Source organism: Lithobates pipiens, unplaced genomic scaffold, assembly GCF_037356315.1.
Source record: "Lithobates pipiens isolate NorthernLeopardFrog02 unplaced genomic scaffold, aLitPip1_a1.2 Scaffold_28, whole genome shotgun sequence".
Lineage (NCBI taxonomy): Eukaryota > Metazoa > Chordata > Amphibia > Anura > Ranidae > Lithobates > Lithobates pipiens.
In genome coordinates, this window is record NW_027507789.1 from 227,652,132 (window position 1) to 227,724,220 (window position 72,089).

General features: G+C 46.8%; 1 protein-coding gene and 1 non-coding gene across 2 annotated transcripts; both read right to left on the bottom strand.

The window, feature by feature from the left end:
* Positions 1-2,982: 2,982 nt before the first annotated feature.
* Positions 2,983-58,364, bottom strand: CACNG1 (calcium voltage-gated channel auxiliary subunit gamma 1). The gene is made up of 4 exons (XM_077460649.1): positions 58,011-58,364; positions 13,636-13,710; positions 8,114-8,251; positions 2,983-3,883 (listed from the first exon to the last, which is right to left on the bottom strand). The coding sequence occupies exons 1-4, from the start codon at positions 58,249-58,251 to the stop codon at positions 3,657-3,659; spliced, it is 681 nt and encodes a 226-aa protein (XP_077316775.1). The 5' UTR covers positions 58,252-58,364; the 3' UTR covers positions 2,983-3,656.
* Positions 10,626-10,756, bottom strand: LOC143937648 (small nucleolar RNA ACA64). Its single transcript, XR_013263734.1, has one exon. It is a non-coding gene; the product is annotated as a small nucleolar RNA ACA64 (small nucleolar RNA).
* Positions 58,365-72,089: the final 13,725 nt, after the last annotated feature.

Sequence of the window (72,089 nt, forward strand, 5' to 3'; positions counted from 1 at the left end):
GCTGCTCCCTTCTAGTCCAGTCACAGCCTAGGGGTGGGGAGATGACCCCGCTGTGTTCTTTTGGTACAATAGCAGCTCAACAGCCTGGTTGCGGTGTCCGGTAGAGGTGTGTAAATCACAGAACTGGATGGGCAGACATAGAAATATTTAGTAAGGTTAAAAAAAAAAAACTCATATATAAGAATTTCAATATTTAGCTGTTCAGCTTTAAAGTGAACAGACCTATTTAAAAAAAAAATAAAAATTAAGTATGGAATGATTACTGCCCCTGACAGCTTTTTTCCCCCTATCTCCTCTTGGTGAGATTTTCCTTCACTTCCTTCCCCGGGGGGATAAAACAGGAAGTGAGAGGAAATCTCCCCAAAGGGAGGGGACAATGGTCCCCGGTACAGGTTTATCTACTGGAAGATTCCTCGTCTTGTAACTGTGACTACAATAAAGTAAAAAGTGGGGACTTTCCAGGATGGAACCCGGGGATAGAAATTCAAAACAAAGGTATATAAAGATACAAAAGTTTAAAAGAATCACATATGATGTTTCTTTTTTTGTTACCAACCACAAAGACCACTTATATAGTGAGTGTCCCATTTCACAGATTACAGGCAACGTGTTTTGTAGATAAGCGCCACTTCATCAGGACCAGCGGTGATTGGGTTACGAGACTGTCAGGGCTCATTCCTACTCCGAGGATCAGTTAGGGAGGGGATCTTCTCGAATATTACTACCTTATGACAAGACAGCGTTGAGTCCTGGACACTGAACCCCCTATGCCTCTTAGTCCCTTACAACAGCAGTCCCCAATTTTTTGGGCACTTTTATGACAGCCAATCAGTTTTTTCTGGGGGGGGGGGTGGTGTTACAGAGTAAGTCCTCAGCCCCCCTTCACATCACAACCCCCTTTTACAGCAACCCCCCCCTCCATTATATTAGTCTCCACATTACAGAACCCCCTACCCCCCCCCCCATTACTGTGTCCCTTGCAGTTAAGGTACCTGATTCAATCTCTTACTCTCACTGTCCCCCTTTCAATCTCCGCCTCCATTTATTAGCCTGTGTGACTCCTCCTTGACGATGTCATCCTATCAGCAGGGCCCGGGGGTGGGGGGAGCTGCAGATCTGGATGAAGGGTGGGAGTGTCAGAGTTGGGCTCCTTCTATTTACTAGCAGCCCTTTTCTTTCAGTGCACAGAGGCTGCTCAGCTGTCGGTTAACTACCAGCCACTCGTTGTTTCTACAGTGACTTACCTGGTTACCATTACCTGCCTTGTTAGTCCAGCCTACAATCAGCCGGCTTTGGCTATTTAAACAGCTTTGCTCATTCCCTCCCGACCCTTGCGGGGTCTATGATCTCCAGTGCCTTCCTTCCTGTGTATGACTTGGCCTGGCTGACTTCTCTTCCGATTCCCGCTCCTGACAACGCTGACTTCTGGTTCTCTGATCCCGGCTCTTCTGATTACTCGCTCTGGCATCCAAATCCTGGCTTCTGTTTTTGACGACTTGCTATTTCATTACAGTTGTGATTGTAACTGCATTTTCTGCCCCCGCCTGGTTTATGTTTCCTGACAGGAAGCTGCCCAACTCATCGTGTTACCCAGTTGTCAATACGAAAAGCCTCCCGCTCTCTGTCCAGTTCTCCAGCTCCGCCCGCCCCCCCTGCCCTGCTGATAGGATGAGATGGGCGAGGAGGTGGGAGTCCTGGGAGAGGACATAGACTGCGGTCACCACTTGCCTCTTCCTGTTGCTGGCCCAGTTACTAATGGGCTATGAACTGGTACTGGTCCGTGGCCTGGGGATTGGCGACTTCTGCCCTATAGGAGTACTCGCTAGCAAAATCCCCCTGTGGAGATGAGTGTGATTTATAGATTGATGTAACCATATTATCAATTGTAACCACTGTATTGATACCCCTTTACTGCTGGTCCTGATGAAGTAACGCTACCTACGAAACGTGTTGAACACAACCTGCTGTGAAACGGGACACTCACTATACTACAAATTTATAACTTGGTCTTTTTAGTTGGTCGAAACAAAAAAAGAAAGTCTGTATTGATATCATACGTGACTGTTTAAACTTTTTTATAATGTGACTAATATATCCAGCAATATTTTTCTATACATTTGTTTTGAATTTATATTCCCGAGTGTCACCCCAGAAGTCCCCTGGTTTTTGCTTTTGTAATCATTTGTTGCTTTGGGATGGTGGCACTTTAGGTCCTTTGTGTCACTCCCTCTTTTTTTTCTCTTGTAAGGGTGAATTCTAAAATGTTGAATTTCCCCTCCCTGGAACCAGTGATAATGGTCACTAAGATAAAAACAGAGGAGGAATCTCACAGATGGAAATAAAAACCTTGGGGTCCATGCATAAGGCTGGCCATAGAGGGTTCGAATCTCGGCTGGTTCAGCAGGAACTGGTTGAGATTCGAAACTGTGTATGGGCAGACAAAATGTACCAAGTTGATCGATCGATCGATCGATCAACTTGGGCACAACCAGCCTGCCAGATTTTACTTGCAATTATCACTATGGGCTGCTAGCAATAATCACTGTCTTCTCCCTGCGGAGGGGGACAATGTCTCGGCAGGAGGGCTTCTCCTGTTGGCGCTGACTGTGTTGATGGGGGAAATCGTTTGTTCCTGAAATCCGTGGTTGCAAGACAGAACTTTGCAACTTCTATGGCTCATCTCTTGGTCACTCTACAGCAGGGGTCTCAAACTGGCGGCCCTCCAGCTGTTGCGAAACTACAAGTCCCATGAAGCATTGCAAGGCTGACAGTTACAAGCATGACTCCCACAGGCAGAGGCATGATGGGACTTGTAGTTTTTCAAACAGCTGAAGGGGCCGCTATATATAATATCCAGTGCTGTAAAATGACTGTTTATCAAATGTATCGGCGTACCCCCATCGAAAGGGGGTGGGGGGGGGGGTCATCCAGAGGAAAGTCCAAATTTGTAAAAAGCAGTAAGGGCACCACGCCAGTGGATCGTAGATTCCAGAAAAGTTTTTAATTGAATAATTGGTAGAAAAAGAAAGGCAACGCGTTTCAGAGGTTCAGACACACCCCCCTTCATCAGCACTTATATAATATGTATCCTCAGGATTGTCTAGACTCATTAGAATATTGATGATATTTGTATACACAGAATCATGTAACATCCCCAGCAATAAAAACCTGACAGGGGTTCTAACCCACCCGCACTCTTTCCAAAAAAAAAGAAAAAAAGTTTTGAGCAGAACAGAATTTTGCATGCAGAAAACAAAAGAGGGATCTTCATTCTATAGTTCGTCGTTTTTTTTTTTTTGAACACCTTGGATGTTTCCGGAGCTCAATCTTCAGTCCCCGGGACAGTCAGACTAGTACCTGTTCCGAACGCTGTCATTGGTTCGTCCAGTCAGACGAGGGGGGGCGGCCGGTGAGAGATGCACCGGGGTGAAATGTTACAACCAACCATGAACTCTATGATCCTCCTTGTAGCTATATACAGTAAGGAACCTTCTCCATCCTGCTGACATGGAGACGGAATTGTACAGATCAGCAGATATGAGATAAGAATTTAAGGAGCTGCGGTCTTCATTGGTCTGAAGGCTTTTTGGAGCCCCTGGAGACCATCAACATTTTAAAATCTGCCATCTGGAGTGCAAAGGTGACATGGGGGCCCTTCAGATCTCGGGCTCAGCGTCCATACATGTCTCCCATGGGTTCCTGGGCATCCGGGGTAAGGAGATGAGCACCAGGGCGATGCCACAAATGAAGAGCAGAGCGAAGGAGGCACAGGCGCAACTGAAGGACCAGGAGTAGTAATACTCAATCCAGACGGTCTCCTTGCTGTCAATCATCCGGTGCACAGACTGCCTGATGACCTCCGCTGAGATGATCATACACAAACCTGGAAGACAGAAAGGACACAATGTCAGTGGCCTGATCTTCAGAATCCATATCTACAAGTACTCCTTCATTAGAGCAGCCAGATACCTGACCACCAATGTAAGGAACATTCTTCCCACTGACCACCAATGTAAGGAACATTCTTCCCACTGACCACCAATGTAAGGAACATTCTTCCCACTGACCACCAATGTAAGGAACATTCTTCCCACTGGGTCTTGAGGATGGATCATTGGCCAGAGCTTGCACAGTATGCAATTGAGCTCCTGGCCTGTCCTGCATCCAGCGTTCTTTCGGAACGCACCTTCAGTGCTGCTAGTGGCTTTGCAACCGATCACAGGGGTGCGCCTGTCCACCGACTCGGTTGATCGACTGACCTTCATAAAGATGAATCAGTCTTGGATCACCACCAGCTACCAAGCACCTGAAGCTGATGTAACCTAATAATTTTTTGGGAAATATCACATCCCTTCAAGACTGCCTATGCTGATGCTGAGTGACTGTCCTGTTATGTTGACTGTCTATCCTCTTCCTCCTCCGCTGATATCTTGGAAGAAATTTTTTTGTTCTGGGTGATGCCACCAGCCCAATTTTTCAGCCCTTGTTTAACAGGGGCAGGTAATTACGATTTTTGATGCAATGTTTTGCAGCAGGGCTCATTCCTCCAATAAAACTAGAGTATATGGGAGAGGTTGCAGTGTCGTGGCACCAGCACCAGTGCCTAAGGCCCAATTTTTCATCCCCTGTTTAACAGGGACATGTAATACAATTTTTGATGCAATGCTTTGCAGCAGGGCTCATTCCTGCACTCCAACTAGAGTATCTGGGAGAGGTTGCAGTGTTGTGGCACCAGCAAGCAGTGCCTAAGGCCCAATTTTTCAGCCCCTGTTTAACAGGGACATGTAATTACAATTCTTGATATAATATTTCACAGGAGGGCCCCTTCCTGTGCCCACCCAGAGTAACTGTGAGGACTTATAGTGTTGTGGCACCAGCACCACAACCACCAAAGGCCCAATTTTTCGACCACTGCTCAACAATGGCATGTAATTACAATTCTTGATATAATCGTTCACAGCAGAGCGCTCCAGCGCCCACCAAGAGTCACTTTGAGGGCTTACAGTGTTGTGGCAACACCTTAGGCGCAAATTTCTGCAGAGCATATAGGACAGGCCCCTACTTTCAAACATCCAACTTACAAACATCTCCTACTTGCAAACGGAAGGAGACAACAGCAAGTGAGATGAAAAAAGACGGACGGCAAAACAAATTATACAGGGGTGATAACCCTTCCCTATGTTTTCCAAAAAGCTTAAAAATAGTTTTTTTGACTGGAGCTACACTTTAAAAATGTACCGGTTGAAAATTACAAACAGATTCAACTTAACACAACAAACCTACACAGTCCCTGTCTTGTTTGCACCGCCTGTATACTGCTGTTCTGAGTATATAGAGCCTGGGGGCCACACGCATTTCCTTTTTTTAATATGGGTACAGGGTTCCCCTTAATATGCGTACAAGACCCAAATAGGCTGGTAATGGGCAGGGGGGGCTACCCATGCCATTTTTCTCAATGATTTTCATCCATATTGCGGGAACCAGATATTACATTTTTTTCCGTTAAATGTCATTTTGTGCAGGGACTGTTCTAAACGCGGGAAACACGTGGCACTTCACAGGCATACTACAGACACCCCCCAGGCACCATATTTAAAGGAATATTTCACTTTCTTTTTTTCACTTTAATCATCATTAGAAGAATGTTCCTTACATTGGTGATGGGTGAGAAGAATGTTCCTTACATTGGTGATCAGTGAGAAGAATGATCCTTACATTGGTGATCGGTGAGAAGAATGATCCTTACATTGGTGATCAGTGGGAAGAATGTTCCTTACATTGGTGATCAGTGAGAAGAATGTTCCTTACATTGGTGATCAGTGGGAAGAATGATCCTTACATTGGTGATCAGTGGGAAGAATGTTCCTTACATTGGTGATCGGTGAGAAGAATGTTCCTTACATTGGTGATCAGTGAGAAGAATGTTCCTTACATTGGTGATCAGTGAGAAGAATGTTCCTTACATTGGTGATCAGTGGGAAGAATGTTCCTTACATTGGTGATCAGTGGGAAGAATGTTCCTTACATTGGTGATCAGTGAGAAGAATGTTCCTTACATTGGTGATCGGTGAGAAGAATGTTCCTTACATTGGTGATCAGTGGGAAGAATGTTCCTTACATTGGTGATCGGTGAGAAGAATGTTCCTTACACTGGTGATCAGTGGGAAGAATGTTCCTTACATTGGTGATCAGTGGGAAGAATGTTCCTTACATTGGTGATCAGTGAGAAGAATGTCCCTTACATTGGTGGTCAGTGAAGGAACATCAGTGAAGGAACATTCTTCTCACCGATCACCAATGTAAGGAACATTCTTCTCACCGATCACCAATGTAAGGAACATTCTTCCCACTGATCACCAATGTAAGGGACATTCTTCTCACTGATCACCAATGTAAGGAACATTCTTCTCACCGATCACCAATGTAAGGAACATTCTTCCCACTGATCATCAATGTAAAGCCCCGTACACACTATCAGATTGTCTGCTGAGTTTTTCCTTCAGATTTACCAAAACCATATAATATGAGGTCAAACCTTAGGAGTTTCAATGTGTATGCAATCAGGCAGGCCCTTCTACTACATGGTTTTGGTAAATCTGAAGGAAAAACTCAGCAGACAATCTGATAGTGTGTACGGGGCTTAAGGAACATTCTTCCCACTGATCACCAATGTAAGGAACATTCTTCTCACTGATCACCAATGTAAGGAACATTCTTCTCACTGATCACCAATGTAAGGGACATTCTTCCCACTGATCACCAATGTAAGGGACATTCTTCTCACTGATCACCAATGTAAGGAACATTCTTCCCACTGATCACCAATGTAAGGAACATTCTTCCCACTGATCACCAATGTAAGGGACATTCTTCTCACTGATCACCAATGTAAGGAACATTCTTCTCACTGATCACCAATGTAAGGGACATTCTTCTCACTGATCACCAATGTAAGGAACATTCTTCTCACTCATCACCAATGTAAGGAACATTCTTCCCACTGATCACCAATGTAAGGAACATTCTTCTCACTGATCACCAATGTAAGGAACATTCTTCCCACTGATCACCAATGTAAGGAACATTCTTCCCACTGATCACAAATGTAAGGAACATTCTTCTCACTGATCACCAATGTAAGGAACATTCTTCCCACTGATCACCAATGTAAGGAACATTCTTCCCACTGATCACCAATGTAAGGGACATTCTTCTCACTGATCACCAATGTAAGGAACATTCTTCTCACTGATCACCAATGTAAGGGACATTCTTCTCACTGATCACCAATGTAAGGAACATTCTTCTCACTCATCACCAATGTAAGGAACATTCTTCCCACTGATCACCAATGTAAGGAACATTCTTCTCACTGATCACCAATGTAAGGAACATTCTTCCCACTGATCACCAATGTAAGGAACATTCTTCCCACTGATCACCAATGTAAGGAACATTCTTCCCACTGATCACCAATGTAAGGAACATTCTTCCCACTGATCACCAATGTAAGGAACATTCTTCTCACTGATCACCAATGTAAGGAACATTCTTCTCACTGATCACCAATGTAAGGAACATTCTTCTCACTGATCACCAATGTAAGGAACATTCTTCTCACTGATCACCAATGTAAGGAACATTCTTCTCACTGATCACCAATGTAAGGAACATTCTTCTCACTGATCACCAATGTAAGGAACATTCTTCTCACCGATCACCAATGTAAGGAACATTCTTCTCACCGATCACCAATGTAAGGAACATTCTTCTCACCGATCACCAATGTAAGGAACATTCTTCTCACCGATCACCAATGTAAGGAACATTCTTCTCACCGATCACCAATGTAAGGAACATTCTTCCCACCGATCACCAATGTAAGGAACATTCTTCCCACTGATCACCAATGTAAGGAACATTCTTCTCACTGATCACCAATGTAAGGAACATTCTTCCCACTGATCACCAATGTAAGGAACATTCTTCCCACTGATCACCAATGAATTGGCTTTAGCTGGACATCCCCAAAGCCTACAAATGTTTTCAATGGTTCCTCTGGGATGAGAAGGTTGGGAACGGCTGTAATAAATGAATAGAAATGTTCACTTACCTGCGAAGACGTAGAAGAGGCCGGCTGGTTTGAGCAGGTAGTCCAGCTTCTCCCTGAAGGACAGCAGGGTGCAGATGGTCCCCATGGTCATGAAACCGACCGCAATGATGGCGATGGCTGCAGCCGAGAGGCTGTACTCTGCAGAGACAGGAATGAATGTAAGGAGGGAAATTCCCAGCCCTGACACCTCCACCCACAACCATGTGGGGAGCTTTGGGTGGAGGGTGAGGAACGATTGATGAATACAAATAGAGATGTGAAGATCAGACAAGGATGGAGGTCCCTGCAATTCTTCTGTCCTCTTATTTACAGGTCAGACTCCTTATCTCGGGAATAATTGCAGCATAAATACAATGTATCCATCTTCTATATCTATAATATAACCACTTCAGCTAAGAAAGGTTTTACCCCCTTCAGGACAAGGCCATTTTTATGCTATTTAGCAGTAACTGTCAATTACGCGGTCATGCAACACTGTATCAGAATAAAATTGGTATCTTTTTTTTTTTTTTACACAAATGAAGCTTTCTTTTGATGGTATTTGATCACCTCAGTGGGAGCCAATCAGCAGGTCCTGGCTGACCCAATGTCTGCCGGGACCCGCCAATCGTTCCTGAGGTAGACGGAATGGCGGTCTGCCTATGTAAACCGAGACGGGGGAAGACAGAGATCTTGTGCTCCTGCTAAGCAGGAATACAGATCTCTGTCTTCTTACATTACAAGCACCTCCCCCCACACAGTTATAAAGCAACCCCTAGGGGCACGTTTAACCCTTTCATTGCCCCTGATGTTAACCCCTTCCCTGCCAGTGTCAGTACAGCAATGGCGATCTGACAGGGAAGAAGATCAAGATCTCGTGTTCCTGATAAGGAGGAACACCGATCGCTGTCTTCATCCAGTCAGAGCATTACCCCCACACAGTTAGAAAGGACCCCCTAGGGACACGCTTAACCCTTTGATGGCCCCATGATGTTAACCCCTTTTCTGCCAGTGTCATTAGTACAGTGACAGTGCATATTTTTATATTGGTGTCACTGCTCCCCCCAAAAAAGTGTCAAAAGTGACACTTAGTGTCTGATTTGTCCGCCGCAATATCGCAGTCCCGCTATAAGTTGCTTATCGCCGCCATTACTGGTAGCGGCCGTTTACCACACGATCGCTCCATCAAATGATGGAGCGATCACCTGTAAACAAACCGGCGTTATGTCATATGTCACCGGTTCCTCCCTCCTCTCTCTGTACCGATCGGTACAGTGAGAGGGGAGAGGGGGAGAGATGGCAGCAGTGCTGTGGGCTGGATGTGTAGTGCCCACAGCGCTGCTCAGTGACAATCCTCTGCCCATACTCTGCCCATACTGTGCAATACTCTGCCCATACTGTGCAATACTCTGCCCATACTCTGCCAGTACTCTGCCCATACTGTGCAATACTCTGCCCATACTCTGCAATACTCTGCCCATACTGTGCAATACTCTGCCCATACTCTGCCCATACTGTGCAATACTCTGCCCATACTCTGCAATACTCTGCCCATACTGTGCAATACTCTGCCCATACTCTGCCCATACTGTGCAATACTCTGCCCATACTGTGCAATACTCTGCCCATACTCTGCAATACTCTGCCCATACTGTGCAATACTCTGCCCATACTCTGCCCATACTGTGAAATACTCTGCCAGTACTCTGCCAGTACTCTGCCAATACTCTGCCAATACTCTGCAATACTCTGAAACACTGTGCAATACTCTCTGCAATACTCTGCAATACTCTCTGCAATACTCTGCAAATACTCGCCAATATTCTGCAATAAATTTTAATAGAAACAAAGAATTTTTTATTTTTTTAACCAAATGTTATGTCTTTTTTGATTTATAGCGCAAAAAATAAAAGACCCAGCGGTGATTAAATACCACCAAAAGAAAGTTCTATTTGTTTGAAAAAAAGGACAAAAATTTCATATGGGTACAGTGTTGCATGACTGAGTAATTGTCATTCAAAGTGTGAGAGCACCGAAAGCTGAAAATTGGTCCAGTTAGGAAGGGGGTTTAAGTGCCCAGTGGTCAAGTGGGTAATTATTGAATAAGAAAGTAAAATAATGTGTTTTTTTTTGTTTTTTTTCAAAATTGTTGCTTTTTTTTGTTTTTTGTTTATAGCGCAAATAATAAAAACCGCAGAGGTGATCAAATACCACCAAAAGAAAGCTCTATTTGTGTGTGTGGGGGGGGGGGGAAATATTTTGGTAAAGCATTGCACGACCGCACAATTAGTTAAAGTGAGGCAGTGCCATATTGCAAAAAATGGCCTGTTCAGGGGGGGCGGGGTAAACTTTCCAGGGCTGAAGAGGTTACAGTAGTAGAACTAAAGGTAAAATGAGTTCCATTGGAGAGATTTCCCTTCACTTCCTGTCCCATAGCCAAAACAGGAAGAGTGTAAATCGCTGGTTGTCACCAAACTGGTGTCCCAATTTGAAGATGTCCCCTTTTTATTTGGGAGTATTGCAAGGCATGGCGAAGTGTTGGAGTACGGGTCTCATTACACACACACAAGGTTATGGGTAATAAGCTTTGATACCCCAATATTCATATAGGCACAATGATCTTACCAATGGCTACAGCACAGACCAATGGCAATTTCCCTCTGTGCCATACAAAAAAAATAAATAAAAAATATGTATGTATTTTTACTTTCTGTTATAAAACATATCCAATAATAAAAAAAAAATTATTAACCACTTAGCGCTAATCGCTTGTCTTTGTACTGCGGTATTTTGACGCTAAATACTGTTGTTATGACAGCAGATAGCTGCCATTACCCTGTTTTTTTTTCAGCAACGGCAAGCGGCTGGGTATCGGAAAAAAGACGATCGCATCCTTCCCCCAGAGGGAATGATGGGGCCCCCCCCACTCAGCTCCATTAAAATTGAATGGTGGAAGCGACGTCAAACGTCACTTCCGCCCAACGGTCTTAAAACAAAAAAAATATATAAAAAAAAAAGGCATTTCCTTTTTTTCTTCTTTTTTTTAAATTTTTTTTTAAATTTTTTTTTTACTATTACATTTTTGTGTAAATCTTAGATCTGAGGTCTTTTTGATCTCATATTCAGATCTCAGATCTTATATTTAAGAAAAACCTGTCATGCTTTTTTTTTTCTATTTCAAGGGATGTTTACATTCCTTGTAATAGGAATAAAAGTGACCCAATTTTTATTTTTTTTAATTTTTTTAAAGGACAGTGTAAAAGTTAAAAAATAAAAAGAAGAATTTATTTTTTTAAAGCACGCCATCCCGCCGAGCTGTCGCGCCCGCATATGAAAGTGATGTTCAAACCACACGTGTGAGGTATCGCCGCGATCGTTAGAGCGAGAGCAATAATTCTAGCACTAGATCTACTCTGTAACTCTAAACACGTAACCTGTAGAAATTTTTAAACGTCGCCTATGGAGGGTCAAAGTTTGTCACCGTTCCCCCCGAGCGGGCGCAATTTTGAAGCGTGACATGTTGGGGAAACAATTTACTCGGCGTAACATCATCTTTCACTAAATAAATTGGGCTAGCTTTACTGTTGTCTTATTTTTTTTTTAAGTCAAAATAGTGTATTTTTTTTTCTCCCCAAAAAATTGCAGTTGTAAGACCGCTGCGCAAATACAGTGTGACATAAAGTATTGCAACGACCGCCATTTTATTCTCTAGGGTGTCTAAAAATATATATATGTGTTTGGGGGGTTCTAAGTAATTTTCTAGTAAAAAAAAAATGATTTTAACTTGTAACCAACAAGTGCCAAAAAGAGGCCTGGACCTTAAGTGGTTAATAAATGTTGACCAAATTGAAATTTTGCTACATATCTTTGGAAAAATAAAATTCCAATAAGTGTCTATTGATTGGTTTGTGTGAAAGTTATAGCGTCTACAAACTATGGGATATATAGTGGAATTTTTAGAATAATTTTTTTTATACTAGTAATGGCGGTGATCAACGACTTATAGTGGGACTGCGATATTGTGGTTGGGGAAACGATCTGACGGTTCGCGGGGCTGGCCGTAGAGGTGAACAGAGATCAGATCATCTATGATCTAGGAGGACCATCGCGAGGTTGTGAAGTCACTACCGCTCTAGGGTGGAAGTAAGCAAATTTGTATTATTTTTTTTTTTTTTTTTTTTACAACAAAAGATCAAACTTCTTTTTTTTTTTTTTTTTTTTTTTTCAACTTTTGCTTTTAAAAGGTAGAGGTGAGAACCCAGATCTCTCCATAAGGAGGACCTGTCATCCTTATTTCTATCACATTCCTTTTACATTCCTTTTAATAGGAATAAAAATGATCATACAAAAAAGCAAAAAAATAAAAAAAAAATGTATTTTTTTTTTTTTAAACCACCCCTATTTCTCCACGCTCGTGTGCAAAACCGAACCAATACGTAAGTCACGCATGCATATGTAACGGTATTCGCACCACACATGTGAGGGAACGTTTGAGCGAGAGCAATAATTATAGGGCTAGACCTCCTCTGTAACTCTAAACTGGTAACCTGTAAAAAAAAAAAATTTAAAGCGCCACCTATGGAGATTTTTAAGTATTGCAGTTTGTTGCCATTCCACGAGCGTTTTCAATTTTTTTTTTTTTTTGTGTTTGCCATTGGTATCTATTTACTCGGCGTAACATCATCTTTCATGATTTGGATACCCTCCCTCCCCCATCTACTGGACATATCCATCAGCTTACCATCATGGTGGAATTTATAAGCAAGTGGTTGGGGAATACCACATCCATACATCTCCAATATACTTCATTGTTGAAAGTCACATGCTATGATGAATTTTGCCATTTTTGGAAAACGATGTACTGTTTTTTTTTTTTTTATATTACATTTTTTTAAGCTACTTGATTAAATATATATATATATATATATATATTTTTTTATACAAATAATGTTTGAATTGCCTTAAAAAAAAAACCCCAAGAACGAGGAGATGTTTTGTGATGATCTAAAAGGGATGATGGCAATTACACCCACAACCTCACAGCTTTGTCTGTTTAACATCATCTTTCTTATTTTACCGTCGCCCCCCCCCCCCCCCTCTTTTTTTTCCCCACTAAAAACGACACCCATCATGCAGCCACGGGATTTTATATTTCTGAACCCCAAAGTCATGCGACTCTGAATTATTCTTCTACTAGAAGAGGAAATATGACTCCACCATGTTATTGGTTATTGGTGGAGCCAAGATTCCCCCGCCATCATCATCACAGGCGGCTAACCATTTTTGTTTTGCTTTCTCAGCTCCACTGATCTGTTTTTGATTATTTCAAATGTATCTTTTTATTAGCTGTGATTCCAGAGCCAGCATTGTGTCCTCGGGATGATTAGCACACGGGGGGGGGAAAGGAGGAAGAACTCAGAGCCCTCAAAGGCCAGAACGGAGGGGCTCGGGTGTGAGGACCCTGATGTGTCTATAAAGGACCAATGTTCAGTGATGTGTCCACCACCAGAAATATATCTGAGGCTCCGCATACGTCTACCTACCTCTCTGAGTGGTGACCTGTAATATCTCCGCGTTTTCTCCAGAGGTGAAATGCTTGAAGTAAGAGCAGTTTGTTTCTGAAAGAGATCAGAATGACATAACTGAAATTAATGTTATTACAGTTAATTTATATATCTCTGACGTATACCACAGTGCTGTACAGAGAACACATCAGTTTCTACAGTAGCTCATCTAATGGGTCGGACTACATGGACCAGCCTTCCCTTCCCCACGTCCATCAATGAGCTCCCCACCCCCATCAATGATCCTTCCCTCCCCCACCCCCATCAATGATCCTTCCCTCCCCCACCTCCATCAATGAGCCTACCCTCCCCATCTCCATAAATTAGCCTACCCTCCCCATCTCCATCAATGAGCCTTCCCTCCCCACCTCCATCAATGAGCCTTCCCTCCCCACCTCCATCAATGAGCCTTCCCTCCTCACTTCCATCAATGAACCTTGGCCGACCCATCCTCCATCAATGAGCCTTCCGCCCCCACCTCCATCAATGAGCCTTCCCTCTCACCTCCATCAATGAGCCTTCCCTCCCCACCTCCATCAATGAGTCTTCCATCCCCACCTCCATCAATGACCCTTCCCTCTCCACCTCCATCAATGAGTCTTCCATCCCCACCTCCATCAATGAGCCTTCCCTCCCCACCTCCATCAATGAGCCTTCCCTCCCCACCTCCATAAATGAGTCTTCCCTCCCCACCTCCATCAATGACCCTTCCCTTCCCACCTCCATCAATGAGCCTCCCTCCCCACCTCCATCAATGAGTCTTCCATCCCCACCTCCATCAATGACCCTACCCTCTCCACCTCCATCAATGAGTCTTCCATCCCCACCTCCATCAATGAGCCTTCCCTCCCCACCTCCATCAATGAGCCTTCCCTCCCCACCTCCATCAATGAGCCTTCCCTCCCCACCTCCATCAATGAGCCTTCCCTCTCACCTCCATCAATGAGCCTTCCCTCCCCACCTCCATCAATGAGTCTTCCATCCCCACCTCCATCAATGACCCTTCCCTCTCCACCTCCATCAATGAGTCTTCCATCCCCACCTCCATCAATGAGCCTTCCCTCCCCACCTCCATCAATGAGCCTTCCCTCTCACCTCCATCAATGAGCCTTCCCTCCCCACCTCCATCAATGAGTCTTCCATCCCCACCTCCATCAATGACCCTTCCCTCCCCACCTCCATCAATGAGCCTACCCTCCCCATCTCCATCAATGAGCCTTCCCTCCCCACCTCCATCATCAATGAGCCTTCCCTCCCCACCTCCATCAATGAGCCTTCCCTCTCCACCTCCATCAATGAGCCTTCCCTCCCCACCTCCATCAATGAGCCTTCCCTCCCCACCTCCATCAATGAGCCTTCCCTCTCCACCTCCATCAATGAGCTTTCTCTCCCCACCTCCACCAGTAAGCCTTGGCTGCTCATGACCCTGTCACCAGTTGGCTGGTTTTCCTTCCTTGGACCACTTTTGGTCAGTCCTGACCACTGCAGACCGGGAACATCCCATGAGAGATGCAGGTTTGGAGTTGCTCTGAACCAGTTGTCTAGACATTACAATGTCCCTCCAATCCCTACACTTGTCCACTTGCTTCAGGGACAACATGCTCACTTAATACCTTATATATGCCACCCACTTTCAGATGCCAGTGACTGACCTCACAAATGAGCTTCTAGAAGAATGGGTCAAACATTCCCATAGACACCCTGCTAAACCCTGTGGACGGCCTTCCCAAAAGATTTGAAGCTGTTATAGGTGCAAAGGGCCAACTCAATATTGAACCCTCCGGACTAAGACTGGGATGCCATTAAAGTTTATGTGTGTAAAGGCAGGTGTCACAATACTTTTGGCAATATAGTCTTGATACAGTATCTCACAAAAGTGAGTACACCCCTCACATTTCTGTAAATCTTTTCTTTTATCTTTTCATGTGACAACACTGAAGAAATGACACTTGTCTACAATGTAAAGTAGTGAGTGTACAGCTTGTATAACAGTGTAAATTTCCTGTCCCCTCAAAATAACTCAAAAGTCAGTACACCCCTAAGTGAAAATTTCCAAATTGGGCCCAATTAGCCATTGTCCGTCCCCGGTGCCATGTGACTCGTTAGTGTTACAAGGTCTCAGGTGTGAATGGGGAGCAGGTGTGTTAAATTTGGTGTTTTCGCTCTCACTCTCTCATACTGGTCACTGAAAGTTCAACATGGCACCTCATGGCAAAGAACTCTCTGAGGATCTGAAGATAAGAATTGTTGCTCTACATAAAGATGGCCTAGGCTATAAGAAGATTGCCAAGACCCTGAAACTGATCTGCAGCACGGTGGCCAAGACCATACAGCAGTATAACAGGACAGGTTCCCCTCAGAACAGGCCTCGCCATGGTCCACCAAAGAAGTTGAGGTCACGTGCTCAGCGTCATATCCAGAGGTTGTCTTTGGGAAATAGACGTATGAGTGTTGCCAGCATTGCTGCAGAGGTTGTAGGGGGGGGGGGGGGGGGTCAGCCTGTCAGTGCTCAGACCATACACCGCACACTGCATCAAATTGGTCTGCATGGCTGTCATCCCAGAAGGAAGCCTCTTCTAAAGATGATGCACAAAAAAGACCACAAACAGTTTGCTGAAGACAAGCAGACTAAGGAGATGGATTACTGGAACCATGTCCTGTGGTCTGATGAGACCAAGATAAAGGTATTTGGTGTCAGATGGTGACAAGCGTGTGTGGGGGCAACCAGGTGAGGAGGACAAAGACAAGTGTGTCTTGTCTACAGTCAGGCATGGTGGTGGGGGTGTCATGGTCTGGGGCTGCATGAGTGCTGCCGGCACTGGGGGGGCTACAGATCATTGAGGGGACCATGAATGCCAACATGTACTGTGACATACTGAAGCAGAGCATGACCCCCTCCCTTCAGAGACTGGGCCGCAGGGCAGTATTCCAACATGATAACCACCCCAAACACACCTCCAACACCACCACTGCCTTGCTAAAGAAGCTGAGGGTAAAGGTGATGGACTGGCCAAGCATGTCTCCAGACCTAAACCCTATTGATCATGTGTGGGACATCCTCAAATGGAAGGGGGAGGAGCGCAAGGTCTCCAACATCCACCAGCTCCGTGATGTCATCATGGAGGAGGGGAAGAGGACTCCAGTGACAACCTATGAAGCTCTTCTGACCTCCATGCCCAAGAGGGTGAAGGCAGTGCTGGAAAATAACGGCGGCCACACAAAATATTGACATTTTGGGCCCAATTTGGAGATTTTCACTTAGGGGTGTACTGACTTTTGTTGCCAGCGGTTTAGACATTAATGGCTGTGTGTTGAGTTATTTTGAGGGGACAGGAAATTTACACTGTTATACAAGCTGTACAGGAAGTGAGGAAACATTTCCTCTGAAGTAGACACAGCCAGAGGTTCCAGCCCTTCCAACGTTTATCCACAGCTACACAGAAAGTTTTCCATGAGACGAATCACTTCTGACTTTTTGCATTTATGATGTCATTGCCAAGTAATCAGCAGCTTTGTCTTTGTTCCCCGAGCCGCGGCGTAGAAGCTCCTTGGAATCACATCATCATCGGACCCCACTCCGAGCGTGGACCGCCACTGAAAGTGATTCAATGTGAGCCAAATCATTGTCACATTGTAACATTAATCCCCCCATTATTAGACAGGCGGAAACATCTGATGTGACCCAACTAGTGAACCATTGTGTGTGCAGCATTGTGTTTTACATGACAGGTTCTCTTCAGGAACATCAGAATCTATTGACCAACAAATCTCTGATTATCACATCACACAATATTAGTGACACCGCAGGTTTGCCCCCCCCCCCCCCCCCATCCTCCAGTGACTACCGCTAACACAATAGAAATAGTCTCTTTATAAGTCTCCGAAGGTTTGAGCCAGAGCGGAGCCTCCAACACTCGCCGCATCCTGCGCTCCCAGCAGCTGTCCCATCCCAACGCGTTTCCTGCAGCTTTTCTGCTTCATTATTGCGATTGGTGCTCCGTGGGCAACAGAAAACATACCCTGTCTCATCACATTATGTTGCCCTCCGCCGCCCGCTTTCCGCTCTCTTCTCTGTCTTCTCCTCACAATATTTTTAGATTTTCCAGGATGGACGGAAAGGGAATCGTACAGAAAGATCACATTGAGATGGATGTAGGTTATGACGTTTGGAAGGTGCAAGTGACAGTTCAGGGAGAGGGGAGAAGTGTCAGTGCAGGGAGACACACTGACACTTGGGGATCCAGAACAATGACACACTGACACTTGGGGATCCAGAACAATGACACACTGACACTTGGGGATCCAGAACAATGACACACTGACACTTGGGGGTCCCAGAACAATGACACACTGACACTTGGGGATCCAGAACAATGACACACTGACACTTGGGGATCCAGAACAATGACACACTGACACTTGGGGGCCCAGAACAATGACACACTGACACTTGGGGATCCAGAACAATGACACACTGACACTTGGGGATCCAGAACAATGACACACTGACACTTGGGGATCCAGAACAATGACACACTGACACTTGTGGGTCCAGAACAATGACACACTGACACTTGGGGGTCCAGAACAATGACACACTGACACTTGGGGATCCAGAACAATGACACCCTGACACTTGGGGGTCCAGAACAATGACACACTGACAATTGGGGGTCCAGAACAATGACACGCTGACACTTGGGGGTCCAGAACAATGACACACTGACAATTGGGGGTCCAGAACAATGACACGCTGACACTTGGGGGTCCAGAACAATGACACACTGACACTTGGGGGTCCAGAACAATGACACACTGACACTTGGGGATCCAGAACAATGACACCCTGACAATTGGGGGTCCAGAACAATGACACACTGACACTTGTGGGTCCAGAACAATGACACACTGACACTTGGGGGTCCAGAACAATGACACACTGACACTTGGGGATCCAGAACAATGACACCCTGACACTTGGGGGTCCAGAACAATGACACACTGACAATTGGGGGTCCAGAACAATGACACGCTGACACTTGGGGGTCCAGAACAATGACACACTGACAATTGGGGGTCCAGAACAATGACACACTGACACTTGGGGGTCCAGAACAATGACACACTGACAATTGGGGGTCCAGAACAATGACACGCTGACACTTGGGGGTTCAGAACAATGACACACTGACACTTGGGCGTTCCAGAACAATGACACCCTGACACTTGGGGGTTCAGAACAATGACACCCCGACACTTGTGGGTCCAGAACAATGACACACTGACACTTGGGGATCCAGAACAATGACACACTGACACTTGGGGGTCCCAGAACAATGACACACTGACACTTGGGGGTCCCAGAACAATGACACCCTGACACTTGGGGGTTCAGAACAATGACACCCCGACACTTGTGGGTCCAGAACAATGACACACTGACACTTGGGGATCCAGAACAATGACACACTGACACTTGGGGGTCCCAGAACAATGACACACTGACACTTGGGGGTCCAGAACAATGACACACTGACACTTGGGGATCCAGAACAATGACACACTGACACTTGGGGGGTCCCAGAACAATGACACACTGACACTTGGGGGGTCCCAGAACAATGACACACTGACACTTGGGGGTCCAGAACAATGACACACTGACACTTGGGGGTCCAGAACAATGACACACTGACACTTGGGGGTCCAGAACAATGACACACTGACACTTGGGGTCCAGAACAATGACACCCTGACACTTGGGGGTCCAGAACAATGACACCCCGACACTTGGGTCCCAGAACAATGACACACTGACACTTGGGGGTCCAGAACAATGACACACTGACACCTGGGGGTCCCAGAACAATGACACCCTGACACTTGGGGGTCCAGAACAATGACACACTGACACTTGGGGGTCCAGAACAATGACACACTGACACTTGGGGATCCAGAACAATGACACACTGACACTTGGGGGTCCAGAACAATGACACACTGACACTTGGGGGTCCAGAACAATGACACACTGACACTTGGGGGTCCAGAACAATGACACACTGACACTTGGGGGTCCAGAACAATGACAACCTGACACTTGGGGGTCTTACTCTGTATACAATTTTGCTAAACACCTTTTAAAAGTCCACTCTCTGCATTATATTTTGTGTGACTGGATCAGTATGGGGTGGAGAAGGTATTGGATGAGCTGGTTCTGGATGGACTATGAGGTCCTCTCCGGTCTCCACAGAGTGCCATCGTATTATCAGCAAATAGCTCCTGTTCATTAGCAGACTATCACCTTACAACCACCCCCCCCCCCCCCCATATGAAGAACAGCAGCTGCTGAACCTGGGAATGCTGCTATCCATAGGAAGCCCCGACTCACCCAGATTAACCCTTGTGAAGCCGGGATAACCAAATACACAACATGGAGTGTTGGTCAGCTAAGGTTACCTCTCTGATCACAGAGCTGATCACCCAGATATACCAACCCATATGAAACGCATTACAGCCAATATACAGTGCCTGGATAAAGTATTCATACCCCCTGACATTCCCCACATTTTGTTACGACCAAAACCATAAATGTATTTTATTGGGATTTTATGTGATGGACCAACACAAAGTGTCACATAATTGTGAAGTGGAAGGAAAATTATAAATGATACAAATAAATATGTGAAAAGTGTGGGGGGAGGGGCATTTGTATGGCGCCCCCCGGAGTCAATACTTTGTAGAACCCCCTTTCTCTACAAGTCTTTTTGGGGGTGTCTCTACCAGCTTTGCCCATCTAGAGAGGACATTTCTGCCCATTCTTCTTCTTTGTAAAATATCTCAAGCTCTGTCAGATTGGATGGAGAGCGTCTGTGATCAGCAATTTTCAAGTCTTGCCACAGATTCTCAATGGGATTTAGGTCTGGACTGTGACTGGGCCATTCTAACACATGAATATGCTTTGATGTAAACCATTCCATTGTAGCTCTGGCTGGATGTTTCGGGTCCTTGTCCTGCTGGAAGGGGAACCTCCGCCCCGGTCTCAAGTCTTCTGCCGACTCTAACAGGTTTTCTTCTAAAATTGTCCTGTATTTGTCTCCATCCATCTTCCCATCACCTCTGACCAGCTTCCCTGTCCCTGCTGAAGAAAACCATCCCCACCACATGATGCTGCCACCGCCATGTCTCACGGTGGGGATGGTGTGTTCGGGGGATGGGTGGTGCTAGTTTCCCCCACACATAGAGTTTTGCTTTTAGGCCATAAAGTAGAATTTTGGTCTCCTCTGACCAGATCACCTTCTTCCACATGTTTGCTGCCCCCTCCCCCACATGGCTTCTCACAAACTACAAACAGGACTTCTTATGACTTTCTTTCTCCAATGTCTTTCTTCTTGTCCCTCTTCCATAAAGGGCAGATTTGTGGAGAGACGACTAATAGTTGTCCTGTGGACAGATTCTCCCCCCTGAGCTGTGGATCTCTGCAGCTCCTCCAGAGTTACCATGGACCTCTTGGCTCTTCTCTGATGAATGCTCTCCTTGCCCGGCCCGGTCAGTTTAGGTGGACGGCCATGTCTTGGTAGGTTTGCAGTTGTGCCCATACTCTTTCCATTTTCTGATGATGGATTGAACAGAGCTCCGTGAGATGTTCAAAGCTTGGGAGATTTTATTATAACCCAACCCTGCTTTATACTTCTCCACAACTTTATCCCTGACCTGCCTGGTGTGTTCCTTGGCCTTCATGATGCTGTTTGTTCACTAAGGTTCTCTAACAAACCCCCGAGGGCTTCCCAGAACAGCTGTATTTATACTGAGATTAAATTACACACAGGTGGACTCTATTTACTAATTAGGCGACTTCTGAAGGCAATTGGTTCCCCTAGATTTTAGTTAGGGGTATCAGAGTAAAGGGGGCGCCATAGAAATGCCCCTCCCCCCCCACACACTTTTCACATATTTATTTGTATCATTTATCATTTTCCTTCCACTTCACAATTATGTGACACTTTGTGTTGGTCCATCACATAAAATCCATTTATGTTTTTGGTTGTAACAAAATGTGGGGAATGTGAAGGGGTATGAATACCTTTTCAAGGCACTCTAAATATCTGACATGTCGCAGCAAAATCAATTTTCAGAAAAGATCCATATGTTATCATTTTACCCCCCCCCCCCCCTCATGACCAGGCCATTTTTTGCTCTTCAGCACTGCACTACTTTAACTGGTAATTTCGCGGTCATGTAACACTGTACCCAAACAACATTTATATCATTTTTTTTTCAATATATTTTATATATTTTTTTCATATAGAGCTTTCTTTTGGTGGTATTTGATCACCTTTGTGTTTTTTTTTTTTTATATATTTTGCGATATATAAAAATGAAAAAAAAGACCCAAAATTTTGAAAAAATATATTTTTTACTTTCTGCTACAAAACATATCCATTAAAAATTTTTTTCATACATTTTGGCCAAAATGTATTCTGCTACATGTCTTTTTTTTTTTTTGGTAAAAAAAAAAAAAAAAAAAATCCCAATCCGCGTATATTGATTGGTTTGAGTGAAAGTTATAGCGTCTACAAACTATGGGATATTTTTTTTAATATACTGGTAATGGCGGCGACTTATAGTGGGGATGCGATAGTGCGGCGGACAATCTGACACTAACAGGTGCTGGGGGGGAGGGAAACTGACTAACTGACACCACCAGTGACACTAATACAGTGATCAGTGTAATAATATGCACTGTCACTGTACTAATGACACTGGCCAGGAAGAGGTTAACATTTATTGGGCGATCAAGGGATTTAATGTGTGCCCGATGATGTGTAGTGTGCAGGGGCGGACTGACAACTCATGGAGCCTCCGGGCAATAGGAGATTATGGGGCCCCTGAGCAATAGATTATGGGGCCACAGAGTATACACACACACCGAAAAGGTACTGGAGAGGCGGGGCAGCTAATCTTGGGATTTAAAAAAAAACACAGATTTTTACATACTGCCCCTGGTTTTATTGAGGCTAGTAACCCTGATGGGGCCCCTTAGTGGCATGGGGCCCTCGGGCAGTGCCTGAGTACCCGAATGGTCAGTCCGCCCCTGGTATTGTGTGTACTGCGGGTCCCTTTTAGTAAGCAATATGCTGGGGGTTTTTTTTAGGTAGAAAGTACAGGGCTCATATTTGCTGCTGTCTGTAGAGAGCCTTGTGTTGTTTGCCAACACAGAGCTCTCTTCTGCCATTCGCTCTGCCGATCAGCGGGTGCTGGCCATAAATCATTGGTTGGGACCCACCGATTGGCTTGTGCTCCAGCGAATGACCACACAGTCTTCTGGGGTCCACATGCACAAGCAGACCCAAAAGAAAGCAGGTCCGTGATTGTGCCGGTACGAGCCGCCCTGCTGCAGAGAAAGGGTACTGCGGCGGGTCAGCAAACAGTTATAAAGACATCTTTAAGACCCCTTCCACACCGGGGCAGTTTTCAGGCGCTTTAGTGCTAGAAATAGCCCCTGAAAAGCGCCTCTTGTTCATTGCAGTGTGACTTTTCACACCCCGGGGCGGTGCATTTGCGGGACGTTGCGAAAAGTCCTGCAAGGGGCATCTTTGGGACGGGACGCTGTATTTAGTGCCCCCCAAAATGCCCCCGCCCATTGCAATGAATAGGCAGCTCTTCCAAAGTGCTTTTAAAGCGCCGCAAGACTTGGGTTTTTAACCCCTTTTTTGGGTAAAAACCGCCCCGCTAGCGGCCCGGAAAACGCTGCAAAAGCGCAGCTAAAAAAGGGCTAAAGCGCTGCAAAGACGAGCGGCCCTTTAACGCTAACGGCGGGCGCTCCCAGCGTGAAAGGGGTCTCAAACAGAACTTCACTCTCTAAATCAACACCGACTATTTTTTAGCTAGCATTGGTAAATAGGAAAATACACTATATTACCAAAAGTATTGGGACGCCTGCCGTTACACACACATGAACTTTAAAGACCCCCAAGTCTTAGTCCGGAGGGTTCAGTATTGAGTCGGCCCTTTGCAGCTATAACAGCTTCACCTCTTCTGGGAAGGCCGTCCACAAGGTTTAGGAGACGTGTCTATGGAAATGTTTGACCCATTCTTCCAGAAGAGCATTTGTGAGGTCAGGCACTGATGTTGGATGAGAAGGCCTGGCTCGCAGTCTCCGCTCTAATTCATCCCAAAGGTGTTCTATGAGGTTGAGGTCAGGACTCTGTGCAGGCCAGTCAAGTTCCTCCACCCCAAACTCGCTCATCCATGTCTGTGGGGTGTACTTATATTTGTCACATACTGTAAATAGATTTATTGTGATTCTTCCTTCCCATTTTGTCAAAACTGACAGTAAAAACGCAGTGAAGCTGAGCAGGTTCATCTTCATTATTCCTCAACTAACATGCTGCCCAGTGATCAGAGGACAAGCAGCTTCTATCGGAGGCTTTTCACACATCGTATTCCTTCCAATGAGTATCGGTGGTGATAAGTGATGGTGAGGGGGCGGGGCCTCGTCCGGGCGCAGTGTCAGGCGATTGATTGCAATGAATGGGGAGCATGTTCGGAGCTCCATATAAAAGTGTATTTATACACAGAGGACATTGCAGGGCCCTTTCTATATTTGTCTTCCACCATATAAATCACCTGCGGCTCCTTCTGTGCCCCCCCCCCCCCCCCAGGGTGCCTTCGCTCTGTGTAGCCTGCAGTTCGCACGCTGGGCACTGCCCTCCTGTCTCTGTCAATCACATGACACGGGCAAGTGACCCCCCGGCCCAGCAATGCGGAGACAGCTGGACATTTACGACCCCGCGCACCCCAAACGTGCTGCCGACCTGAACTCTTTTATTTCATCTGCTGAATTCAGACATTTGCTGCACGCAGCTATAAATACCCCAGCCACCATATGCTCCGGTGGGGGGCATCTTGTAAGAAGTACTAGAAGGGTGTGTGTGCAGGAGAGACACACCGAGACCTTCTATGTATAAGAGTCATGTGTGTTCCTCCGGAAATCTTGGCACTCTGACATTAGCATTAGGGATGAGCTTCGTGTTCGAGTCGAACGTACGTTCGACTCGAACATTGGCTGTTCGTGCGTTCGGCGAATTCCGAACGTTTTGGCCGTTCGCGTCAAAATTCGTGTGGCGCGTGCGGACCACAATGCACTGTGTTGGCGCAGTGCATTGCTGCCCGATGATTGGCCAAGCATGCACTGTGACCCCGCATGCTTGGCCAATCGCAGCGCCGGCAGCGAGGAGAGCCATGATTGGCCACAGGCATCCTGCCTGTGGCCAATCATAGCTCAGGCTGTGTAGTGCACGCCCCACACTATATAAGGCCGCCTTTAAGGCGGCCTCCTGTAGTGTGTTACTTTGCATCTGAAGCAGTGGGTGTTCTGTGTACCTTCAACACAGTACACACCAATCGTTTTTGGCTGATTTCCTATCTTGCTGCTGTGTAGTGGTTGTTGTCTGTGCCCTGACCGCAGTATACACCACTATATTCACCTCACCTATATAGCTAGTGATCTAGCTTTAACCACTTAACAACTGCCCATTGCCGATTAACGGCTTCAGGGCGGTTGTTTAACTCAGAGAGGCCGTTAATTAACGGCCTCCCAGAATTCTGCTCTCGCGTGCCCCGAGGTGTGCGCACTCGAGAGCATCCGTGACCGCCGGGTCCACAGGACCCGGCGCATCACGGTAAACGGCCGCTCATAGCGGCCGTTTACCACGTGATTGCTCCGTCAAATGACGGAGTGATCACTTGGAAACAAACCGGCGTCATGTTATGACGCCTGTTCCTCCCTCCCCTTTCTGTACCGATCGGTACAGCGGAGGGGAAAGAGATCGGTGTCAGCAGTGATGTGGGCTGCATCTGCAGTGCCCACATCGCTGCTCACCGAATTTAACCCCTCAATTCCCTGCCAATACTCTGCAATACCAGTGCATACTCTGCAGTACCCTGCCATTACTCTGCAGTACCCCGCCATTACTCTGCAGTACCCCCCATTACTCTGCAGTAACCCCCATTACTCTGCAGTACCCCCCAATACTCTGCAGTACCCGCCATTACTCTGCAGTACCCCCAATACTCTGCAGTACCCTGCTATTACTCTGTAGTACCCCGCCAATACCCCGCCAATACTCTGTAATACCCTGCCATAAATTGCCATACCCAGCCATACTCAGAGATACCCAGCCATACTCGGTGATACCCTGAAATACCCAGCCATAGACGCCCCCCCACCCCTCACCGCCCTCCGGTGCTTCTACCAACTCGCCAGTACGATCAAAGCCTGAATCTTTTTTTTATTTTTTATTTCAGGCTTCCCAGCCTAGAGGTGAGATGTGGGGTCATATTGACCCCCCAGATTTCACTGTAAAGAGGACCTGTCACCCCATATTCCTATTACAAGGGATATTTACATTTCTTGTAATAGGAATAAAAGTGATCAAAAATATATTTTTGGGAAAAAAAATGTCAAACTAAAATAAATAAAGTAAAATGAACAATAAAAAAATAAAATAAAAATTAAAGCGCCCCTGTCCCCATGTGCTCGCATGTGCCACACATGTGAGGTATCGCCGAGAATGTTAGAGCGAGAGCAATAATTCTAGTCCTAGACCTCCTCTGCAACTCAAAACATGTAACCAGTAAAAAAATATTTAAAGCGTCGCCTATGGGGATTTTTTAAGTAGCGACGTTTGACGCCATTCCACGGGCATGTGCAATTTTGAAGAGTGACATGTTTGATATCTATTTACTCAGCATAACTTCATCTTTCACTTTATGCAAACATTGGGCTAACAAGTGGTTAATAATAGAGCTTGCAGTCAGTAGTGTTAGGAGATAGTGCGTGCTGTCTGCGTGCTCTGTACCCAGTACATACCGCTATAATATAGGGCAGGCCCCTACTTTCAAACATCCAACTTACAAACATCTCCTACTTGCAAACACAAGGAGACAGCAGCAAGTGAGATGAAAAAAGATGGACGACAAAACAAATTATACAGGGGTGATAACCCTTCCCTATGTTTTCCAAAAAGCTTAAAGATATTTTTTTTGACTGGAGCTACACTTTAAAAATGTACCGGTTGAAAATGACAAACAGATTCAACTTAACACAACAAACCTACACAGTCCCTGTCTTGTTTGCACCGCCTGTATACTGCTGTTCTGAGTATATAGGGCCTGGGGGCCACACGCATTTCCTTTTTTTAATATGGGTACGGGGTTCCCCTTAATATGTGTACAAGACCCAAATAGGCTGGTAATGGGCAGGGAGGGCTACCCATGCCATTTTTCTGAATGATTTTCAACCATATTGCATGAACCAGATATAACATTAAAACCGCAAGCAGTTTTAAATGATGTTATTTCCGTTTAATGTCATTTTGTGCAGGGACTGTTCTAAACACGGGAAACACGTGGCACTTCACAGGCATACTACAGACACCCCCCAGGCACCATATTTAAAGGAATATTTCACTTTTTTTTTTCACTTTAATCGTCATTAAAATCAGTGCTCCCGCCAAAACGGTAGTTTTTAAAACTTTTTTTTGCAGTGACCCATGTCCCCTGAGGCAGGAGGCAGGTCGCCAAACCCTTTTTAGGACACTATCTTGCATATTAGCCGTTAAAATTAGCACTTTCCAATTCGAACGTTCGAGTCCCATAGACTTCAATGGGGTTCTAACGTTCGTACCGAACGCGGGGGTCGTTCGCAAGTTCTGGTGCGAACCCGAACCGGGGGGTGTTCGGCTCATCCCTAATTAGCATATAAGCACTTAACATTTCATTTTATCCATTAATAACATAGAGAACAATTATTTCCATTTATCGGTGATCCTTGTGTGTTTCTTCCAGACCTGTGCACTCCTCCAGTGTGAGACTTCCTGTAATAAAGACCAATCACTGCTGCCCTCTCTCCTTGTGCAGGGTGGTCGGTCTTGTCTCCGCCCCCTCCTCTAGTTTTCTGTACTGGGTGGAGCCTGCTTGGCCACTCCCACAGCTCTGCTCTCTCTTTCCTTGTGCAGTGGGATTGGTCTTGTCTCCTCCCCCTCCTGTAGTTTTCTGTAGTGGGTGGAGCCTGCCTGGCCCCTCCCACATCTCTGCTCTCTCTCCTTGTGCAGGAGGACTGGTCTTGTCTCCGCCCCCTCCTCTAGTCTTCTGTAGTGGGTGGAGCCTGCTTGGCCCATTCCACAGCTCTGCTCTCTCTCCTTGTGCAGAGATGAATGATTTTGACTCCGCCCCCCTCCTCTAGTCTTCTGTAGTGGGTGGAGCCTGTCTGGCCCCTCCCACATCTCTGCTCTCTCTCCTTGTGCAGGAGGACTGGTCTTGTCTCCGCCCCCTCCTCTAGTCTTCTGTAGTGGGTGGAGCCTGCTTGGCCCCTCCCACAGCTCTGCTCTCTCTCCTTGTGCAGAGATGAATGGTTTTGACTCCGCCCCCCTCCTCTAGTCTTCTGTAGTGGGTGGAGCCTGCTTGGCCCCTCCCACAGCTCTGCTCTCTCTCCTTGTGCAGAGATGAATGGTTTTGACTCCGCCCCCTCCTCTAGTCTTCTGTAGTGGGTGGAGCCTGCTTGGCCCCTCCCACAGCTCTGCTCTCTCTACTTGTGCAGAGATGAATGGTTTTGACTCCGCCCCCTCCTCTAGTCTTCTGTAGTGGGTGGAGCCTGCTTGGCCCCTCCCACAGCTCTGCTCTCTCTCCTTGTGCAGAGATGAATGGTTTTGACTCCGCCCCCTCCTCTAGTCTTCTGTAGTGGGTGGAGCCTGCTTGGCCCCTCCCACAGCTCTGCTCTCTCTACTTGTGCAGAGATGAATGGTTTTGACTCAGCCCCTTCCTCTAGTCTTCTGTAGTGGGTGGAGCCTGCTTGACCCCTCCCACAGCTCTGCTCTCTCTCCTTGTGCAGAGATGAATGGTCTTGTCTCCGCCCCCTCCTGTAGATTTATGTAGTGGGTGGAGCCTGCCTGGCCCCTCCCACAGCTCTGCTCTCTCCTTGTGCAGGGGGACTGGTCTAGTCTCCGCCCCCTCCTTTGTAGTTTTCTGTAGTGGGTGGAGCCTGCTGGGACCTTCCCTCAGCTCCGCTCTCTGCATGGACTGTGTACAGCACAGTGATGATGTCACTGCTACGTATACAAAGTAATATTCGGGTTTGTAAAGGCATTTACAAAAAGTGGACTTGTATCCTTTGTGGCTGTGGAGGAATATATTTACATCATAACTCCATTTTCGTAGAGGAAACGCACTGCGCATGCGCAAGCCACGCTGTGACTGACTGGACAATCATCTGGGCCCTGTGACATGTCCTAGATGATTTCGGCGCCAAAAGGAAGTGGGAGCTGGAACCTCTAAAAAGCGTGTTTCCGCTCCCCCCCTCCCCAAAAAAAATAAAAAATAACATGCCAGATGTGGCATGTTGGGGGGGTCACCTTCCCTTAAAGCTGAAGTTCCATGTTTGGGTGGCACTCCGCTTTAAGTGGTTAAAATGACATTTGTGTTGCAGGGGATGCCCAAAATCAGACTTGTATCTTAGTGCAGACTTCTGGGAAAATCAGTGAGCCAATCACACAAGCAGGAAATGACATACCTAGCGGGGGGGGGTGGGGTTCTGTGTACAGGGCACCTCCAGGCGGCCATATTGCATTTTACAGAAAATGACAGCGGCTGCAGATTGGGAAGGAAAGAGAATTTTTAATAACCTTTAATTACAATATGACTTGTGTAGCAATTGTAGGGTATATTTCCCCCTCCCCGCCCTTCACAAAAGTGGAGTTACCCTTTGAATGAAACTCAAAACTATGACTAAGCACCATATCTGGTGTGAAACGCGTCAGTAGCTGTGCAGTTAGTCTGTATTGCCCTGCGGCGCTTTGATATCCATTTCTTTAATAAAGGTGAACGTTTTTCGGAGTGTGGCTGATCCAGCGTTCCATTTCTTCCACTATCTCTATCTCTCCCCCCCCCCCCCGCCTGATTGTGCAGACAGCTGTTCTTAGGTGAGGTGATTACTTTGGAGCGGCGCCCTCCCTTGTGTTCAGAGCTGAGCTTTCATTTCTGGTGAAAAGTGGGCAGCTGTGCCCGCTGGCAGCGCAGATCAGCAGGCGTGGGAGGAAAGCCTGGAATTTCCATGTAATCGATCAGTGTTGCGCTCCTTGGGAGACGACACTGATATGGATCCGGCCGCACAGATCCAGCCAGGAGCCGGGCAGATATCCCTCCCGGAGCCACGTGAAGTGGGTGCAGCTGCCCGGACCACCTGGACCAGAAAGCATGTGGGAATGTGATCTGAAGGGATCAGGTTATTGATCAGATTTATTGGGAATGGTCACATGACACGTAGCGTGAGCGGAATGATGGAACGTGAACAGCTGTTGGTCTGAGGTTTCCTTATGCTGCATAACAACAAACACAACCGACTAATATAAAAACCAAAATACTTGTATTGATTACCCAGCTGGCATTGGTGAAGACTAGGGATGAGCTTCGAGTTCGAGTCGAACTCATGTTCTGCTCGAACATTGCCTGTTGGCCTGTTCAGCGAACAGTGAACAATTTGGGGTGTTCGCAGCAAATTTGAAAAGCCGGAACACCCTATACAAGTCTATGGGAGAAATCTAAAGTGCTCATTTTAAAGGGTAATATGCAGGTTACTGTCCTAAAAAGTGTTTGGGGACCCGGGTCCTGCCCCAGGGGACATGGATCAATGCAAAAAAAGTTTTAAAAACTGCCGTTTTTTCAGGAGCAGTGATTTTAATAATGATTAAAGTGAAACAATAAAAGTGTAATATTCCTTTAAATTTCGTAGCTGGGGGGTATCTATAGTATGCCTGTGAAGGGGCGCATGTTTCCCGTGCTTAGAACTGTCCCTGCACAAAGTGTCATTTGTGCAGGAAAAAAAGTCTTTTAAAATCACTTACGGCTAAATTGTCGGCTCCCCGTAATACAGAGAACGTTCAATGAGTGTTCTCTGTATTAGCCGACAATTCATTCATTCATTGATAAAAAAAAAAAAAAAGCGCGGGGGTTCCCCTAAATTCAATTACCAGGCCCTTCAGGTCTGATATGGATATTAAGGGGAACCCCACATCAAATTTTTAAAAAAAATTGACGTGGGGGTCCCCCTAAAAATCCATATCAGACCCTTTATCCGAGCACGCAACCTGGCAGGCCGCAGGAAAAGAGGGGGGGACGAGAGAGCGCCCCCCCTCCCTCCTGAACCATACCAGGCCACATACCCTCAACATTGGGAGGATGCTTTGGGGGTCTGTGACCCCTCAAAGCACCTTGTCCCCATGTTGATGAGGACAAGGGCCTCATCCTCACAACCCTGGCCGGTGGTTGTGAGGGTCTGCGGGCGGGGGGCTTATCAGAATCTGGAAGCCCCCTTTAACAAGGGGACCCCCAGATCCCAGCCCCCCCTGTTTGAAATGGTCACCTGACCCCGCCCCTCTGACGCTGGAGAGGGAAGCCAGGGGTTCCCCAGTGACGTGTGGGTGACCCCGCCCCCTCTGATGTAACGGAAACCTGCGTTACATCAGAGGGGGCGGGGTCACCCACACGTCACTGGGGAACCCCTGGCTTCCCTCTCCAGCGTCAGAGGGGGCGGGGTCAGGTGACGGGTGGCCCCGCCCTCCTAATATAAGAAACGTCAGCGCTGGGCTCTCTGCAGTGTCTCCGGAGTGGAGACAGAAGAAGAATGTATGGACAGCGCTGGACTGAGAGATCCCCCGTCGCTGGATATGATCATCCATCGCTGGACCCCGGAGATTCGTCGCTGGATAGCAAGAGTGGATTACCACCGCTGGAATCTTTTTTTAATTTTTTTTATTTTTAATAAAGGAATTAAAGGGGTCCCCTTGTTAAAGGGGGCTTCCAGATTCTGATAAGCCCCCCGCCTACAGACCCTCACAACCACCGGCCAGGGTTGCGAGGATGAGGCCCTTGTCCTCATCAACATGGGGACAAGGTGCTTTGAGGGGTCACAGACCCCCAAAGCATCCTCCCAATGTTGAGGGTATGTGGCCTGGTACGGTTCAGGAGGGAGGGGGGCCGCTCTCTCGTCCCCCCCTCTTTTCCTGCGGCCTGCCAGGTTGCGTGCTCAGATAAAGGGTCTGATATGGATTTTTAGGGGGACCCCCACGTCAATTTTTTTTAAAATTTGATGCGGGGTTCCCCTTAATATCCATATCAGACCTGAAGGGCCTGGTAATTGAATTTAGGGGAACGCTTTTTTTTTTTAATCAATGAATGAATGAATTGTCGGCTAATACAGAGAACGCTCATTGAGTGTTCTCTGTATTACGGGAAGCCGACAATTTAGCCGCAAGTGATTTTAAAAGACTTTTTTTCCTGCACAAATGACACTTTGTGCAGGGAAAGTTCTAAGCACGGGAAACATGCGCCCCTTCACAGGCATACTATAGATACCCCCCAGCTACGAAATTTAAAGGAATATTACACTTTTATTGTTTCACTTTAATCATTATTAAAATCACTGCTCCTGAAAAACGGCCGTTTTTAAAACTTTTTTTTGCATTGATCCATGTCCCCTGGGGCAGGACCCGGGTCCCCAAACACTTTTTAGGACAGTAACCTGCATATTACCCTTTAAAATTAGCACTTTAATTTGTGAACATTCGAGTCCCATAGACTTTAATAGGGTTCTAAGGTTCACACGAAGTTTAGGTCTGTTCGCAGGTTCTGGTGCGAACCGAACAGGGGGGTGTTCGGCTCATCCTTAGTGAAGACCATCAATCATGGAGGATTCATGAGGGAAGGGGAAGTGAGGACATGACTGATACCTTTAGGCTGAGTTCACACGGACAGCACAGCTAAAACAGTCGATCTGCATTTTTACCAGGCGCCCACCTACAGAATAACATGGCGGCCACTCGGGTCTGCTCACATTGCCACGGCTGTAAGGCCTCCTACAGATGGGCCTTAGCTAGAGTTGCCACCCAACCAGAATTTTCCTGGACCGTCTGGGTTTTGAAATAATATTATTAGGTATAAGGGCACTACTATTGGGTATAAGGGCACTACTATTGGGTATAAGGACACTACTATTGGGTATAAGGACACTACTATTGGGTATAAGGGCACTACTATTAGGTATAAGGGCACTATTATTGGGTATAAGGACACTACTATTGGGTATAAGGGCACTACTATTGGTTATAAGGACACCACCATTGGGTATAAGGGCACTACTATTGGGTATAAGGGCACTACTATTTGGTATAAGGGCAGACACTACTATTGGGTATAAGGACACTACTATTTGGTATAAGAGCACTACTATTGGGTATAAGGACACTACTATTGGGTATAAGGTCACTACTATTGGATATAAGGACAATACTATTGGGTATAAGGACACTACCATTGGGTGTAAGTCCACTACTATTGGGTATAAGGGCACTATTGGCTATAAGGACACCATCATTGGGTATAAGGACACCATCATTGGGTATAAGGACACCATCATTGGATATAAGGGCACTACTATTGGGTATAAGGTCACTATTATTGGATATAAGGACAATACTATTGGGTATAAGGACACTACCATTGGGTGTAAGTCCACTACTATTGGGTATAAGGGCACTATTGGCTATAAGGACACCATCATTGGGTATAAGGGCACTACTATTGGGTATAAGGGCACTACTATTGGGTATAAGGGCACTACTATTTGGTATAAGGGTAGACACTACTATTGGGTATAAGGGCAGACACTACTATTTGGTATAAGAGCACTACTATTGGGTATAAGGGCAGCCACCGACCCGGTCCTGAGCTCCATGACCGTGGCCGCGGGACCAGCGGACCCGATCGCCGCTGGTGTCCCGCGATCGGGTCACAGAGCTGAAGAACGAGGAGAGGTCTGTGTAAACAAACCTCCCCCCGTGCTTCCTAGTGTGGATGTCACCGATCGTCTGTTCCCTTTTATAGGGAAAGACGATCAGTGACGTCACCTGCCAGGCCACGCCCCCCTACAATAACAAAAACACATAACGTCATACATAACCCCTACACTGCCACTCCTTCACTGTCAGTGTCATTTACACAGGAATCAGAGCATTTAAATAGCAAAAATGTGTCAATCGCTAATTGCGATTTTTTTTTTTTTTTTTTAACCAAAAATATGTAGAAGAATACGTATCGGCCTAAACTGAGGAAAAAAAACATTTTTTATATATTTTTGGTGGATATTTATTATAGCAAAAAGTTAAAAATATTGAACTTTTTTCAAAATTGTCGCTCTATTTTTGTTTATAGCGCAAAAAATAAAAACCGCAGAGGCGATCAAATACCAGCAAAAGAAATCTCTATTTGTAGGGAAAAAAAAGGACATCAATTTTGTTTGGGAGCCACGTCGCACGACCGCGCAATTGTCAGTTGAAGCGACGCAGCGCCGAATCGCAAAAAGGGGCCTGGTCCTTTGGCCAGCAAATTGATCCGGGGCTTAAGTGTTTAAAACGAAAATCGTTCATCCTGTTACCGTACGAGAAAAAATTTGGGAGTTTGTCCCTGCGGGAATTTTTTCGTACAAAAATTCGGAATCGGCTGTCGAAAGTCGCGTACACACTATATACGAAAATCGTACGAAAATTCTGTGGAATGAAAACGTTCGCCCGATTTTCTTATAGTGTGTATTCGCCTGGCAGGTGCCATCTTGGCTCCTGGAGGAGTGGCATGCATGGGGGACAGTAAGTGGGGGGGGGACCCTTGTCCTGGGACCATCCTCCTTCGGTTACACGCGGGGTTAATGAGTGGGGAATACTGAGGAACAGATGTCACTGGAGGTATTTACATGCTGATTATATGATGAGTATTTCCTCATCCCTCCCTCAGCCCCATCTGCCCTCCGGATCAGCTGATTACTTATTGCTCATGTTCTGGAGATCCCTAAGAATAACACCCCGGGTGACTTTCCTCGCCTGTCTGCACCCCCGCCCCCCCCCCCCCCCCCGGGAATGTCTCTGATTTTCGTTCGCTCGCTAATTGTATCACAAAGTATTGGTTAACCCACAATGTATTAGCAAAATAAATCCCATCCATTAGGGCTCACACCTACTTTGGTGATTACAGGGTAGTAAACTTCACCCCCCCCCCCCCCACACACAAAAAAACGCGGCCCCTGCAGGATAATGTGCCAGTATGCACTGCATGCTAGCACATTCAGGACTGTTCAGCAAGGTGATCTGAGGGCTTGTAGTTACATGTGGGAAATAGAGGCAAAGTAAAATATTCACGTCAACCGGTGATGGATTTTGTGTTCTTTTTCAGCAGGGCTCCGCCCCCTATAGAATGTTACCCCCCCTCCCCCCCATTATGTATATCTTCATTCCAGCTTCATAAATCTCACATTTGAATATTTGATGATTGGGGATTTATCCCCGCCGTCATGTGAACTGTTGCCTGGGCTACGCTCTATGCAGTGATCATTTGTTGCAAACATTTTTTTTTATAAAACATGTGAAGGATGAGCCGACCAGAACTGGATGGCGGAGTGTTTAACCCTCTGACAGTTTCTGCTTTCAGTGCTCAGTTCAACAATGCGAACGCTATTATCTATACAAAACACTGGCCAGTTTTGTAGTGTAGGAGGAAATGGCAGTTTTAGGTGAGCGGGAGAGTGTCAGCAGTTTTCTATGAGCGGGGGAGTGGCGGCAGTTTTCTATGAGCGGGGGAGTGTCGGCAGTTTTCTATGAGCGGGAGAGTGTCAGCAGTTTTCTATGAGCGGGGGAGTGTCGGCAGTTTTCTATGAGCGGGGGAGTGTCGGCAGTTTTCTATGAGCGGGGGAGTGTCGGCAGTTTTCTATGAGCGGGGGAGTGTCGGCAGTTTTCTATGAGCGGGGGAGTGGCGGCAGTTTTCTATGAGCGGGGGAGTGTCGGCAGTTTTCTATGAGCGGGGGGAGTGTCGGCAGTTTTCTATGAGCGGGGGAGTGGCAGCAGTTTTCTATGAGCGGGGGAGTGTCTGCAGTTTTCTATGAGCGGGGGAGTGTCTGCAGTTTTCTATGAGCGGGGGAGTGTTGGCAGTTTTCTATGAGCGGGGGAATGTCGGCAGTTTTCTATGAGCGGGGGAGTGTCTGCAGTTTTCTATGAGCGGGGGAGTGTCTGCAGTTTTCTATGAGCGGGGGAGTGTCAGCAGTTTTCTATGAGCTGGGGAGTGTCGGCAGTTTTCTATGAGCGGGGGAGTGTCGGCAGTTTTCTATAAGCGGGGGAGTGTTGGCAGTTTTCTATGAGCGGGGGAGTGTCGGCAGTTTTCTATGAGCTATGAGCGGGGGAGTGTCAGCAGTTTTCTATGAGCTGGGGAGTGTCAGCAGTTTTCTATGAGCGGGGGAGTGTCAGCAGTTTTCTATGAGCGGGGGAGTGACGGCAGTTTTCTATGAGCGGGGGGAGTGTCGGCAGTTTTCTTTAAGCGGGGGAGTGTTGGCAGTTTTCTATGAGCGGGGGAGTGTCGGCAGTTTTCTTTGAGCGGGGGGAGTGTCGGCAGTTTTCTATGAGCGGGGGAGTGTCGGCAGTTTTCTATGAGCGGGGGGAGTGTCGGCAGTTTTCTATGAGCGGGGGGAGTGTCGGCAGTTTTCTATGCGTCAGCACTATTGTCTATACAAACTAGAAACAGTATTCACAGAGTTGTAGTGCAGGAGTAAATAGCAGTTTTTTGTTTGTGGGGGAGTGTCTGCAGTTTTCTATGAGCGGGGGAGTGTCGGCCTTTTTTTATGATCGGTAGGGATGAGCTTCGTGTTCGAGTCGAACATTGGCTGTTCGTCCGTTTGGCGAAATCCGAACATTTTGGTCCGTTCGCGCCAAATTCGTGTGGCGCTCACGGCCCACAATGCACTGCGATGGCGCAGTGCATTGCTGGCTCATGATTGGCCAAGCATGCACTGTGACCCCGCATGCTTGGCCAATCGCAGCGCCAGCAGCGAGGAGAGCCATGATTGGCCACAGGCAGGATGCCTGTGGCCAATCATAGCTCAGGCTGTGTAGTGCACGCCCCACACTATATAAGGCCGCCAGCGCGGCGGCCTTGTGTAGTGTGTTGGTGTCTGAAGCAGTGGGTGTTCTGTGTACCTTCAACACAGTACACACCGATCGTTTTCGGCCGATTTTCGATCTTGCTGTTGTGTAGTGGTTATTGTCTGCGTGCCCTGACCGCAGTATACACCACTATATTCACCTCACCTATATAGCTAGTGGTCCATCTTTAATAATAGAGCTTGCAGTCAGTAGTGTTAGGAGATAGTGCGTGCTGTCTGCGTGCTCTGTACCCAGTACACACCGCTATATCCACCTACATAGCTGTTCTCTATTTGAGCCCAATTGCCATCTGCAGGAGTTATTGGAAGTTGTGTGTGCCTCCAGCACAGCACAGTATACATCTGTATATACCCCTTTATCTTTGGTGTTCTATAATAAAGGCATCTGCAGGAGTTAGTGGGTGTTGTGTGCCTCCAGCACAATATAAACTACCCAACTACTGTTTTACCCAACTCCCTTCAGGCCATTGCCATGTCTGGAAGGCCAGCAAGGAGAGGCAGACAGGCGCGAGCCGATAAAAGAGGACAAGCAGGCTCTGTGTCTAGAGACAACAGTGCTGGTCGTGGACGTGGTGCATTGTCATCAGCACGTGGCCATGGGACACGCTTGTCCTTCTTTTCGGCAGCTGGACATGTTGAGCCGCAACATGCCAACGACTTGGTAGAGTGGATGACCAAGCCCTCTTCATCCTCCTCGTCCTCTCTCACCCAGTCTCAGGGTACTAGCAAAGCAGCTGCCAACGCATCGTCTTCCCTCCTCTCAATGTCATCATCAGTGACTCCTTCCCTAGACCCACCACGTCCTCCTGAGGAGTCTCCTGAACTCTTTGAGCACAGTGTTGGGTACATGCTCCAGGAGGATGCCCAGTGTTTTGTGGGCTCTGATGATGACACTCAGCTAGAGGAAGGCAGTAGCGTGAGCGCAGAGAGAGAGGATGCTCAAGAAGGACAGCAATCTGGCAGTCATGTTCCACAAGCTGCAGCATACTGCCAGGTTTGCTACAGCGATGAAGAGGGAGGGGATGATGAGGGCACTGACTCCACGTGGGTGCCTGGAAGGAGAGAGGAGGAGGAGGAGGAGGAGGAGGCACATGTCCAACGAGGCAGGATGCCCTCCGGGGGCCAGCTTAGGGGCAGCACACCGACTGAATCACACCGCAGAGCTCCGCCTGTGCAGGGCGCTGCCTCTGCGCGTTATTCTAAAAGTTCTTTGGTGTGGGCCTTTTTTGAGACGAGTGCATCAGATCGCACCGCTGCTATTTGCAACATATGTCTCAAGCGTATCTCACGTGGCCAAAACATCAGCCGCTTGGGCACCACATGCTTGACCAGACATATGTTGACCTGCCATGCAGCTCGTTGGCAAGCGTACCTCAAAGACCCACACCAAAGAACAAAGCGGACCTCTCCTTGCTCCTCATCAGCTGGCATCTCCAACCCCACTAGACCTTCAGTCCTCTCTGAAACCTGCTCTGAGAGGAATGAAGGTGTAGAATTAGGTGTGTCACAGCCAAGTGCTTCCGGGAACTCTGCTAGCGGTACATCCACGTCCGATTATAGCAGGCAAATGTCCCTGCCCCAGCTGCTGGACCGGCGAAAGAAGTTCACTCCCAGCCATCCACATGCCCAGCGGTTGAATGCTAGCTTGGCTAAATTGCTAGCACTTCAACTGCTGCCTTTTCAGTTGGTAGACTCGGCCCCCTTCCGTGAGTTTGTACAATGTGCAGTTCCTCCGTGGCAGGTCCCCAAACGCCACTTTTTCTCACGGAAGGCGATTCCGGCTCTCTACCGGCATGTGGAAGGCAATGTCCTTGCCTCGCTGGACAGGGCGGTCAGCGGTAAGGTGCATATTACCGCTGACTCATGGTCCAGCAGGCATGGACAGGGACGTTACCTGTCTTTCACGGCCCATTGGGTCACTCTTCTGGCAGCTGGGAAGGATGCAGGACAAGGTGCAGTAGTGTTGGAGGTTGTTCCGCCACCACGCCTCCAAAATGCTACTATTGGTTGTGACACACCTCTCTCCTCCACCCCCTCCTCTTCTTCTTCCTCCATGGCCTCTTCCAATGCTCTGTCCTCAGAACCAGCGGTGCTCCGTAGGTGTTCCAGGGGCTACGCAAGTACGCAGCCAAAACGATGCCATGCCGTGCTTGCGCTGGTTTGTTTGGGGGACAGGAGCCACACTGGGGCGGATGTTTTGTCAGCTCTGCAGGGGCAGGCCGAGAGGTGGTTGACGCCACGCCAGCTTAAGCCAGGAATGGTGGTTTGTGACAATGGCACCAACCTCCTCTCCGCCCTCCGACAGGGACAACTGACCCATGTGCCCTGTGTAGCTCACGTCCTTAACCTGGTGGTGCAGCGGTTCTTGGGCAGGTACCCCGGCTTACAGGATGTCCTGAAGCAGGCCAGGAAAGTCTGTGTGCATTTCCACCGATCATTTAATGCCTGTGCTTGGCTGGCTGAGCTCCAAAAGGAGTTGAACCTGCCCAAGAACCGCCTTATATGTGACATGCCCACCAGATGGAACTCCACGTTGGCCATGCTGCAGCGGCTGCACACGCAGCAGAGGGCCATCAATGAGTACCTGTGTGACTATGGCACCAGGACAGGGTCAGGGGAGCTTGGTTTTTTCTCACCACGCCAGTGGGGCATGATCAGGGATGCATGCACTGTCCTGTCACCGTTTGAGGAGGCCACAAGGATGGTGAGCAGTGACAGTGCATGCATCAGTGACACTGTACCTCTTGTCCACCTCTTGGAGCATACGCTGCGTGGAATAATGGACAGGGCACTTGAGGCAGAACAGAGGCAGGAAGAGGAGGACTTCCTTGCCTCTCAAGGCCCCCTTTATCCAGACAGTGTTCCTGCTGTGCCACACATCACACAGGAAGAGGATGAGGAAGAGAAAGAGGAGGAGGAGGATGATTGTGTCAGCATGGAGGTGGAGGCTGGCACTCAGCATCAGCAGCAGCAGCAGCAGTCTTGTAGGGATGATTTACAGTCCCAAGAAACACGTGGACTTGTACGTGGCTGGGAGGAGGTAGCTGCGGATCATGTTGTCCTTAGTGACCCAGAGGACTCCGGACCGAATGCCTCAGCTAACCTACGCTGCATGGCCTCCCTGATCCTGCAAAGCCTGCGGAAGGATCCTCGTATTCTTTGGATCAAGGAGAGGGACCATTACTGGCTGGCCACTCTCCTTGATCCACGGTACAAGGGTAAGGTTGCCGACCTTATCTTGCCATCGCAGAGGGAGCAGAGGATGAGACATCTCCGGGAGGCCTTGCAGAAAGGTCTGTGCAACGCGTTCCCAGAGACTGGGAGGTTACAAACTCCTGGTCCTGGACAACGTGTTGCTGAGGCATCGGTCAGAAGGAGCGGTGGAGAAGGTGGCCGTCTGACTGATGCTTTCAGGCTATTTTTTAGTCTGCAGCCCCAAGGTATGATCGGTTCCAGCACCCATCGCCAGCGTCTGATTTACATGGTGCAGGAATACCTAGGGGCAAGGTCAGACTTGGACACCTTTCCCAATGAAAATCCTCTGGCTTACTGGGTCTTGAGGATGGATCATTGGCCAGAGCTTGCACAGTATGCAATTGAGCTACTGGCCTGTCCTGCATCCAGCGTTCTTTCGGAACGCACCTTCAGTGCTGCTGGTGGCTTCGTTACCGATCACAGGGTGCGCCTGTCCACCGAATCAGTTGATCGACTGACCTTCATCAAGATGAATCAGTCTTGGATCACCCACAGCTACCAAGCACCTGAAGCTGATGTAACCGAATAATTTTTTTGAAATATCACATCCCTTCAAGACTGCCTATGCTGATGCTGAGTGACTGTCCTGTTATGTTGATTGTCTATCCTCTTCCTCCTCCGCTGATATGTTGGAAGAACATTTCTGGTTCTGGTTGATGCCCCCAGCCCAATTTTTCTGCCCCTGTTTAACAGGGGCGTTTAAGTACAATTTTTGATGCAATGCTTTGCAGCAGGGCTCATTCCTGCAATAAAACTAGAGTATATGGGAGAGGTTGCAGTGTGGTGGCACCAGCAGCAGTGCCTAAGGCCCAATTTTTCTGCCCCTGTTTAACAGGGACATGTAATTACAATTCTTGATATAATATTTCACAGGAGGGCCCCTTCCTGTGCCCACCCAGAGTAACGGTGAGGACTTATAGGGTTGTGGCACCAGCACCACAACCACCAAAGGTCAATTTTTCTACCACTGTTCAACAATGGCATGTAATTACAATTCTTGATATAATCGTTCACAGCAGGGCGCTCCAGCGCCCACCAAGAGTCACTTTGAGGGCTTACAGTGTTGTGGCAACACCTTAGGCCCCCATTTCTGCAGAGCATATAGGGCAGGCCCCTACTTTCAAACATCCAACTTACAAACATCTCCTACTTGCAAACGGAAGGAGACAACAGGAAGTGAGGTGAAAAAAGATGGACGACAAAACAAACTATACAGGGGTGATAACCCTTCCCTATGTTTTCCAAAAAGCTTAAAAATAGTTTTTTTTGACTGGAGCTACACTTTAAAAATGTACCAGTTGAAAATTACAAACAGATTCTACTTAACACAACAAACCTACACAGTCCCTGTCTTGTTTGCACCGCCTGTATACTGCTGTTCTGAGTATATAGGGCCTGGGGGCCACACGCATTTCCTTTTTTTATTTGGGTACGGGGTTCCCCTTAATATGTGTACAAGACCCAAGGGGGCTGGTAATGGGCAGGGAGGGCTACCCATGCCATTTTTCTCAATGATTTTCAACCATATTGCAGGAACCAGATATAACATTAAAACCGCAAGCAGTTTTAAATGGTGTTATTTCCGTTTAATGTCATTTTGTGCAGGGACTGTTCTAAACACGGGAAACACGTGGCACTTCACATGCATACTACAGACACCCCCCAGGCACCATATTTAAAGGAATATTTCACTTTTTTTTTCACTTTAATCATCATTAAAATCAGTGCTCCCGCCAAAACTGACATTTTTAAAAACATTTTAGGCATTGACCCATGTCCCCTGGGGCAGGAGTCAGGTCCCCAAACCCTTTTTAGGACAGTATCTTGCATATTAGCCGTTAAAATTAGCACTTTTAATTTCGAATGTTCGAGTCCCATAGACTTCAATGGGGTTCTAACGTTCGTACGAATTTGGGGTCCGTTCGAAAGTTCTGGTGCGAACCGAACCGGGGGGTGTTCGGCTCATCCCTAATGATCGGGGGAGTGTCAGCAGTTTTCTATGTGTCAGCAATATTGTCTATACAAACTAGAAACACTGTGAGCAGTGTTGTAGTGTAGGAGGAAATAGCAGTTTTCTGTTTGTGGGAGAGTGTCAGCAGTTTTCTATGAGCGGGGGAGTGTCGGCAGTTTTCTATGAGCGGGGGAGTGTCGGCAGTTTTCTATGAGCGGGGGAGTGTCGGCAGTTTTCTATGAGCGGGGGAGTGTCGGCAGTTTTCTATGAGCGGGGGAGTGTCGGCAGTTTTCTATGAGCGGGGGAGTGTCGGCAGTTTTCTATGAGCGGGGGAGTGTCGCCTATAAGTGTCACATATCAGTGCTCATTAATTCTGCCTATCAGTGCCACCTATCCTTGCTTATCAATCCCACCTATCAGTGCTCATTAGTACCTCCTATCAGTGCTCATCGATCAATGTCGCCTGCCTCCTCAGCAGGTCTCTCATACAGCTCAGAGCCATCATTGACAGTTCTCCCTCTCTCCTCTCTCACATGGGATGAGAGAGGAGACAGCCAATCTCCTCCCTCTCTCCCCCCTCCCCCTCTCCTGTGTGTTCTCTGCGGGAGGTATGAACTCGTTAGCTTCATGATTGACTTCCCGCAGAGCACACAGGAGGGGAGGGGGGGGGGCAGATGGAGTGAGAGAGGATAGAGACACACGCTCTCCGCTCAGAGACCTGTGATTAGCAACCCCGCTGGGGCCCCCTGACAGTGGTGGAATGCCAGGGCCTAGTCGCAAGGGTGACTGCTGTGACCCTGGTAGTTCCGCCCACTGACATGAGCACTTATTGTAGCCAGTCTGTGAGAGGCAGAATTACATAGGTTGGACTTGTGTCTTTTTTTCAACCTCACCTACTATGTAACTATAATTGTTGGTTGGTAGGGGATCAAATACTTATTTTACTCACTGAACTGCAACTTAATTTATAACATTTGTATCGTGTGATTTTTCTGGATTTTTGGTTGATATTCCATCTCTATCATATAAAATACACCTATGATAAAAATTATAGACCCTTCATTTCTTTGTAAGGGGACAAAACTTACACCATCTGCAGGGGATGAAATCATTATTTTCCCCACTATAGAAAGAAAGCCAACGCGTTTTGAGGGTCCAGATATTCCCCTCCCATCAGCTTGTGTATTACTGTATATGATTGCAGATAGAGCTACACTCACCTGAGCTGCAGTGATAGTTGTATACATGAGGAAAGTCATTGTGCCCCTGGCAGACATTGGATGAAGGTCTATTGCCTCTTTGTATGTACTTAGGCTTTGTTTTCTGTCTGTGTCCTCTGCTGGGTAGATAAACCCCACTATTTGCCCCTGGTGACACCACTGTCAGTGAGACAGAAAGTGAAAGAAAAGCCAACATTTTACAGTTGTCAGCAGAACAGGAAATGAGGAGAAAGCTTCTAATGGGGGACACCTGATCTGGCGACATCTGTCTAGGAAGGGAACTCCCCCCCGCCCCGGTTTTGTAAGAAATTTCCTTTCACTTCCTGTTGTGTCTCCAGGACAGGAAATGAAGGGGAAATCTTAACCAATGGAATGCAGAGATCTCAGAAACAAGCTTTCCTGATATATCCAAATCGATCATTTTGACTTTTGAACGACTAAAGCCAGAAGTTCAGAATTCACCACTCGAGACGTCTCACTTCACCATCCAGAATGGAGGTTTTGTATGCGTGGCTGTGATTGGTTAGTTTTATGCCGGGACCGCGATCTGCTTCCAGCTGTTTTGCTCGGAGGCGAGTTTGCTGACAGACGAATTAATAATGGAATTAGCAAGAGCTTTGTCCCGGCTGATACAAATTCCGGGGTCACTGACTGCATGGGGAGAGGGAGCGGACACTACCGAGATCTGAAATATATGTACAGATACCGAGAATTACACCCGACATACAGGACAAGAAAAGTGCTACTGTGCAGAGTCCATACATACAGAATAAGAAGAGATACAGAGAATTACACCCGACATACAGGACAAGAGAAGTGGTACTGTGCAGAGTCCATACATACAGAATAAGATCAGATACCGAGAATTACACCCGACATACAGGACAAGAGAAGTGGTACTGTGCAGAGTCCATACATACAGAATAAGAAGAGATACAGAGAATTACACCCGACATACAGGACAAGAAAAGTGCTACTGTGCAGAGTCCATACATACAGAATAAGAAGAGATACAGAGAATTACACCCGACATACAGGACAAGAGAAGTGGTACTGTGCAGAGTCCATACATACAGAATAAGAAGAGATACCGAGATTTACACCCGACATACAGGACAAGAGAAGTGGTACTGTGCAGAGTCCATACATACAGAATAAGAACAGATACCGAGAATTACACCCGACATACAGGACAAGAGAAGTGGTACTGTGCAGAGTCCATACATACAGAATAAGAAGAGATACCGAGAATTACACCCGACATACAGGACAAGAGAAGTAGTACTGTGCAGAGTCCATACATACAGAATAAGAACAGATACCGAGAATTACACCCGACATACAGGACAAGAGAAGTGGTACTGTGCAGAGTCCATACATACAGAATAAGAACAGATACCGAGAATTACACCCGACATACAGGACGAGAGAAGTAGTACTGTGCAGAGTCCATACATACAGAATAAGAACAGATACCGAGAATTACACCCGACATACAGGACAAGAGAAGTGGTACTGTGCAGAGTCCATACATACAGAATAAGGACAGATACCGAGAATTACACCCGACATACAGGACAAGAGAAGTGCTACTGTGCAGAGTTCATACAAACAGAACAGATACCGAGAATTACACCCGACATACAGGACAAGAGAAGTGGTACTGTGCAGAGTCCATACATACAGAATAAGAACAGATACCGAGAATTACACCCGACATACAGGACAAGAGAAATAGTACTGTGCAGAGTCCATACATACAGAATAAGATCAGATACCGAGAATTACACCAGACATACAGGACAAGAGAAGTAGTACTGTCCAGAGGGTGTGGCTGCTTGTGGAGCAATTGAAGTCTGTGTGGTGCTGACCTGCTCTGATGTCAGGTACAAGCCCAGGGTTGGGCTCCCCTTGGCTGGGATCTCTCCCAGGAGAGTCCCAGGCTTTCCGGCCTACACAAGGCCTGTCAGGTGAAGCTGTGGTTGGTGATGAAGCGGGAGGACAGAGTTCTGGGAATGGGAAACAATCTGCAGAGACTGTAAGTTGAAGTAGAAATGTTTGTATGAAAAGTACCGATAATACTGATAAGAGGAAGTCTGATCAGCAGTGTGGGAATGTTATTCAGCAAAAGAGTTGTGGAAGTATAACTCAGCCCAGCCATTGCAGGCCCAGCAAGCCCAGCGCACTGCAGCTCAGTCTGTTCAGAGACATGTTATTATTGCTTAGCACAGTCCAAGTTCTGGAAGCGTGTATCAAGGCAGTCAGCCATTGCAAGCAGAGCAGAGTGCAGAGCGCAGCTCGCGCAGAGCAGAGTGCAGCTCACACAGCGCAGTCTATTCAGGGAAGCAATAATATCACTCAGCACAGTCCGAGCTCTGGAAGTCCAACTCCAAGGCAGTCAGCCATTGCCGTCCCAGCAAGCCCAGCGGAGTGGAGCTCATTGAGTTCTGAGTGGAGCTAATTCAGTTCAGCAACATAATAATGCCACCCGGTACAGTCCAATTTCTGAAAGCATGGTCCAATGGCAGTCAGCCATTGCAACCACAGCAAGCTCAGCAGAGTGGAGCAGAGACATCGGTTTCTCCCAGTACTCCTCGCAAATATACAAGGACTTCATTAGTACAGAAAACCATTAAAGAGAACTTACAACAGTGTGTAATGGTGGGCAGCGGCCAGGAACGTTCATCGCGCTCTAAGCTGCAGCAGAACAAAGAGGAGGGTGGTAATAATTTTCCACAATCTGCCCCAGTGAAACCATCTACACCCAGCAGAGACCCTCAGCCCAGCACTGGTAATAGGAAGGGGGATCAAGATTTCAAGCGTCCCGCAGCCGCGAAGCAGAAGGGGTTAAATTCTGAACTAGGGCTGCGGAAAAAATCGATTTGAATCGAGTTGAGAGGTCAAATCGATTCAAATTTTCAGCAGATCGATTTTTTTTTATTGATTTTTTTTTTATTTTCCACCAGGACCGGCGCTGACACTGCGGCGGTCCTGAGGAGCTGTGGGCAGGAGATTTTAGGTGAGGCCGCGGCTTCGGCCCAGTCCGCGAGGCCGAACACTGTGGACTAGGCCGAATCCGCGCCCCCGCCTAAAAACTCCTGCCCGCAGCTCCTCAGGACCGGCGCGGTGTCCATCAAAAAAAAAAAAAAAATACTTTTTTTGAATCGTGAATCTCGTTTTTTTTCTTTTTTTGGGGGAGAAAATCGCCCAGCTCTAGTATGGACCTGCGCTGCACCTGGCTGATAAAATTCCTTTCCTGGTAAAAAGAATGGATACCCTGAGAAAAGCCAAGGCCAGAATCCAGAAGAAGATTGACTCTGTATATAGACTTAAAGCTGCCAACCCCAAGAAGGAAATTTTATATGAACTCCATTGAACTGGCCGGTGTGTCAAAGGACATTGATGCTGTTTTGGAAGAACTGGGACCGGTGGCGGAGGTGTACCGGAATCGTGACCGATTTGAGGCGGGATTGAGTGGAAGGATTGAGTCTTCTACTAGTCAGGCTCTTGGGAACCAGTCCAACGCACGCCGTCACAACATGTGTCTCCTGAAGGGCAGACTGTGCAGCCTCTGGAGGACAGTGAGGTGCAAAACGGGGACAAGGTCAGGGGCAGGCTGGGCCGGGGGGCAGGGTGGCAATTTCCCCCCCCCGGCCGCCCTAACTTATGTTGAAGGCGGCTGCTGCCCACTGACATTTTTTTCCTTCTCTAGGAAGCCGGGCTGGGGGTAAGGCTGCCATGGCTGGACACTTTTGCTTTCTGGGAGTTGTAGTCTGCGCCCAAACACAGAGGAGACAACTGTAGTCTTGGATGTGGGGAGCGTCAGGGAGTCAAGACTCGTGGCTGGCTCAGTGCTGGCAGCAACTTTACCCCAGGACCAGGAGAATCCCCCCCCCCCCCCCCAGGAGGACATGACATGCAAGGACCTGCTGAGCTGAGATGCCAGGTTAGAGACCCTGACACCCCCAGCTAACCCCCACATCCCACCCCCCCCCATACGCCGCGTTTGCCCTGCCCCAGTGATCAGACTACATTGGGTGGACACTGGTGAGTCTGCATTGATGGGCACTGATCAGGCTGCATTGATGGGCACTGATGAGGCTGAGCTAATGGGCACTAATGAGGCTGCATTGAAAAAACAAGTGGGCATGGATGGTGTGCTGATTCGGTGGCTCAATGGGCCACTTGACTGGACTTGCGCCCCCCAGGCCTAAGGCTGCCAGCCCTCCCCTGGACAAGGTGTCTAGAAAGTTAATAACGGGCCTGAAGGATTCCCCGAGGATTTTGCAGGAGTCTATGAGGAGGGTATGCTGGGAGTGGTAACATCATACTATGCTGACTTGTTTGGGGAGAAGGGTTTGGATAAGAAGAAGATGGCACAGTTCTTAGGGGCGGTTCCAGCTCCTGTTTTTGATAATTTGGACTTTTCTCCTTGACAGCAGACATAACGGTGGAGGAAGTTAGGTGGGCTATTGATAAATTATGTCAAAAGAAGGCACCAGGACCCAATGGCATTACAGCTGAATTTTATAAGAAATTTAAAGAGCTCCTAGCTCTGATTTTGGTGGATGTGTTTAAGAGGGAATACCTCCTCCGCCATGTTTTAAAGGTTGGCAAGGCACACTTGTCTTTGTACCCCTCGGTCAACTGCCATCACTATAGTACACCTCAGTGGAGCGTAACACATAACCGTCATCATAGGCATCATCAAGCCTTACATAAACATCGTTGTCATCATCTGGGATTTCTTGATTCACCAATGTAGGGTTAGCTTGATCAACAGCCTTTTCTACACACTTCCTGATGCAAGGGAGAATGCGGCAGATTATAGCCGCCATTACCAGGATAGCTATTCCTATCTGGGTCAACAATCCCTGCCATCCCCCCTTTTATCCAGGTAAAATACTGATCCCAGGGGTTGGTTATAGTAGATGTAATTTATCCAGTCCACATTCTTATTGACAGTGATAATGGGAATCAGTGACGCAAAGCCTGCTGCTACTTGGTCTCTTGCTTTGAACTCATCTGGGACCCCCCTCGGAAACTCCTAGCGGAAGAAGGTCCATGTGATCCGGAGTGGGATGTGGTGGTGGGCGAATTTGGTCCTCAGGTCTTTGGCCACAAGTGGCCCTGTACGGAAACTGGCTGTGATCGTGGTTCCGGGGACTTCGGCATTCTCTCTTAAAGTGACCAGGCCTTCCGCAGTTGTAGCAGAGGCGTGGCGTTGGCCTTGGTGGGCGGTCCAGACATGGGGTAATTCTTTTTTCCAATGCTCACACAGGGAGTAGTTAGTGGTTGTGTTGGTGAACAGACTAAGGAACGCAGGCCTCATATTCGGGGGGTATATTTAGGGGCACCGTTCCTAAATGTGGTTTAGCCCTCCCGCATACATAACAGTTGGTTTTGTTGTGCTTCTCTGCATTGTACCTCATCCATTCGAGCCATAAGTTGACATCTGAGAAACCAGTTTCTGCAGCCATAGTATCCTCAAAGGTAGGGTTCGCTATGGCTACCATGTCCCCTATTGTTTGCATACGGGGCTTCAAGGGGTTAGAATTAGGTGTAGAGTGGGTATCTGCCCACTCTGGGTTGTTGAACATGTCTTTCAGTTGGAAAGGTTTCCTATGACTGTAATACCCACTTCCCCACCATATGCCAAAAATGTAGGTCCTGCTATCTCCTGGGCTGGGGTTCTCAATGGTCAGTCTGAACTCCTTTTCAGCATACCGACCTTGTTGTTTGTTAATTGTCATTCTGTCTAATGCCGCGTACACACGATCAGATTGTCCGGCGCACTTAGTCCGCCGAAACGCATTTTAGCGGACAATTCGATTGTGTGTGGGCTTCAGCTGACTTTTCCAGCGTGAAGTCCGGCGGACTAAGTATTTTTGCACTCCAATCTTCCCGTCGGACTTGGGCTTCAGCGGACAATACGTTCGTCAGTATGCTAGTACGGCGGACTAAGAATGACGCATGCTCAGAAGCAAGTACGAAAAAGGAAGCTATTGGCTACTGAACTTCCTTTTTCTAGTCCCGTCGTACGTGCTGTACGTCACCGCGCAAGCGAACGTCAGACTTTCTGTGTGTCCGTGTGTGGGCAAGTCTGTTCGGTAGAAAGCCCGCCAGACTATCCGCCGGATTGTATGTCGGACTAAGTACGCCAGACAATTCGATCGTGTGTACGCAGCATAAAGCCCCATACACACGATCGGACTTTGTACATACTTTCCCGTGGACTTTTGTACAAAGGGCGTGGTCCACAAGTTTGTATTGCATACACACGGTCGGACTTTTTGACAACAAACACGAACGTGGTGACGTCACAACGTACGGACGCCACTTCGAAAGAGGACGTTCAATGACTCCAGCGCCACCTTTGGTCAACTTCTGTATTGTAGTCTGATCGTTTGCATAGGTTCTGAGGCCGCGTACACACGCGGGGACTGTTCGCCCAACTTTGTCCGCTGAACAGTGTTTCGGCGGACAGTCCGCCCGTGTGTGGGCTTTCAGCAGACAGTTTCAGCGAACAGTTTGCTGAACAAGGTTTTTCGGAATTTCCGAAAAACTGTCCGCTGAAACTTGGTTTCAGCGAACAGTCCCCTCGTGTGTAGGCTTGTTCGTCAAACTAAGTTCCGCGCATGCTCAGAAAGGATTTACACGCCGAAAGTTGTAATGCAATGTATAGGACGTCGTATTTTGCGTCCCGTCGTACGTGCCGTTCACGTCATCGCGCATGGTTTCAGCAAACTGTTCGTACGTCGTGTGTGGCCATGTCCGTCCATGCTAATTTTGAGCGGACTGTTTGCCGAAACTGTTTGACGGACAAAGTTGGGCGAACAGTCCCCGCGTGTGTACGCGGCCTAAGCATGCGTGTTTGTACCTTGTACAAAAGTCCGATGCTTTTGCGTACACACGGTCGGACTTTGCTCCATCGGACTTTTGTTGCCAGAAAGTTTGTCCGTTCGCAGAGCCAACAAAAGTCCGATGAAAACAGAAAAAGTTTGTCCGATGGAGCGTACACACAGTCGGATGTTGCTCCAAAACAGCTAATTTGCATGTTTGTTGTCAAAAAGTCAGACCGTGTGTACGGGCCTTAAGAGTGATTTCCCATTCTTGTCTTTCCTATTTTGGGCGGTTTCGGGCTTGTATCCCTATTTTGTATCTATGTGTTGTTTGGAGAAACGCCTGATGCCTCCATCCATGAGAGTATCATCCTAATGCCGCGTACACATGAGCGAATTCGATCGCGTGTGGGCTTCAGCAGACTTTTACAGCGTAAAGTCCGGCGGACTTAGAAAGTATTTTTTGCAGTCCAATCTTTCCGCCGGACTTGGGTTTCAGCGGACAATACGTTCGTGAGTATGCTAGTCCGGCGGACTAAGGCCGCGTACACACGGGCGGATTGTCTGCCCAACAGACAATCCGACAGACAGTCCGTTCAAAATTAGCATGAACGGACTTGACCACACACGATGAGCAGACAGTCCGCTGAAAGCGTGCGTGATGACGTGTACAGCACGTACGACGGGACTAGAAAAACGACGTCCTATACACTGCAATGCAACCTTCGGCCGTGTAAACCCTTTCTGAGCAAGCGCCATACTTAGTCCGTCCAACTTGCCTACACACGAGCGGACTGTCCGCTGAAACCAAGTTTGGACGGACAAAACCAAGTTTGAACGGACTGTCTTACGGAAATTCCGTAAGACTTTGTTCGTCAGACAGTCCGCTGAAAAAGTCAGCTGAAGCCCACACACGAGCGGATTGTCCGCTGAAACACGATTCAGCGGACTAAGTTGGACAGACAATCCGCCCGTGTGTACGCGGCCTAAGAATGACGCATGCTCAGAAGCAAGTACGAAAAAGGAAGCTATTGGCTACTGGCTACTGAACTTCCTTTTTCTAGTCCCGTCGTACGTGCTGTACATCATCGCGCTAGCAAATGCCGGACTTTCTGTGTGTCCGTGTGTGGCTAAGTCCGTTCGGTAGAAAGTCCGCCGGACTATCCGCCGGATTGTTTGCCGGACTAAGTACGCTGGACAATTCGCTCGTGTGTATGCGGCATTAGTTTTGCTGTTAAAGGGGGTAAAGGGTAAAGAACCTAATGACATCAGGAACTAGAGGCCTATAGCCCTTTTAAATGTAGACCGGAAGATTCTGGCAAAAATATTATTTTCTAGGTTGAATTGTTTTCCTCCAGCACTATTGACAGACTGGCAGTATGGCACGGTAAAAGGAATATTTATGGTGCTCTCATTTCCTTGAGGGAAGCTTTTAAGAGGTGTAAGGTTCTTAGGCATGGGAAGTATATGGTGAGTTTGGACCAAGCTAAAGCTTTTGACAGGGTTGACCATGGGTATCTGTTGGCAACTTTGTTAAAGTATGGTATCCCAAGGTTATTTGTTGATTAGCTGAGAACTTTATACTGGAAGGCTAAGAGCTTTCCACTTATCAATGGGTTGCAAGGCAGTACCTTTGGGGTTGAGGCTGGGGTGGGGTGAGGCAGGGTTGTCCCTTGAGTCCCCTCTTACATGTTTTTGCCATCAATGCTTTTTTGAGATCACTACAGGAGTCTGGATTTCAGGGGGTACCTGTGCCCCATGCCTCGGTTCTTTCCGTATTCGCTTATGCGGATGATGTCACTGTAGTGGTGTCCGCCTCCCATGAGGCCCAGAAATTGGATGCTGGAAATGCAAGGGTTCAGCGATGGAAGCGTTGCAAGCTGACCTACAGAGGAAGGGTCACAATGTTGAAAACTTAAATCCTATTTTTCTATATGTCTCTGTGGTTTTTCCGTTGCCAGAATCTTTCTCTGCAAGGCTCTTCAGTCTGTTTTTTCAGCTCTTCTGGGAGACTCAATCCAATAAAAAGAGGGGTTACTTACCTGCTGAAGAAAGAGGGTGGGTTGCATATGATAAATCCTAAGGTGTTTTTTTGATTCTCTGTTTCTTAGCCCTTGTACACTCGGTCAGACATTCCTACCAAAAAAATCCCTCTGATTTTTTTCCCAACGGATTTTGTCCGAAACTGGTGTTGCATACGAACGTGATGACGTTCGTTCATTACGATGGGACTACGTTCAGGCTAGTAGCCAATAGCTTTGGTCTCGTAATTTGATCTGAGCATGCGTGGCACTTTGTCCGATCAGAATTCTCTACAAACGATCGGACAAAGTCCAATCGGATCATGTTGTCGGAAAATTTTATATCCAGCTATCAAACTTTGTTGGTCGGACATTCTGACTGAAAAAGTCCGATGGAGCCCACACACGGTCGGATTTATCGGACATTTTCCGTTGGAATTTCCGTGTGTACAGGGGATAAAAGAGTTAATTTTGGGTGCTTGGACTCCAGTGTTGGCCCTCCGTGGGTAAACAGTGTTAGCTCCTGGATATTGCCTTGTGCAGAGTCCTGGATGCCGGGTGGTTCTCTCATGAGCAAGAGATGTGCTCGGGGTTATCTCCCACCACATCTGGACCCAGCTCTGAAGTCTCTGAGGAGGTGGGGGATTGAGAAATCCTACCTTGAAAAAAGCCCAAGGAAGTTGTTATACCAGAGGATCTGTAGGACCTTTTTCTGTTCTCCGCTTGTACTCAGAGACGGCACTACAGCTGTCATGGAGGAAAGCTTAAAGTAGCCCCAGATTACCCTCAAAGTTTCATGACATTGCCTGGCTGTCTCTCCATGGGAAGGTGTATCTGAGGGGGAACATGAAAGGTCTGGCCACATCTGAAGGGATCTGCCCTTTGGGCTGTAGTCGGGAGGAGTCCATGGAGAATTTCTTGGTGGATTGTTGGGGAAGCCGTGAAGTCTGGAAGGAAGTAGCTGCCAAAGTTGGGATCCAAAGGTTGTAAAACCCAAGTTTCTCAGACGGCCTTTATGGTGCCCCCCCCAACAATACACCCCCCCCCCAACAATACACACCCCCCAACAATACACCCCCCCCCAACAATACACCGTGTAGACAGAGGGACAATGTACATCATCATTACCGTAGTCAAGTATTATCAATGGCATGCAAGGACTAAAGTTGCCATGCATAATGAACACTTTAGCTCTAGTAAAATTGCAAGTTTGGTGTTATCCGAGTGACGATGGATTAACGGTTCGGAAATTAGGAAATGTTGGAGAAGTATAGACTTATGGAAAGGAGTCTTCTTGTAACATGACATTTGACATGACAGATACTGAGAATTACACCCAACATACAGGAAAAGAGAAGTGGTACTGTGCAGAGTCCATACATACAGAATAAGAAGATATACCGAGAATTACACCCGGCATACAAGAGAAGTGGTACTGTGCAGAAGTCCATACATACAGAATAAGATCAGATACCGAGAATTACACCCGACATACAGGACAAGAGAAGTGCTACTGTGCAGAGTCCATACATACAGAATAAGAACAGATACCGAGAATTACACCCGACATACAGGACAAGAGAAGTAGTACTGTGCAGAGTCCATACATACAGAATAAGAACAGATACCGAGAATTACACCCGACATACAGAATAAGAACAGATACCGAGAATTACACCCGACATGGTGTATATATAAAGTTGTAGTTTCCTTATATGGACTGGTCTCCTCCTAGTTGTTGTTATATGATGACAGATGACACGCAGACTATATTCTTGGGTTGTATTTGGACCCTTTTGTGGGGAGGGGGATAGTTGGGACACACTTGTTCTCCTGACTCTGGAATGTCTCTTGTGAAATGGACATCTGTCTAAAAAAAATGGATCTCATTCCGGCGGTGAAGGGGGAGGGGGGGGGTTGAGCGGTGATTGAGTTACATCTACAAGACGTTTAATTTTTGTGGTTGCCGGACATGTGTTGATCGCAGCTATAAATGTTCCCTCCTTTGGGCTCAGCACTCGTCTCAATGGCTGAACACGAGTCCTGTGCCCGGGATTTTCTCTGACTGTCAGAAGAAGGAAAACTGCCCACATTGCAGCAATTCCCCCTCCATCATCTTTATATCAGAGCTGCTCAACCCTGTATCAGACCGACCACCTGATATATCAATAGTCATCCTCTGCTGCAACCTCCCACCTTGTGACTGACTACAGGGTTACAATGTACAGTCTGATGACTGGGGGAGGGGGGACTGAGGAAATGCTTCCTCCTCCTCCTACAAAGTTACAATGTACAGTGTGATCACTGGGGGAGGGGAGACTGAGGAAATGCTTCCTCCTGCCTGCAGCAGACTGATGACATCATCTTAGCCTAGGCAAAGCCACAGACTGGAGCACAAGGACAGCTTTTTAATGATAAAAGGTGGAGCTTTTCCACATAATGATTGTGTTGCTGTGTATTGTGGCGTGTCATTCACATAATACAAAAGTGTAAAGTTCCCGACAGGGCCACTTTATTGTGCAGTGTTCAGTCTGTTTCGGTTGCCTGTTCTGCTTCTCTGGCACCCAACGTTAAATGTTTTCATAGCATTTTTCATACAACAGCATGCAAAAGCCATCCCCTTGTTTACCCAGAAAGCTGGTCTTGGGCCCCCCTGTATAGAGTATGTGCCACAGTTTATGCTTTGCTGATAATAGGTCATTATTTAGTGAATAATCCTCAAATTGGATCTCAGAGCCCCAACGTTGGGTGACCCGGCACGGAGTGGGCATCATGGGTAGGTACACTGATAGACCCGAGACAGGTCCAAACTCATCACCTACAGGACTGCGTGTACTAAGGGGGGGAGAGGGGGTGTGGCCACAGAAAATTCTTCAATGTATAACATCCAATGGGAAATACTGAGGACATTTGAAGCGACTCAAATTCTAAAGCTATTATATTCTGCAATAAAATCTGGAATGACTGGTCGGGGCCCCGCCCCTTTCTGCTTTGTCCCTTTAAATCTTGTCTTTAGCAGCCTAACGTTTAGTATTTTATCCGGTTATCTATACATCAGAGACCTATGCAGCCTCATTTACCGCTTGCCTGCAGTATGAACTGTTTCTGTTACTTCACTGCCAACAGATTCACACATGCACTTGGCAGATGGGAAACAAAAAAGCTTGAATCTGGTTGGCTGTGGGAGATACAGAACAGTTCCCAGTTCACATAAGATAAAATACAAACAGAAACAAGCGTTCTTTCTGCTTTTGAAGAGCTAGCACTCCTGATAACAGGACGTTACAGTGATACCAACCATCGGATGTCGATTTCATGAACACAGACGAACGACTAACGCATTTCAACATGATAACCACCCCAAACACACCTCCAAGACCACCACTGCCTTGCTACAGAAGCTGAGGGTAAAGGTGATGGACTGGCCAAGCATGTCTCCAGACCTAAACCCTATTGATCATCTGTGGGACATCCTCAAACGGAAGGTGGAGGAGCGCAAGGTCTCCAACATCCACCAGCTCTGTGATGTCATCATGGGGGAGGGGAAGAGGACTCCAGTGGTGACCTGTGAAGCTCTGGTGACCTCAATGCCCAAGAGGGTGAAGGCAGTGCTGGAAAATGATGGCGGCCACACAAAATATTGACACTTTGGGCCCAATTTGGACATTTTCACTTAGGGGTGTACTGACTTTTGTTGCCAGCGGTTTAGACATTAATGGCTGTGTGTTGAGTTATTTTGTGGGGACAGGAAATTTACACTGTTATACAAGCTGTACACTCACTACTTTACATTGTAGACAAGTGTCATTTCTTCGGTGTTGTCACATGAAAAGATAGAACGATACACAGTATCTCACAAAAGTAAGTACACCCCTCATATTTGTGTGAATCTTTTCTTCTATGTTTGTATATTTTGCATCTCGTGGACTTCAGTGTGTTACTGTAAGTATAGCTTGGTGGACACATATACTATTTATAATGTTAGGTGGATATATGTAGACGAGGGGGGGGGGGGGGGAGGGAATTGAGTCACCAAGCTGGAAATCTATGGAATGTTTTCTGCATTTGATTTCTCAACAAATACGTAGCGTTAGTCCGACTTAAACCCTCTTGTCAGCATGTCCAATCAGGTGGGTTCACACTGCTGATATATTGCTATCAAAAGAAGTTTATACAACTGGACTGTAACATGCGTGGCCGGGTTTAGTCATTTGTGATTGCTCTGGAAAGGTTTACCAGCCACGTTGTAAATCACTCCGAAAGGTCAAGTTGTCGGAAATTTGGTGTTGCAAGAATAGTGTACTTGTTTATACTCCATTCACTCTGTAGTGGTCCAACCCGATTTCCAGTGCTCCCAGTGTGAGAGGAATATCCTATACACCTCTCAATGTATCCATATTATAAATAAAGAAAACCTACCACCAGGAAAGTGGGCCGCAGAGGGTTCTCACCACATGTAGCCCAATGACCAGTGGTCCAACCCAATGCCCAATGCGCCAGTCTGGGAAGACTCAGGAATATCCTATACACCTCTCAATGTATCCATATTGTAAATAAATAAAACCTACCACAAGGAAGTAGAGGGTGCTCACCACATGTAGCCCAGTGACCAGTGGTCCAACCCAATTCCTAGTGCGCCAGTCTGGGAAGACTCAGGAATATATTATAGTTGTCTCAATGTATCCATATTTAAAAAAAGAGAACTCACCACCAAGAAGACTGAGTGGGCCACAAAGGGTGCTCACCACATCTAACTCAACGACTAATGGTCCAACCCAGTGGTTCCAGTCTGAGAAGACTCAGGAATATCCTACAGACATCTCAATGTAACCATATTGTAAATAAAGAGAACCTACCACCAGGAAGACTGCGTGGACCACAAAGGGTGCTCATCACATCTAACCCAATGACCAGTGCTCCAACCCAATGCCCCGTGCTCCAGTCCGAGAGGACCCAGGAATATCCTACAGACATCTCAATGTATCCATGTTGTAAATAAAGGGAACCTTCCTCGGGGAGGACTGAGTGGGCCTCAAAGGGTGCTCATCACATCTAACCCAATGACCAGTGCTCCAACCCACTCCCCCTTGCTCCAGTCCGAGAGGACCCAGGAATATCCTATAGACATCTCAATGTATCCATATTGTAAATGAAGAGAACTTACCTTCTGGAAGACTGAGTGGGCCTCACAAGGTGCTCACCATCTCTAGCCCAATGCCCGGTGCTCACAGTCTGAGAAGACTCAGGATGATATTATACATGTCTCCAATGTATCCATATTGTAAATAAAGAGAAATTACCTCCAGGAAGACTGAATGGGCCACAAAGGGTGCTCACCACATCTAACTCAATGACTAGTGGTCCAACCCAGTGCTCCTAGTCTGAGAGGACTCAGGAATATCCTATAGACATCCCAATGTATCCATATTGTAAATAAAGAGAACCTACCACCAGGAAGACTGCGTGGACCACACAGGGTGCTCACCACATCTAACCCAATGACCAGTGGTCCAACCCAATGCCCCATGCTCCAGTCCGAGAGGACCCAGGAATGTCAATCTCAATGTATCCATATTGTAAATAAAGAGAACCTACCTCTGGGAAGACTGAGTGGGCCTCAAAGGGTGCTCATCACATCTAACCCAATGACCAGTGGTCCAACCCACTGCCCCTTGCTCCAATTCTAGAGGAGCCAGGAATATCCTATAGATATCTGAATGTATCCATATTGTAAATGAAGAGAACTTACCTCCGGGAAGACTGAGTGGGCCTCACAAGGTGCTCACCATCTCTAACCCAATGCCCAGTGCTCACAGTCTGAGAAGACTCAGGATGATATTATACATGTCTCCAATGTATCCATATTGTAAATAAAGAGAACCTACCTCCAGGAAGACTGAATGGGCCACAAAGGGTGCTCACCACATCTAACTCAATGACTAGTGGTCCAACCCAGTGCTCCTAGTCTGAGAGGACCCAGGAATATCCTATAGACATGTCAATGTATCCATATTGTATATAAAGAGAACCTACCTCCAGGAAGACTGAGTGGGCCACACAGGGTGCTCACCACATCGTTGCCCTCCACTGTGATCCTCTTGGTGCACAGTTTCCACAGGCCGAAGTGGGCCACCTCGCAGGGTTGGGTGAAATCGTCCACCTTCGGGCTCATGACTGCCCAATGGTTGCCCATGATGGCAGCCAGCATCAGAGACACCCCAATCAGGGTGATAAAGAAGGCGATCCGGATCTTCAGGGCTTTAAGTTCCTGCATGGTGGTGGTGGTGGTGGTGAGATCCCGGGGTCTGTGAGTCTTCAGGGGGTCTGAGACTTGTCCTGCTCTTGGTAGGGATCTCTCATCTACTGGTGTGTGTGTCTGTCAGGGATTTTTGGCTGGGGTCGGGGAAGGGGCTGGGCGAGTCTCGCAGTCCTCAGCTGTTGGGATCTGTCATCACATTTTATAGGCAGGCTCGGTGCTATGGGGGGCTTCTACATACTTCGACAAGACGCTTCGTCTCCCTAATCCTTCTTTTTTGTCAATTCTGGAATTCTCCTAGTTCTGATGATGAAGTGTTTGGTTTTCTCTAATAAATAATTACATTGTTGCATCCTGCAATACAAACAAATACTTCACAGGGAAATAAACATTTACTTTGTTGTTTTTAGGGAAATAGAAGTAGATGGAAACCCAATCACTATAATCTCCTATGAGATTTACCATGTAAGTCTAAGTTTACACCATCGTTCAATGCGAGCGTTTCCTGAGGAACACCGGTCACCGCTCCGTGTCAGTTATATGCATTGCAGTGGACAGTGTAGTTCACACGGTCATGTTGGTGTCACTTTGTGTCGTATCTCACCAAAATGTATCTGACATGTAAAGTTCGGCTGACTGTACCGCTCCCCGAATTCCTCTATTCACATCAATGTAAATGCACTGCAAATGTGCCACAAACGCATCAACAAACACACCTATTGTGTTTACAGCATGCGTTTAGAAAGAGTTACTATCCAAGATGATAATAGAGGAAGCCATACAATAGAAAACCAACACAGAGAGGGCACCATTCCTTCCACTGACACCAACAGAGGGGAACCATTCCTTCCACTGACACCAACAGTGGGGAACCATTCCTTCCACTGACACCAACAGCGGGGAAACCATTCCTTCTACTGACACCAACAGCGGGGGAACCATTCCTTCCACTGGCACCAACAGCGGGGAACCATTCCTTCCACTGACATCAACAGCGGGGAACCATTCCTTCCACTGACACCAACAGCAGGGAACCATTCCTTCCACTGACACCAACAGTGGGGAACCATTCCTTCCACTGACACCAACAGCAGGGAACCATTCCTTCCACTGACACCAACAGCGGGGAACCATTCCTTCCACTGACACCAACAGCGGGGAACCATTCCTTCCACTGACATCAACAGCGGGGAACCATTCCTTCCACTGACACCAACAGCGGGGAACCATTCCTTCCACTGACACCAACAGCGGGGAAACCATTCCTTCCACTGACACCAACAGCGGGGGAACCATTCCTTCCACTGACACCAACAGCGGGGAACCATTCCTTCCACTGACACCAACAGCGGGGGAACCATTCCTTCCACTGACACCAACAGCGGGGAAACCATTCCTTCCACTGACACCAACAGCGGGGGAACCATTCCTTCCACTGACACCAACAGCGGGGAAACCATTCCTTCCACTGACACCAACAGCGGGGAACCATTCCTTCCACTGACACCAACAGCGGGGAAACCATTCCTTCCACTGACACCAACAGCGGGGAAACCATTCCTTCCACTGACACCAACAGCGGGGGAACCATTCCTTCCACTGACACCAACAGCGGGGAACCATTCCTTCCACTGACACCAACAGCGGGGGAACCATTCCTTCCACTGACACCAACAGCGGGGGAACCATTCCTTCCACTGACACCAACAGCGGGGGAACCATTCCTTCCACTGACACCAACAGCGGGGGAACCATTCCTTCCACTGACACCAACAGCGGGGGAACCATTCCTTCCACTGACACCAACAGCGGGGGAACCATTCCTTCCACTGACACCAACAGCGGGGGAACCATTCCTTCCACTGACACCAACAGCGGGGGAACCATTCCTTCCACTGACACCAACAGCGGGGGAACCATTCCTTCCACTGACACCAACAGCGGGGAACCATTCCTTCCACTGACACCAACAGTGGGGGAACCATTCCTTCCACTGACACCAACAGCGGGGAACCATTCCTTCCACTGACACCAACAGCGGGGGAACCATTCCTTCCACTGACACCAACAGCGGGGGAACCATTCCTTCCACTGACACCAACAACAGGGAACCATTCCTTCCACTGACACCAACAGCGGGGGAACCATTCCTTCCACTGACACCCACAGCAGGGAACCATTCCTTCCACTGACACCAACAACAGGGAACCATTCCTTCCACTGACACCAACAGCGGGGAACCATTCCTTCCACTGACACCAACAGCGGGGAACCATTCCTTCCACTGACACCAACAGCGGGGAACCATTCCTTCCACTGACACCAACAACAGGGAACCATTCCTTCCACTGACACCAACAGCGGGGAACCATTCCTTCCACTGACACCAACAGCGGGGAACCATTCCTTCCACTGACACCAACAGCGGGGAACCATTCCTTCCACTGACACCAACAACAGGGAACCATTCCTTCCACTGACACCAGCACTGGGAAACCATTCCTTTGACTGACACCAATTAGGGTTGTCCCGATACCACTTTTTTAAGACTGAGTACAAGTACCAATACTTTTTTTCAAGTTCTCGCCATTACCGATTACTGATCCTTTTTTTTTTATGTCATGTGACAGTGGCATTGATGAGGTGTGGACTTTGTCAGTATTTGTTTTTATTTTGAATTTTTTTACAATTTTGAGTTTTTACGAGAGAGAGAGAGAGAGAGAGAGAGAGAGATCTATTTTACAGTATTTTTTTTATTATTTTTACAATTGTACTTTAAAATATTTATTTATTACAATGTTTTTTTTTTCTCTTTATTCAACCCTGTTGGGGGGATGTCAGGGGTCTAAACAGACCCCTGTCATTACCCCTTTGAGACATGGAAAGGGACTGAGGACAGAGATTCCCCAGTCCCTTTCTCTGTAGCTTCAGCTGCACTGGAGATGAATGGAGAGGAGAAAGTGGCTCCTCTCCATTCATAAACGGAGACATTGTAAACAGTTTACAATGCTCAGTGACAGTTACGAATGCACAGTCAGTGATTACTGACTGTGCAGTCGGAAAAGGAAGGAGCCGGTAAATTACATATTTAAATAAATAAATAAAGTCGCGCTATGGAAAAACCAAAACAAAACTAGATCTCCAATGTGATAGAAATATAAAAAAGTAAATAAATAAAAAGTGAAGAAAGAAAAGAAAATATACTGGGTTAGAGCTGCCTGTGCCTGAAGCCCTCACTTCCTTAATAGGGAGGAGAGGGAAATGAAAAGTGTAGAATAAAAAGGTTATGGCGCTAAACCCTATCAGTGATGTGATGAGTTAACCTATCATCAAAACCTGGTGTTTATTTTTTATATAAAAAGAAAAAACTGTTGGCAATAGCGTGCAAAGATTTCCTAAAATAATTTTATCCTAATTAAAAAATTGTGTGTGATCAATGTGGAGTCAACATTCGTGTTCCATCATAATTATAACCAAAGTGGATATTAAGTTATCTTATACGTATCAGCCTACTATGGGTGGATACTAAAAACATGTAAACATTCATTTAGATATGCAAAAATTGTGAAAATGTTGTTTGTATTCAACAATGTGCTAGTTCAGAACAGACTGTGCAAACATGTGCAAAAAAGCAACTAAGGATCAGAACAACCAGGGATCAGAAATATATTCAACCAATAATCGCATGAAGACGCAAAATATGTGCAAAAAAGCAACTAAGGATCAGAACAACCAGGGATCAGAAATATATTCAACCAATAATCGCATGAAGACGCAAAATATGTGCAAAAAAGCAACTAAGGATCAGAACAACCAGGGATCAGAAATATATTCAACCAATAATCGCATGAAGACGCAAAATATGTGCAAAAAAGCAACTAAGGATCAGAACAACCAGGGATCAGAAATATATTCAACCAATAATCGCATGAAGACGCAAAATATGTGCAAAAAAGCAACTAAGGATCAGAACAACCAGGGATCAGAAATATATTCAACCAATAATCGCATGAAGACGCATCTATGTCCAATGTAAGTCCAAAATTAATGTTTGGCTTAATGATACTGCCTCTTCAGATTATTGTTGTAATTGATGCATAAAGTCAATAGGGAATATTTGATTCACTCGTGCAAATAGTGCGGGTTTTCAATTAGAGAACTTCATCCCCGGTGCGCCACTCAGTGCTATAGTATGTGAATGCTCTCACCAGAGTTAATGCCCCTTGTGGGGCTGGATGGACCTTCACAATGTAAGCCACTGTGCCGCTCTCTGGCTGCTGCTGGTGCACTGGGTGAAGCTTCGTTATTCCGTCCGTATGGTATCCAACGTTAATTATATATGAGGAAAGACATATCCATAGTGTAATACATTCTTAACCAGATCGTTCGTTTATTAGTATTAAAAACTACTCACATTTGACATTAAAAGCATATGCGTATGGAAAAACTCAGCCGTTCGTCTCAAACGAGTGCACACAACGTGGCCACGCCCTACGCGTTTCGTCACTACGACGTCCTCTGGAGCGGCCATGTTGGTGCACCTTACTACTTAACCACTTGCCGACCGCCGCACGACGATATACGTCGGCAGAATGGCACGGGCAGGCATATTGGCGTATATATAAGTCCATGCCTGCCCGCGGGTGGGGGGCCCGATCGGGCCCCCCCCCGGTGCCTGCGGCGGTCGGCATTCGTTCGGGAGAGATCAGGGATGAGGGGACGGCCATTCATTCATGGCCACCCCCTCGCGATCGCTCTCGACGAATGGAAATCCCCCGTGACATCACTTCCTCTCCTGTAATGTAAACACAGGAGAGGAAGTGATGTATTCTCTCCTCCGTGTCGGTATTTTCCGTTCCGACACGGAGGAGAGCGGATCGGTGAGTTGCACCAACACTCTACACACACAGTAGAACATGCCAGGCACACTCACACCCCCCCTTTACCCCCCGATCACCCCCCCAATTACCCCTGCCCCCCAGTCACAGTGACACCAATGTCATTTTTTTTTTTTTTTTTTTTTTTTTTGCATTGGTGTCATTTGTGACTGTAATAACTGTTAGGGCAGTTAGAGTTAGCCCCCTTTAGTTCTAATGTACCCCCCTAACCCCCCCAATAAAGGTTTAACCCCGTGATCACCCCCCGTCGCCAGTGTCACTAAGGCTGGGTTCACATTGCAGCGGTTTATGAGAACGAATGTGATTCGCACCGCACTGCAGTGCAAATCACATCCGATCTCTGTGCGATTCGAGTTCAGCCATTCGCCGCACCCGCCGCACCCGCCACACCCGCCGCACCCGCCGCAAATTCGCACGGGACCCTTTTTTTGGCCCGCAGCAGAATCGGATCGCATGGGTGTTCACACCATGCGATCCGAGTTTGCAGATCGCACTGCGATATGCGAACTGATCTGGGGGTGTCAGTAACATTTCACTGACACTCCCAGCAGTTCGCATAGGGCAGTGTGAACTGCCGCCGGGAGGCATGCGATGCGGGAACCCGCCGCGGATTCGCGGCGTTTCCGCATCGCTCCAGTGTGAACCCAGCCTAATAAGCGATCATTTTTCTGATCGCCGTATTAGTGTCACAGGTGACGCTAGTTAGGCAGGTAGGTATTTAGGTTCGCCGCAGCTTTTTATAGCGCCAGGGACCCCCATATACTACCGCATAAAGCCCCCTGATTGCCCCCTAGTTAACCCTTTCACCAGTGATCACCATATAACTGTTACAGGTGACGCTGGTTGGTTAGTTATTTTTTTATAGTTTCAGGGCACCCGCCATTTATTACCTAATAAAGGTTTAACCCCCTGATCACCCGGCGGGTGTCATTTGTGACTAATAACTGTTAGGGCAGTTAGGGTTAGCCCCCTTTAGTTCTAAGGTACCCCCCTAACCCCCCCAATAAAGGTTTAACCCCGTGATCACCCCCCGTCGCCAGTGTCACTAAGGCTGGGTTCAGATTGCAGCGGTTTGAGAACGGATGTGATTCGCACCGCACTGCAGTGCAAATCACATCCGATCTCTGTGCGATTCGAGTTCAGCCATTCGCCGCACCCGCCACACCCGCCGCACCCGCCGCAAATTCGCACGGGACCCTTTTTTTGGCCCGCAGCAGAATCGGATCGCATGGGTGTTCACACCATGCGATCCGAGTTTTCAGATCGCACTGCGATATGCGAACTGATCTGGGGGTGTCAGTAACATTTCACTGACACTCCCAGCAGTTCGCATAGGGCAGTGTGAACTGCCGCCGGGAGGCATGCGATGCGGGAACCCGCCGCGCATTCGTGGCGTTCCCGCATCGCTCCAGTGTGAACCCAGCCTAATAAGCGATCGTTTTTCTGATCGCTGTATTAGTGTCACAGGTGACGCTAGTTAGGCAAGTAGGTATTTAGGTTCGCCGCAGCTTTTTATAGCGCCAGGGACCCCCATATACTACCGCATAAAGCCCCCTGATTGCCCCCTAGTTAACCCTTTCACCAGTGATCACCATATAACTGTTACAGGTGACGCTGGTTGGTTAGTTATTTTTTTATAGTTTCAGGGCACCCGCCATTTATTACCTAGTCTCACTAGTGTACCCCTAAATTTAGGGGTGTCTACTTTCCAAAATGGGGTCATTTGGGGGGGGTTTGTGCCATCTTGGCATTTTATGGCCTTCAAAACTGTAACGCCCTTAGAAAGCCTGAAGGCGGTGCTTGGTTTTCGGGGCCCCGTACGCGGCTAGGCTCCCAAAAAGTCCCACATATGTGGTATCCCCGTACTCAGGAGAAGCAGCAGAATTTATTTTGGGGTGTCATTTCACATATGCCCATGGCATGCGTGAGCAATATATCATTTAGTGACAACTTTGTGAAAAAAAAAAAAAAAAAAAAAAAGTTTGTAATTTTCCCGCAACTTGTGGCAAAATATAAAATATTCCATGGACTCAACATGCCTCTCAGCAAATAGCTTGGGGTGTCTACTTTCTAAAATGGGGTCATTTGTGGGGGTTTTGTGCCATCTTGGCATTTTATGGCCTTCAAAACTGTAATAGGTAGTGAGGAGTGAAGTCAAATATTTACGCCCTTAGAAAGCCTGAAGGCGGTGCTTGGTTTTCGGGGCCCCGTACGCGGCTAGGCTCCCAAAAAGTCCCACATATGTGGTATCCCCGTACTCAGGAGAAGCAGCAGAATTTATTTTGGGGTGTCATTTCACATATGCCCATGGCATGTGTGAGCAATATATCATTTAGTGACAACTTTGTGAAAAAAAAAAAAAAAAAAAAAAAGTTTGTAATTTTCCCGCAACTTGTGGCAAAATATAAAATATTCCATGAACTCAACATGCCTCTCAGCAAATAGCTTGGGGTGTCTACTTTCTAAAATGGGGTCATTTGTGGGGGTTTTGTGCCATCTTGGCATTTTATGGCCTTCAAAACTGTAATAGGTAGTGAGAAGTGAACTCAAAAATTTACGCCCTTAGAAAGCCTGAAGGCGGTGCTTGGTTTTCGGGGCCCCGTACGCGGCTAGGCTCCCAAAAAGTCCCACATATGTGGTATCCCCGTACTCAGGAGAAGCAGCAGAATTTATTTTGGGGTGTCATTTCACATACGCCCATAGCATGTGTGAGCAATATATCATTTAGTGACAACTTTGTGTAAAAAAAAAAAAAAAATTTTTTTTTTGTCATTATTCAATCGCTTGAGGCAAAAAAATAAAATATTCAATGGGCTCAACATGCCTCTTATCAATTTCCTTAGGGGGTCTACTTTCCAAAATGGGGTCATTTGGGGGGGTTTTGTACTGCCCTGCCATTTTAGCACCTCAAGAAATGAGATAGGCAGTCGTAAACTAAAAGCTGCGTAAATTCCAGAAAACGTACCTTAGTTTGTAGATGTGACAACTTTTGCGCAAACCAATAAATATACAATTATTGACTTTTTTTTTACCAAAGACATGTGGCTGAATACATTTTGGCCTAAATGTATGACTAAAATTGAGTTTATTGGATTTTTCTAATAACAAAAAGTAGAAAATATCATTTTTTTTCAAAATTTGCGGTCTTTTTACGTTTATATCGCAAAAAATAAAAATCGCAGAGGCAATCAAATACCATCAAAAGAAAGCTCTATTTGTGGGAAGAAAAGGACGCAAATTTTGTTTGGGTACAACATTGCATGACCGCGCAATTACCAGTTAAAGCAGCGCAGTGCCAAAGTGTAAAAAGACCTCTGGTCATTTACCAGCAAAATGGTCCGGTCTTAAAGTGGTTAAATAGGGTGCACCCTATTTAAGTAGTAAGGTGCACCAACATGGCCGCTCCAGAGGACGTTGTAGTGATGAAACGCGTAGGGCGTGGCCACGTTGTGTGCACTCGTTTGAGAGGGGCATTAACTCTGGTGAGAGCATTCACATACTATAGCACTGAGTGGCGCACCGGGGATGAAGTTCTCTAATTGAAAACCCGCACTATTTGCACGAGTGAATCAAATATTCCCTATTGACTTTATGCATCAATTACAACAATAATCTGAAGAGGCAGTATCATTAAGCCAAACATTAATTTTGGACTTACATTGGACATAGATGCGTCTTCATGCGATTATTGGTTGAATATATTTCTGATCCCTGGTTGTTCTGATCCTTAGTTGCTTTTTTGCACATATTTTGCGTCTTCATGCGATTATTGGTTGAATATATTTCTGATCCCTGGTTGTTCTGATCCTTAGTTGCTTTTTTGCACATGTTTGCACAGTCTGTTCTGAACTAGCACATTGTTGAATACAAACAACATTTTCACCATTTTTGCATATCTAAATGAATGTTTACATGTTTTTAGTATCCACCCATAGTAGGCTGATACGTATAAGATAACTTAATATCCACTTTGGTTATAATTATGATGGAACACGAATGTTGACTCCACATTGATCACACACAATTTTTTAATTAGGATAAAATTATTTTAGGAAATCTTTGCACGCTATTGCCAACAGTTTTTTCTTTTTATATAAAAAATAAACACCAGGTTTTGATGATAGGTTAACTCATCACATCACTGATAGGGTTTAGCGCCATAACCTTTTTATTCTACAAATTACATATTTACCGTCTCCTTCCTCCGCTCTCCATCCTGAAAGATGCAAGATGGGGGGTCGGAGGAGCACACGGAGGGGGAACAAGGAAGGAGAAGGAAACGAAACCATGGTCAGGTAGACCAACTAAAATTTCAGCCACAACTGCCAGGTAAATTGTTCGGGTTGCAAAGAAAACGCCACAAATAACTTCAGGTGAAATACAGGACTCTCTGGAAACATGTGGTGTGGCTGATCCAAGACGCACAATAAGGAGGCACTTGAAGAAAGATGGGCTGCATGGTCGAGTCACCAGAAGAAAGTCATTACTACACAAATGTCACAAAGTATCTGGCTTACAATAAGCCAAACGGCACAGAGACAAGACTCAAACCTTCTGGCACAAAGTCATTTGGAAACCAAAATTTTGCTTTTTGGCCACAACCATAAACACTACATTTGGAGAGGAGCCAACAAGGCCTATGATGAAAGGTCCACCATCCCTACTGTGAAACACGGAGGTGGATCGCGGATATTTTGGGGATGTGTGAGCTACAAAGGCACAGGAAATTTGGTCAAAATTGAGCGCAAGATGAATGCAGAATGTTATCAAATACTGGAGGAACATTTCATTCATCAGCCAGGAAGCTGCGCATGGGACGTACTTGGACCTTCCAACATGACAATGATCCAAATCACAGGGCCAAGTCCACCTGTCATTGGCTACAGCAGAATAAAGTGAAGGTTCTGGAGAGGACATCTCAGTCTCCTGACCTCAATATCATTGAGCCCCTCTGGGGAGATCTCAGATGTGCCGTTCATGGAAGACAGACCAAGAATTTACAGGAACTGGAGGCTTTTTACCAAGAGGAATGGGCAGCTTTACCATCTGAGAAGATAAAGAGCCTCATCCACAAATACCACAGAAGACTTCAAGCTGTCATTGATATTAAAGGGGACAATACACGGTATTAAGAACTGGGGTATGTAAACTTTTGATCGGGGTCATTTTGGGTATTTTCTGTTGTGATTATGATATAAAAAGAGTAAACATAGAAGATTTTGGGAAGGCCTCTTCTGGGAAGGCCGTCCACAAGGTTTAGGAGGGTGTCTATGAGAATGTTTGACCATTCTTCCAGAAGAGCATCTGTGAGGTCAGGCACTGATGTTGGATGAGAAGGCCTGGCTCGCAGTTTGCACTCTAATTCATCCCAAAGGTGTTCTATCGGGTTGAGATCAGGACTCTGTGCAGGCCAGTCAAGTTCCTCCATCCCAAACTCGCTCATCCATGTCTTTATGGACCTTGCTTTGTGCACTGGTCCAAATCATTTGGTGGAAGGGGAGATTATGGTGTGGGGGGGGGGGAAGGGGGATTCTGGTGGGGGGAGGGTTGTTTTTCAGGGGTTGGGATTGGCTCCCTTAGCTCCAGTGAAGGGAACTCTTAAGGCGTCAGCATACCAAGACATTTTGGACAATTGCATGCTCCCAACTGTGTGGGAAGAGTTTAAGGGCGGCCCCTTCCTCTTCCTAAATGACGGCGCACCAGTGCACAAAGCAAGGTCCATAAAGACATGGACTTAGCAGGGGTGGTGGGACATTAACTTCAAGTGCAATAATTCACATTATAACCATAACTAAAACATATACAATTAAGTGTAACACTCTAAAAAATAAAAATTCCCAAAGTGCTATAATGGTGGGAACCTCCCAACTAAAAAGTGTAGAGGGGTTTCCACCATCCCTGCTAAGTTTCATTTGTTTCGTCTTGTGTCACAGTATGAATTAGATGTGAAGTTGCGAATCGCAGAGATCGGTATTGTGGTCATATTGAAGTTTATTGAGATCTGCAAACATTAGAGGGTTCCACCATTATTATGTGGAAACACGTAAGAGTGATTAGTGGCCTTTTATTGACACTTTTTTTATTTAGCCTCCAGTAGTTTATTGTAAATAGTAGTGTGGTGATTACCTATTATACTAAAGATTGGCATGTGGCACTAATAAACATTGATACATTTCAGTTGTGCCCCACCAGGCCCCCCCCATGGACAACATACCTGGCAGTTCATCTCCCCATCCCTGAAATCAGTGCACTGATGGGCACTAATTGGCAGCACTGATGGGCACTGATAGGCGACACTGCTGGCAGCACTAATGGGCACTAATAGGTGCCCCTGATTGACGCTGGTAGGTGGCACTGATTGGCAGCACTTTGTTCCCAATCAGTGACAGTCCCTTCGAAATCGGGCACAGTTGGCAGCTATGCATGCACATATTAGGGCCAATTTAGACAGATGCCCGTTGACCTATCAGCATGTCTTAGCCCTTTTACACACGGTCGGAGATTCCGACGGAATGTGTCCGATCGGACCGTTTTGTTGGATATTCCGACCAGGGCCGTCCTTAATATTGATTGGACCCTGGGCAAAAATTTTCTTAGGGCACCCCTCCCCCCCATGCAATTTCGCTCTCCACCTTCTCTGAGACATACAATAAATAGCAGCTAGACTTAAAATCAGTTTACTGTATCAGATCAGGCAGCGATTGCGATTGGTTGCCAGAGGTTACAGCATATCATTACTGCTTACTGACTGGTTGCTAGAGGTTACAGCACTCCGTAAGGCTCACTGATTAGTTGCTAAAGGTTACAGCACATTTCTGCTTGTTGATTGGCTGCTAGAGATTGCTGTACAGTAATACTGCTCACTGGTTGTTATAGGTTACAGCACATCTTCTCCTCACTGCAGGGGGGCATGGTATACCTATGAATGCTGCCTTTATTTACATATCAATGCAGTTGGCCTCAGCTATTTACATATGAATGTCACTGCTATTTACATATGAATGCCAGTATTTACATGTAAACACAGGTCTGTACACAACAATAGGGCAGAGCTGGGCAGCATTAGTAGCAGCACAGGACTAAAACTTCAAGGGACAGGGGAATGTAAACTGGGATAGTTGGCAAGTATGAGGCAGATGCTTTGGGCCCCACAACAATGACAGGGCCCAGGGCAGCTGCCCCTTTTGCCCTGCAGTAGGGACGGCCCTGACTGTGTGTGGTCTCCATCGGACTGTTTCCGTCGGTGTATCCGACGGACCAAGTTTTCCAACTTGTTGGTAAAATTTTCCCACAAAATGCTCCGATCGGACATACTCCGATCATGTGTAGAGAATGCCGATCGGACCAAGTGCCACGCATGCTCAGATCAAATTCCTACACCAAAGCTATTGGCTACTAGCCTGAACGTAGTCCCGTCCTAACTAAATAACGTCATCGCGTCAGATTTTCCGACAACTTCGTCCGACCGTGTGTATACAACAGTTTCGGACAAAATCCGTCAGACAAAATCCGTCGGACAAAATCCGACGGATTTGGTTGTCGGAATCTCCGACCCGTGTGTACAAGGGATTAGAGAGTGTGAGCAACTAGAGCAAAACCTGCGCACAGGGAGAACCAGACATGTGCACTGCCGAAAAATTTGTTCGTTTTTTTTTTATTTATTTTTTTTGTTTTTTTTGGGTCATTCGTCATGATCTAAATTCGAAAATCCAAAAATCCGGAAATTCGGACATTCGAAAGTCCTAAAATAAGAAACAAAAACAAAATCTGAAAACTTGTAACAAATACAAATTTATCCGAAATAACGAATGCCGTATAAACAAATGGAACGAAACGAATTAATCATAACTAAATAATAATAAAAATAATTATTATTGTTATTTATTAATATTAATTTGTTACGTTGCATTAGTTTAGATGCAGCATTCCTTATTTGGGATAATTCGTAACTTTGGATAAATCCGTATTTGTTATGTTGACTTAACAGCCCAATTTGAAAGGAAATTCCAATACCTCGAATTTAATAGTTAGTAATAGTTAAACTATTATTAGTTGGTTATTTCAGATTTTTAAATTTTTTTTTTTTTGTTCTTTTTTTTTAATTTTCGTTCTTATTTTCGGATTTTGGGATGAGAGTTTTCTAATTTTTTACGAATTTTTTCAACTAGATTTAGAAAGCACTTAGAAATATAGTGGAAAGAACTACATGTACTTTGTCTCATAGGGGACGGATCTGTAAAAATAATAGTTCTTCTTTATCCATTCGCTGTGGGTGGGCGAAGCGGCGTATGTCATCGCCGGCACCGACGCCCGCTGTGATTGTACGCTGCGAGAGTCTGTCAGCAAGTCCGGGCCAATGATTCATGGCTGGGACCTGCTGTCCAATCACAGCCCAGAGCCCTGCGTTGAAAATCGGGACAGAGTGAAGGATCTTTCTGTCTCTTATCCCTGCAAAGCAGGAATAAGAAACAAAGAGATTCGTTATTAAAAGCAACACGCATTACACACAGGCACACATTTAACCCTTTGATCGCCCCTAGATGTTAAAGCGGAGTTCCACCCAAAAATGGAACTTCCGCTTTAAGCACTCCTCACCCCCTTACATGCCACATTTGGCATGCCATTTTTTGTGGGGGGGGGGGGGGGGGGGGTAATGGGGGCTTCGTTAGGAGGGGGACTTCCTGTCCCACTTCCTCCTTCTGCCCAGGGACCGCCAAGGCGACTCCTCCTTTTGCCTTAGGCGGCCCCTCCCTCTAGGCGATCTCCTGGGACACGTGACAGGTCCCAGGAGATCGCCTGTCCACTCCGGGAGCGCAGCGTGACTCGCGCATGCGCCGTGCGTGCCCGGCCGTGAAGCCAAAAGCTGTCCGCATCGCTGGACCATGGAACAGATGAGTGTCTGTTTAATAAAAGTCAACAACTACACTTTTTGTAGCTGGTAACTTTTAATAAACATAA

Excerpts from the sequence above, each read along its gene's own strand:
- CACNG1 (XM_077460649.1), bottom strand. The coding sequence starts at position 58,251 with ATGCAGGAACTTAAAGCCCTGAAGATCCGGATCGCCTTCTTTATCACC. Across the intron at positions 13,711-58,010 it reads CCCACTCAGTCTTCCTGGAG|AAACAAACTGCTCTTACTTC; the intron begins GTAGGTTCTCTT and ends GATCTCTTTCAG. Across the intron at positions 3,884-8,113 it reads CCTCTTCTACGTCTTCGCAG|GTTTGTGTATGATCATCTCA; the intron begins GTAAGTGAACAT and ends TCTGTCTTCCAG.